The sequence below is a fragment of the Pyxicephalus adspersus genome, chromosome 3, assembly GCF_032062135.1.
Source record: "Pyxicephalus adspersus chromosome 3, UCB_Pads_2.0, whole genome shotgun sequence".
In the NCBI taxonomy this organism is placed as follows: Eukaryota; Metazoa; Chordata; class Amphibia; order Anura; family Pyxicephalidae; genus Pyxicephalus; species Pyxicephalus adspersus.
In genome coordinates, this window is record NC_092860.1 from 79,284,144 (window position 1) to 79,356,232 (window position 72,089).

The 72,089-nt window shown below is 38.0% G+C and overlaps 2 protein-coding genes across 4 annotated transcripts in view; one reads left to right on the top strand and one right to left on the bottom strand.

Moving 5' to 3' along the window:
• Positions 1–15,164: 15,164 nt before the first annotated feature.
• Positions 15,165–47,015, bottom strand: CNOT6L (CCR4-NOT transcription complex subunit 6 like). Of its 3 annotated transcripts, none has more exons than XM_072405380.1 (14): positions 46,685–47,015; positions 39,580–39,722; positions 35,928–36,036; positions 35,572–35,693; positions 32,491–32,677; positions 32,031–32,116; positions 30,510–30,599; positions 29,146–29,214; positions 28,455–28,612; positions 27,917–28,071; positions 27,063–27,211; positions 25,486–25,713; positions 24,611–24,813; positions 15,165–23,813 (listed from the first exon to the last, which is right to left on the bottom strand). In XM_072405380.1, the coding sequence occupies exons 3-14, from the start codon at positions 35,966–35,968 to the stop codon at positions 23,601–23,603; spliced, it is 1,701 nt and encodes a 566-aa protein (XP_072261481.1). In that variant the 5' UTR covers positions 35,969–36,036; positions 39,580–39,722; positions 46,685–47,015; the 3' UTR covers positions 15,165–23,600. The 3 variants fall into 3 exon arrangements, with proteins under 3 accessions (XP_072261481.1, XP_072261480.1, XP_072261483.1); XM_072405379.1 differs by lacking the exon at positions 46,685–47,015 and adding an exon at positions 46,528–46,673; XM_072405382.1 differs by lacking the exons at positions 35,928–36,036; positions 46,685–47,015 and adding an exon at positions 46,528–46,673.
• A 24,522-nt stretch (positions 47,016–71,537) lies between these two features.
• MRPL1 (mitochondrial ribosomal protein L1) overlaps positions 71,538–72,089 on the top strand; it is a 22,324-nt gene continuing 21,772 nt past the window's right edge. Inside the window, exon 1 of the mRNA XM_072405385.1 lies at positions 71,538–71,676. Within this exon, the coding sequence (XP_072261486.1) occupies positions 71,646–71,676 (31 nt within the window). The 5' untranslated portion in view covers positions 71,538–71,645. The remainder of the gene's footprint in view (positions 71,677–72,089) is intronic.

Consider the following 72,089-nt stretch of genomic DNA (forward strand, 5'->3'; position numbering starts at 1 on the left):
TGGATACGCACAACACAAATTGCAGGAGGCTTGGGCTCCGAGAACAGGCATATACAGGAGGGACTTTTCTGTCATTGAAAAAAGAAATATGGCGATTCACATATGCACAGTGAGATCAGGACTTTCTTTTTTTTTTTTTTTTTTTGACAAATACATCTGCATACGTCACGGATCTGCACAAGTAAAAATGTAATCTTTTTTTTTATTTTTACTTTAGGTCCACCTACATGAGAAAAGATCCCTGATTCTTATTAGGATCTTATGTTTGAGACCCTGTATCTGGCAACCTTTTATATTTAGGGGGTTGAAACTAGTTTTTTTATCAGTTCTCAGGGTTCCCTGTGTATCCCGAAAATTTGGGAGATATGAAGGTTTATACATTAGGTGTAATTACAGCAGAATGGACACAGACACAGCTCTCATGCTGCTGCTGGTGTACATGGGGTGGGATTATTTCACAGTGCAAGGTGGGCAGGGAGCAGCACAACTGATCTCCAAAGTTTATAGAACACACCCACTCTCAGGGAGCTCAGTCTGAAGCAAAATCCCATTAAAAAAGATAAGAGATACGGGCGCAGACAGAGCATACACGGCAGATTGTGATCAGCTTGTGGTATCCATTCCGAGGGTAGGATTATTCCTTAGAATACCTGTCTATCCTGCCCCCACCGATGACAGTGCACTATTGAGCCACCCATTTGCAAATGCTGGGCGGCTCAATGTTCTACAGCCAGCAGCACAAGGGAAGAGGGATCCCCATGCGTATTGCCCAAGGGGGGCAGCAGCTGGTCCTCAACGCCCCCTTAATATGTCTTGGACAATAAATGCCCACTTAGATTTCTGCAGCACCCACAGGTGGCGCAGTACTACCCTCGTTGGGAATCTATGGTCTAGTGCAAAAAAGCATGCATCCCATTACAATATGTACTAGAATAACTGGTTCAATGGAAACAGCAAAGAAAATAACACGGGCAGCCCCATCTATATATTCAATATAAATAAGATGCAGGAAAAAAAAGAAACCATCAATAAGATTGGGGAGAGGACAAAGAGAAGAAAAGTAATAAAAGGTACAAGGGAGTAAGGAAAGAGAAAAGAGGGGGAATGGTGTCTGCCAGGATAATGCTGCCAACGCAACATGTGACTTTTTGGGCCTGATTTATTAAAGCTCTCCAATGCTGGAGAGGGTACACTTTCATTAGTGAAGCTGAGTGATCAAGCAAACCTGGAATGGATTTCCAAAAAGTTAGTGGTTATTTTTTAGCAAATGTTTTCAATTCCGGAACAGATCCATTCCAGGTTTGCTGGATCATCTGGCTTCAATGATGAAAGTGTATCATCTACAGCATTTGAGAGCTTTAATAAATCAGGGCCATTGGATCAAAAATTGTAGGAATCCACAGGAATATTATCCAAATGTTCCATGCCTCCAAATTTGCTGAAAAGCGATTGTGAAACCAAGCCATCAACTGCTCTTTATGTGTTGTGTATGGGAAATTTTCTCCAGCCACTTTGATAATGTAGAGACCTCAATGATTTTCCAGTATTGGGGTATTAGCATTCTTACTGCTACTAGGAAAAAATCTAGTAACCCCTTCTGTGGCAGGGACATGGAACCCATGACAACCAGTGGTTTAAAACCAAGTTGTTCATACCCACTGGGTGCATAGCAATCACTGCTTTGCTCTCCGGATTGGCAAACTGCAGGTCACCATGTATGCTCATTTCGCACTTGAATTTGCAGTGAAGTTCTTCCTTAGGAGAAGGGAAAGCAACTGCATGCAATATGTCACATCCAGAAGCTGCGCTGCTTCCCCACCAAAATGCAAACACAACCACATACCACACGCTAGAGCATGGCTTGTAGACAGTATATTGATACAAGTACTGGCTTATAGCTAGTGGTTTCCAGTGGCTTGGCAAATGGTTGACTGGGCACAGTAGGAACCTGCCTTTGTGGTGTGACTATGCTTTCAAACCTGGATTTGGGGCTTTACGGAAAAGACTTTTTGTTTTTACTTTGGATTCTGATTTACAGATCAGGATTGGAGCTTGGAGCTGTCCTAGGAAGGTATTCATCACCCAGATAGCTGCCTGATCTGGAGAATGGAGTGGTGGTGAGTGCTTTGGGGGCTGCTTGGATGGGTGTTGTGTGTTAAACATTGCTGCCCTCAGCAAGCTAAAGGTTGTAATTCATTTCTGCTGTTTCCCTTAACATGCTGAAAGGGTTCAGTTAAAGCTCAAATCTGTACTTATCATTTAAAGGCACTGGCCAAGCAATAATCATCATAGGATGACAAGCTCGGTCTTATCTTTTATGATCATTTCCAGTGACAGATGAATGAACAAGTGCTGTACACACAGCTCCCATTCTGTTCTATGAAAAGGGACGACGAGCGAGCAGCACCCCACTGTGCTCTTCTCTATTGACATGTACAATGGTCTTTCCTGATCGTCTGTGTACATGTGAGCGCTGTATACCTCAAATTCTTACCCTGGACAAACACAATTTTTCACTTTGGGCGATGATTATCTGATGATGTTTTTTTATTATATCTTTCTTCCTCTTTTATTGTTATTCTAGAATAGTGGAGGGAGATTTTCTTTTTTTTTACTGGAAACATCAATAATAGCAGCTCTGTTCATACAGTCAAAAGGTAGTTGTGTTTTCTTGGCACAAATGAAGTGGTTTTTGTTCCCATTACTCAGTAGATTTTGCTTTTCTATCCTCCACTGTGTTTTGTAAAGTGCTTTTTGTACATTTGTCTGATGAAGTGTAGGATTTACTAGCTATAAATACATATATGTCCCACCAAGCAGGGTGCAAAATCATGGTTCTATACCAAACCAAAAAAAAAAGGTAAAAAGAAAAGGTTAAAATTTATGCTTACAATGCCAGCTGAGTAGATACTTACATTTTTACCACCAATATCAGATATATGTAGTGTTGTAATGTATGGCAAAATGCAATATACTATTTTGTGCAATGTGCTATAGTACCAACACACAAGTATACCACATCAACAGCCTCACACCACAATAAAGGCAATATATTGTAGTATACTGCAGGTTCATTGACATGCATCAGCCAATTCTGCATCCAAAAAACAAACTATAATGATAATGCACCATAGCGATCAGAAAGGTCTAAAGGGGCCTATGATTTATTCCCTTTTTTTCTTTAGGAAATGTGTCCAAGGAAAGAAATAAAGGCTTTCTGACCTCTCTAGCAGATATGGTTAGTATAGTTGCCATGCAGATTCAAAATATTTTTGATATGCATTCAGATAACAATTATTATTAATTTTTTTTAAAAAAATACGTCGATAGTTGATATAGCACATATAATTTAACTTTGTTGCCAAGGACTTTTCCATTCTGTAGACTCGATCTCATAAAAATCAATTGAAAATATCTGAAAACAGCATGCACAATTTGCTTGTTCTGCAATGTATTTATAAGTAACAAGCTAATCTGAACATCTGTAAGCACCTTTACCAAATCTGGGACCATGCTATAGGCATATAACATATAGTGTTAACAAATATTTCTACTAAGCAAAAAATGAGCTTTAAAACAAGCCCTCACTGATCTTTGTAGCTGCAGGTACAGTGGAGCAATTGATCTTCAAAATTCATAGAAGAATCCTCTGGGCAGCTTAGCTCATTATGTTCCCGCTTCCCTTGGCAGGCTTTCAGCCTAATTATCTCTAATGTAAACATTCATCGCCACTCCACCTGGCACGCTCCCAAATGTCCCAAATAAAATAGGTAGCTCCCAGGGGGGGAAACGCTTACAGGAGTGAAATACCCCACCCCCTTTTCATCCTCATCCCCAGATCCCATATCGTTACAAAAATAAAAATGTAGTCAGATATTGTTTATGTATGCAAAGTGAAAGAAGCATTTCTTTAAATATGGTTAACATGTTTTTTTATTAAAAAATGTACACATTGGTTCATGCAAAACATTATACTGTTGTTCTTTTTCCTTTTTCACTATATGATTGTAATATGTTTGTTTACAGTTCTGGTAATTTCTCTCTGCTACAAAAAATAAAGATTTTTTTATAAAGTCAAAATGCAGGTGGGAAAAAAGACTGCATGCACTACCTGCTTTTACCGTTAGGGATCAACTTCTCATCACTGACTGTGTCGGTGAATGTACCGTATTTTTCGGCGTATAAGACGCACTTTTTCTTCCCCAAAACTGGGGGAGAAAAGTGGGTGCGTCTTATACAGCGAACACAGTTTTAAAAATAATTAAAATTTCATACTCACCCGATACCGCGATGCTGCGTGCTTCTTCTCTTCTCTCCTCCTGGCTGCAGCGCGTGTCTTCTCCTCCTCCGAGCGAGGAGAAGCCGGCACACGTGCCCCCGCGATCCTCCTCCTCCGAGCGAGGAGAAGCCGGCACACGTGCCCCCGCGATCCTCCTCCTTCGAGCGAAGAGAAGCCGGCACACGTGCCCCCGCGATCCTCCCCCTCCGAGAAGCCGGCAAGCACTGCGCCCCCACGATCCTCCTCCTCCGAGAAGCCGGCAAGCACTGCGATCCCGGAAGCACGCTGATCCTACGCACAGTACGGTACCGGTAAGTGGCACAGGTAGATCAGAAGGGGATGAATTGGCACAGGGTGATCAGAAGGGGATGAATTGGCACAGAGTGATCAGAAGGGGAAAAATTGGCACAGGGTGATCAGAAGGGGATGAATTGGCACAGAGTGATCAGAAGGGGATAAATTGGCACAGAGTGATCAGAAGGGGATGAATTGACACAGAGTGATCAGAAGGGGAAAAATTGGAACAGGGTGATCAGAAGGGGATGAATTGGCACAGTGTGATCAGAAGGGGATGAACTGGCACAGAGTGATCAGAAGGAGATGAATTGTTAAATTTATACAGTTGATATAAAATATTTTACTACAGTATTTGGTTCAGAATCTTTTTTTTCTAGATTTTCCTCCTTTAAAATTGGGTGCGTCTTATATGCCGGAGCGTCTTATACGCCGAAAAATATGGTACTTCCTCGCCAGGTTAGTAAATAAACATATTCCAGGTAACATGAGCTATGGTCCTAAAAATACCTCAACCTATTTATATAGAGTCAATGGAAGAATGATATCCCTTGTTCCTAATTTTGCAGTGTATATTTCTCAGAAACATAATTTCCTCTGTCGTGATTTATGAGTGGTATTTCTAGAAATACCATTGTTCACTGATCTTAGACTTAGCACCACAGTGTCAGTAAAACTATCATCCTTCTATCCTTTGCATGGGTGTTCTTAAAGCCTGACTTTTTTCTCAATATGTTTAGTAGAGAAGAGTGCATATTCTTACTTTTTATATTACTGTTTGCCACTCCATTTTGAAAGATCACATCTCATTTTCTGTGCTTGTGGCAGGAGGACAAAAAGTGTGCAGAGAAGTTGTCTGGGATGGAAAGAGACACAGGGTGTTAATAAAAAAAAAACCTGACAAAGAATCCAATCCTTGCACATTGTACTAAAAAGGATTTAAATGTATAGATTAGCAGCTGGAACTAGTAAAGACATGGTGCCACATCCAATATCATCAAGAATACAAAACATACAAACTTTGTTATGGACTTTTAAGTCACCTTTCATCAATGGACCTTTAGAAACATATTGATAAAACCTTAAATTTAAATGTTAAAAAAAGACATACCAACATTATTAGGCATACATGGCATACATTACAGTCTTATATGTTTTTGAATGTGCTTCTAGTTTTTAACATTGAATTTTATGGTCACAACTATAAACGCTTTGCCAGTAAACATTGGAGGACAATTTGCATTTATCAGTCTAAGAGCTGAGCAGGGGTCACACTTCAATCTTTTAAAATAACATTGACACACAAGGTCAAGCTGACCCTTCTTTGGTTACTGCAGAACAAAAAAGTGAAGATATTGAAGTGGCCATCATAGTCTCCTGACCTCAAAATCTTTGAACTACTTCAGGGAGATCTCACAAATGCAAGTCATGCAAGACAATACAAGAATTTACAGGACCTATGGAGTATAAGCAGCTTTACCAGATGAGAAAATCAAGAGCCTTATCCACAACTATCACAAAATACTGCATGTCATTGTTAATGCTAAAGGGGGCAATTAATAGTATTACGAACTAAGGGTATGCAAAACATTTTCCTTATTGCTATGTTTTGTTTATTGGTTGTACAAGGGATTAAATTTTAGGATGTAAACCATTTTTTAAAGAAACACAACCGTATGATGCACACACACACACACACAGTGGTGTTTCACATTTCTGCTTTATCCAAGAAGAATTTTCTAGGTCATGACTGTATTATTGCAAAATTTAAAGTCATGATTCTCTCTGGCAGTATAAAGTAAATTTTTGTGCGTGCCATGAGTTATTTGAGCCTTTTTGATTAGCCTCTGATTATAACAAAAGATTCACTTTAAACCACAAATGGCCTGTTCAGACATACTGTGTCATTTATGGTCCAGTAAGGGGAAGAAGCACCAACAATATGCGTTTATGTGTATGCAAATTATGGGATTTCCTCATTACGTCACTTCCCAACGCCAAGTAAAAAGAAACAAAAGTTACACAGAAATCCAGAACTATCCTTGGAGACAAGATGAGAAGCATCTGCCTACTTCTGTGCGTCCTATTACTAATCCAAAGCACCTCCGTAACCTGGGGTAAGCCTGCAACCAACACAACTATTTATTTTTACTGTGATTATTTATGATTCGGAAAGTTGTAATGCCAACTATTTAAATTGGTAGTAAATACATTGTACAGATAGAAAAATGTATGTTAAAATGTCTTGGCTATAAGTAAATTCTAAGTATTAGTTTGGGTATCTCTCAGAAAAGACCACATTTAAGAGCAAACACTGTAAGATTTTTAGAAAGCCATCTCTCCAACATGAAATTAGACTTACATTTGTATTTTATGGGCTTCAGAAAGTCACATTATCTTTACTGAAGTACCGTACTTACAGATATTCTGATATAAAAATGTAAAAAATACCACTGACACCTGATGGTATGATTTTTTAGGAATGGCTGATGGCTGAAGACAAACATACCAAACCACTGAAAGCATGAAATAACTTCTAGTATTAATTCATTTTGCCATTGCAAAGTAACCAGTAGTGACAAATAAATGATATGTGCACATTTCATTTAAATTGCCAACATTTTGGTGAGCACTGTTCACCTCAGACTGTCCTCCTGCCTTCTCTGCCTCCCTCCCCACTGTTACACGAGCCTCCAGCTTTATCCGCCCGTTTACCAGGAACATAACTACTTCCCCGCTCTTATTGGATCAAATGGAGACCTAAGGGACCAATAGGAAAGTGTTCTGGAGTGAAGGACGCAAAGTTTCAGGTGTTGTCTGATGAAAAACATCCCCAGCATCCCTTTAGACATAGCAGCCAGCTGCTACTGCTAGTAAACAGCAGGTTGGGGTAAGGCAGGGCTCCGCAATCTACTTGCGTTGCCTTTGCAATCAACTGTTAGATCGCGATTGACGTGTTGGGCACCCCTGTTCTAGACATTCACATGTTAAAAAAAGTATTTACTGTACATGTCCAAGTCCTATTTCATAAATGACATATTCTTTTATAAGTTTTGTAAAAATCAATTGTCCTTATTCATGGGATATTATGTTTTAATAAAAAAATCTAAATATTATAAAAAAACACACACACACACAACTACATTAAAAATAAAACTAACAGTGTAGCACCATTTTGGTATATAATGCAAGGGATAATTTGGTGTTGAATTTATATGTATATCCAAAAAGTTTAGAACTAAGGCCAACTCTGTTAAGACATACAATATTATTATTATTATAAATATTATTATTATTTTGTATTGCTTAAAATTTTAGTGCATTTTAGTGCATAAAAGGGTAAAGGTCTTACAAGAAATCGAATCTGAAATTCACTGAAACCGTCCCTGGTAGAGAATCTTCCAAGTATGTGTGTTTCAATGGTAGCAATTGTTCATAACAAATTAAATATCAGTAAACTAGAATAGATGTCCCCTCAAATAAATTCAAACTTTTCAAGCTGGTAAATCAATTCAAATATCGCATAAACCAATTTCTGATATATAAATATTCCCACCGGGCAGTGTAGACCAGGGGTTCCCAACCCCCGGCTGTCTGACATCGGTGGTCTGCGGCTCTGGACGGTGCACCCCCCCAGAGCCACGGACCACATCTCCCGTGTGGATCGCAGGCTCAGGGGGGCGAGATGTGTCCCTGGACACAAGTCTGAGCCTGCGATGGGAGAGTGGGCAGGTTCTGGCATCATGACATCACTCTGAGGAAGATCCCGCATGCGCGGTCTGGAGTCTGTAGATTTAGTGGTATGTGAGCTTCAAAAGGTTGGGGACCACTGGTGTAGACTTTATAATACAAATCTAATAAAAGGAAGAAAAAAGTTCAAGCACATGCTGTTCTCCAATTCAAACACACTGTTTCTCCGATGCAATGATATTCAAGGAACAAATACCTTGCTCTATCTTCCAGTTCTGTTTGACAGAACCCAGAATCCCCTACTCTGCACCATAACAACTGCAACCTCTGACAACCATGCTCACCTCATGTTATCTAATCTCTTGCAAAGTCCTGTGTAAATAGTAATAAAATCCTCCAATTAGTCAGAAAAGGGGTAATTATAATGTACTTTATTTGAAGCAAGACAAACACAAAGCAAAAATGAACAGGAACACCTCAAACAACAATACTCACCAAGCCCTTCCCTACATGTTTCACTCAAGAAATAATTCTTTCTATATCCATATCAATTCTATTGCAGAAAATCTACTTTTAAATAGTTTTAAACCTATATACAATACATTACATTATTAGTTTGACACTGTACACTACATTATATAAACGGGTGGCTTTTTTTCTGGAGGGTACCCCTCCCCTAATGTCTTTACTGTGGCAACTGAAGAAGAAACCTGCAGCATCCTGGGATACTTGTGTCACATTTCTCAGGAGGCTGTGGGCGCCTCCTTTTGCAAATGGGGGGGCTTTCCTAAAATGTAAAATAAAAACAAAAGTGCTTGATCTCATGCATGCGCAGTGAGATTGGCAATTTTTTTTTGATTTTTACATTTTCAGGAAAACACATCACCCAACCTTATGCCTGAGCATTGGTGACTTTGGGTGATACGAGAAGAACCCAGAAAAAAGAAAAGGGAAGCCAAGCCAGCACAGGAGAAACTAGGTTTGTAGACAGATCCAGGGCTTGTCATTGGTAAACATACGTGAGTTTTTTTTTCATGACTTTATCAAGTTGAGTATAACTCAAAAATGTATTTTGCTTGAGATTGGATTTCTTATAGATAATCTGTGGATATACCTTTCCTTTATCCTAGGTATGCCCTGGGAAAGCAGTCAGAGTTTTGGAAGATGCATGTGTCTGAAAGTAACCAGAAAATTTATCAATCCTAAATTGTTTCAACATGTGAAAATTGTAGATGAGAGACATTATTGCCAAACAATGGAAATTATGTAGGTTTTACAAACTGCTTTTCATATTTGTCAAAAAAAATACTTTAATTTTATAAAGTACTTTCCAAGTACACGTTTATAGCTTCTTGTTTTAAGATTTGCCCAGTACACAAAATTTAGCAATTACTTAGCACTGTTGGTTTTGTGATTGCCGCTTTAGGTGAGAAAATGGGCTTGTTAGATGTAGATGTACTTGTCAAAAATGCCAGGGTAAAAACAAAATAGACAACAACAAAAAAATCCCCTGCCTAAAGTTCAAAGAGGGAAAGAAGACTTCAATACCATGTTGAGTCATAGTACAGAAGTACACAAGATAAAATCTCTTCCCTTGACAAGAGCCTGCATGTGCCTGAACAGCACAAGGGAGCATTTCTGGCGGACAGTTTGGTACACCTCCTACCTTGATTTTGTATTGGCCCACAATTGTGACAGACAGCTTCATGGGTCAATAAGAAGGTGCAGGAGGTGCACGCCAAAGAAGCAAATGTTTGGTCAAAATTTTTTCTAAATAATTTACTGGGTTTGAGGATTTTTGTATTGTACATAAAACATGTGAACACATTTGCAGATACCTCCAGCTATCTGCTGTGCATCACTATTGCCTTTCTAAAGTTTCTAAAAAAAAAAAAAAAAAAAAAAAAAAAAAAAGGGCTACCTGTATTTAGAAAGGTCATTGCCTTGTGATGTAATGTATTTTACACCACAGCTGATAGACCGTACAATAGTCACAAAAAGGGAATTTACATAATTAGGTTGAAGAAGACATAAGTTCATCAAGTTTCACCTCTAAGGAAATAAACATATCCCAGATAAAAACCTGTGAGTGATAGTTAATCCAGAGGAAGGCAAAAAACCCTATTTCAGTTTCCTTCAACAGAGGAAAAACAGAGAAAAAAATTCCTTCCTGATCCGGTGAGGCAATCAGATGTTCCTTGGATCAACAGTCCCTGTTGTCTTTACTTTAAAACTTTACCCAGTTCTGAAAAGCATGCAATAATCCATAGTACTTTCTAAATACTTCTGAGAGAGCCTATTCCACGTATCTTACTGGGAAGAATTCCTTCCTTATCTGGGGAATAAATTTCTTTTCCTCCAGACACAAATAGTGTGTCCTTTGTAATGATCTTAAAGTTAATAACTGAGAAGGAGGTTCTCTATATGGACCATTTATATACTGTATTTATACAGGGTGATCATATCCCTCTATACGTCTCTTTTGAACTGAGAATAGACTCAGTTCAGCTAATGTCTCCTCATAGCCAAGCTCCTCAATTCCTGTTGTTAGTATAGTTACCCTTCTCTGCACTCCCTTTAATTCCACAAAACTGGACTGCATATTTAAGATAAGGTCTGACCAATGCTTTTTACCGGGCAGGATTATGTCTCAGTCTTTGCAGTCTCTTTTACAAAATGGTAAGTTTTAATTCAACGATATCATTTATAAAGATATTAAACAGTAAAGGTCCCAACACTCCACCCAGGGTACACCACTAATAACATTAGATAATTCTGAGTATGAATCATTAATAAATACTCTCTGCATGCTATCTTTGAGCCAGTTCTCTTTTCATTTACATATAGAAGGGTACTGTATCAAATGCTTTTGCAAAGTCGGACAATATCATCTATATATACAATATCAACTGCTACTCCACTGTCAACCTGTTTACATACTTCCTCATAAAAAGAGAGTAAATTTGTTAGTCAGCATGGATTCAAGAAAGGCCAAAGTTGCCAATCACATATTACTTTCTAGCAAAAACTCCTATATGTAGTTCTTTATCTAACTCTCTAAAATCTTTCCAACTAAAGAAGTTAAACTTACCTTAGTTGGTAATGACTTTGCTTCCTTTTTAAAGATAGGTACCACATTGGCCTTATGCCAATCCTTTGGTAACATGCCAGTGTTTAAAGAGTCTCCTAAAATTAGAAACAATCTGTTAAAAAAAATGATCTCGGCTCTTTTAGGACACGTGGGTGTAATCCATCAGGTTCTGGTGCTTTATCAACCTTAATTTAAGCCAAAGGTTTCTCAATCATATCTTTTTTGAGCCTTTGTGGCTCGTTTAAGGCAGTGACATTGCTATTACCAATTTGGACTTGAGCTCTGCCATTTTCTTTTGTGCAATCAACATTTCATGTTAAAGTGAGTTTACTATCCAGTAATTCGCAAACAATGGGTGACTAATTATAAAAAAAGCAGCACTGTCTGCACATTCTCCTGGTTTTTAAACCTATTATTTCTCTATACCATTGTTTACAGCCAGGATTCCTCCAGAGGTTGCTAGGGTTCCTTGAGAAATGAGAAGTTTTTCAGGTCAGTTTACCTGACACCATTGATCTTTTTGGTAAAGTAACGGGTGACTTTCCTTCCATTGGCCAACAGTATAAGAATCATTCTTTCCCTTGGCCCCCACACTGTACTGTGAACTGCAGATGTACTATGTAAAGAAAGGGATTCCCTGCAAACTTGTTATTTCAAGGGATTCTCTAATATTAAAAAGGTCAAGAAACACTTTCTCTACACCAATACACAGAAGAAACTGTTGTATTTTTTTTTTTTTTTTTTTTTTAAATTAAGCGATACCTTGGAGAGGAAAAAAAAAAACTTCTGGGTGAATAAACGCCCCAGTGGTCCATCGTTCTTGCTGGTTCCTCCCACTGACTTGACATCACAGAAGACAGCATGAGCTAGTACGTTAATAGGTCAGAATTTTACTTGCAATCTGATAAAGTGCAGCAAAAATGGATTCTGCAGCCAAATCATAAAAGTTGTTTTTAGCAGGAATGGTAAAGAATGGCTTGGAATATATACTGCCATGAGTGTTGGTTTCTTTGTTGTCTTCAGCATATCTTTTCTCAGGAGCAAAGCAACAAGCATTTACAGACTTCAAAATTAGTTGTGACTTCATTTAAATCTTTACTAAAGTGATAGGGTTGCAAACAATCTTTACTATGTGCTTAAGGTTGTGAACAAATGTGTTGGTTCCCAAACAGAAAAAGTGCCTTATGTCCTAAATAAATGCAAATTGGCAACGTATGCCTTTGATATGTTATCACACATAGTAAAAGTATGAAGAGAAAGTTACTTGCAAATAAACACAGCCAGAAAGCTGCAAGGGTAAAGCAGTACATGCTACACACTTTACACGTGGTAAACCAGATTTTTTGCAACTGAGCAATAAGCAGTTTCTTACAATACCCAAACAATAAGCCGAGAGCAGACTACAGGTCTTGGACAATGACCACACACAGCAATATGTGATCTACACTTACCGTTTTAGTCAGGGAAGATGGTCAAAGACCTTTCGAACAGTCCCTTAAAACAGGGGTTAACATAGCATGCTTTATTGTAAGCATGGGCATACAAATGAGCTTTCTATAACTATGATCTCAATTGATGTAGAGCCCCAAGATCCCTTGGGATGCTGGATTTTAAAGTTCCAGAAAAAGGGCACATCCAGTGAAGACTAACTTCTGCCCATATTTCTGTAAAATACCCTTTTCTTAATATCAGTTTATGAGCAATCTTTAAAAAACAGGGAGCGTCTTGAGATTAATTTTAAGGAGATGTTAGCAGTCACAAATAATTCCACCAAAACTCTTGCATTTGGAGTGAGCAACCGGATCTGGGTTTTGATGAAAGATCACAAACAATTTAGTTAGTTGGTCTAACTGCTAGTTATAAGAAATATGACATTTCTGCAAATATGTTCCTTAAATGAAATGCATTTAATTCCAGGATCTTCCTAAAAGGAAACCAGATTGTTTGTGTAGACCCAAAAGCTACCTGGGTGCAAGTTTACATAATTAAAAGGTAAGTGTTTATAATTTGCATGGGTGAGAGAAGAGAGGGTTCCAAGGTCCAATAGTGCATAAGTAGAGGACAGTGTTGTAATAAAGGCAGCATTTTTTATATCATATAGTCACAATTATAATAGGGACTTAATAAAAATAACAGCCAGCCCTCTAAACAACAACATAGTGTCAAGCTGTGACTAAGCAAGTGAAATCACTGCAAATTGTTCTAGTTATACACAGGCAATTTCTTTCCCATGTCTTTGCCCTTTTTCTCATATTTTTATTTACAGCATGAGAACTGATGATTTTTTAAAAAGGAAAACTGTTGACTTAACCAAGTAAAATGACAGTAATTACTTTCAGTCATACATGGCAATTACCCTCTTCTATGCTGTGTAAGTTGACGGTTCTCAAATTGTGACTCACGTCATTACTCATCGTAAAGAAAGGGGGGAGGGGGGGGGGGAATACAGGAAAAAATTGCCAGTGAATGATTCGTGTGATTTCACTTGGTTAGCAGTGTGAGAAAACATTATTTTTAGTCATTCTTAGATCACATTGCCTTTTGTTGCAATTTTCCCCATTATTCTAGATTGTATCCAGTTATCCATTGTTATACTCGCTAGTGTATCCAATCATTTTTGTTTTATGTACAGTTAAGTAGTTTGATCATTTAGATTTACATTGTCCAATTTAAGGTCCTTCACCATTTGTTGTGCGAGTTTTGAATAACACCACTTGTTTGCAGTGGGATAAATGATATATATGCAATGGCCAGCAGTTTCTTAATGTAAAAATAGAATATTAAGTCTATAATCAGCTAAGTTTAAAAGATCCAATAAACTTTTTTTTTCTCTTCTAGAAATGGCAAAGCAAAATATTCAAGAAAAATATGACGCCTTCTAGCACATTTAGGTGGCTACAAATCCTGCCTGCTTGTCATGCCATTCTATAATATATGGATGATGAAATATTCAATTAATCAGATTTTTTTTTTTTTTTTTTACAATATAGGCAATTCCTTTAACTCTATACTCTCAATTTAAAGACAGCCAGGACTACTATACAGGTGGTCCTCAGGTTAAGGACATACAGACTCCTCCTAGATACGAACAGGGCTTGCTGTGTGCAGAACAGAGGCTTGGAGGAGGGAGGGGGGTTTGCATGACTTGCACAAGTCTTTTGCTAAACACAGCTTACGTTGTGCGTGATCTTAAGAGGGGGGAGCTCTTTCTGCAGCCTCTTGTAAGTTTTTTTTAATGACCCAGGCACACGCTGCAGAGGTTTTCTTTTTGCATATCAAAGCACAGCTTGCTCCACAAGTTAATGAATATCAAGGCTTTATAAAGTTTTTTTTTTTTGCTTTGTTTGTGATTAACTCAGTGGAGATTTTATACAGTAACTGATGCCATGCTGCCTAATAATTAAAATAATGTACCTGTTCCAACTTACATACAAATTCAACTTAGGAACAAACCTACAGTCCATATCTCGTATGTAATCCGGGGACTACCTGTATACCATATTTATCTTAATGAAGTGTCTTGTTTATATACTGCTGGTTAACAGCTTCCCATTAAGCACATCCATAAATATTTGGGACTTCTGGTTCATTGTAGGAGCCTATTAAAAAAAATGCAGACCTTGTCACATCCATGTACAGCACCTCAAAATGGTGCAAAAAACTAGAAACCACATTTTTTTTAATGCTCCAATTATGAAGATGTGATCAACCAAACATTGAAATACAATGGTTCAACAACTGTAAAACCTCAAAGAGATGACAGTTACCTACTTGAGAACACAAGCAAAAAAAATAAACAAACAAGAAATATGCAGTTGCAAAATGGCCTTTTATTGCCTACATAGATGGGGGTAAAAAAAGGTACACAAGGAAACAAGCAATTATTTAGCCCTATACATCATGTGTGAGCAGTACCCGAACTCCAAAATGGATAAAGTAATTTGTCACCAGAAATAGTAGTTTGAGGTTCTTCAGCACCTCTCTTCTCTTCAGCTGCCACAAGTCTAGAAAGCAGGACTAACAGTGCAACATTTAGGCTGGATTCTGTATTGTTCACATTTGTAATACTATGAAATTTCTAGAGCACACAGCGGATTTTATACATTACATATTGCCCAAAATACCTCAGCTGTGCGATCCAGACTCTGTTTTAAAACTGCAGTAAAATACAAAAATTTTTAAAATGGCTGGTGATAACTATTTTAATACAGATACATTCCTGAAAGTACTGTAACAAAAACCCACTGCTGTAAATCAGTTGAACGAAATATTTTGCATATTCAGATTGTGTAACAAAAATAAAAGCCAGACTTAGCAATATTTTTTCTGTTCCACCGACCTAAAACGTATCTGTACAGTTTTTAAAATGAGTGGTAAGCTCAGGCACGGTTTTGTTTAAACTCAGCTGTATGAAGCCTGCCATCAATGTACAACAGGAACATGCTTAAAGTAGGAGGTGAAATGAACATTATGTTCAAGAAGCACACCCTTAAAAAATAGATCAGTTATTGCACCAATGTCATGTCATCCACAATTTTGCAGGCATTAATCAACACAAAAATGAAACCTAGTGCAATGTTCATACATAAGGTTGAGAATACATTCCATTTTAAACCATGTTAAAATTGTGGATGTCAATCCCTTTACGTAGAAAATACAGTTTTTGGAAATGTTTTATCCAGCTTTACAAAACATGAATCTGGACTCACCCAAAGGTAAAAAAAAAATAAATCATATCAATTGACTGTACATAAAAGGTTATGGTGCAACTTGATTTTTAGATAAAAAAAAAATGGGGAGGGGTTACAAATTTCAGTGCAAACACATGATTTGGAGATCTTTTTTTTTTTTTTGAGAGACAAATGTTAAACCTATCACATGGTCCTGAGCTTAGCACTTCAAATATCACTGTTACATAAACAGTAAAATGCAGTTGCGGATGCAGGAATACACAAGCTACACAAAGTTGATGTGTCAAATAAGAGGGATCAAATGAAGAGCTAGATTGGCTAGACAGTCTGATAAATAAAATGCCTAAATCAAGTAACCAATGGACCCTAAAGATTATATACACCACACAAATGTTGTACAGAAGAAAAAGTAAATTGGCTTCTCTAAAAATTAATACATTTAGGGTCAATTTGAGATGGAGTAAACAGCAACAAGCTGTTCTGCTGGTATATAGTATAATGAATTACAACTACATTGGGTTTTGGAAAAATGACAACATATATAAGCAGATGTTTCAACTTTTTACAGTCCAGCTTCTCTAAATTCTAGATTATCATCTTGGGTTTTAGCCAGGTAAATAATCCAGAAGACACACATTTGGGATATGTATAATTAGCTGCCTATGCTAAAACATGACATCTATAGATTTTACCAGTATGTATGTAAACCTTGGTGAAAAACTTCATATATTTGTTCATTATTAAACTCTGTAGGAAAATATGAACCTTTGGTACACACCTGGCCCTAATATGCTAAATTGCAAAATATTCCAACATGACCACTTCTATAAAGTACAAAATATTTAATTGAACTCAACCTAAATGGAAGGCTGTCATAGCAAGGCTGTTTATTGGTGCAAGTTTAAATGTTGTAATATTTGTTGCTGCACATCAGAGTCCCTGAGGTAGAATACTGCTACAATTTGTGATTTGCCTGTAATGATAGCATATTTTCCTAAAATCAGACACTCTACGAAGCACAGCAAGAATCCCAATGACACCCTTGGCTGGAGACTTGTACCAGCAGTGGCAACCTATATTTCCTTGTAGTTTTCTTTAAAAGAAAAAAAAAAATTTGCCTACATATATAGAGCTTAGTAAAGTGAAACATTTTGCACTTTATGGAATGGTTTCTGTTGAAAATGACAAAACAAACCAAACAGAAGGCATCAACAATAGGTTTTAGATTACCTAAACTTTACAGGACAAAGGATGCTAAAATTGCACTGTAAATAAGGCTGTAAACACATTTTCGGGAACAAATTCATTGTTTCTTAAAATAATCAGATTCATTTGGTAATGTTTACATATTTAATGTTATGCTTTAATGAAAAACACAGAATTACCGGTGGCCAGTGGTAACAAAACATAGGTTTATTGCATTCTTAATCATAAACACACATTTTTGGGCATGATTTGATGGGTAGGAGTTTCAAACAGTAATGATATGTATGATGCAAAACTATTTGTCATCAAATTGAATACTACTGCTGTGTGCAAAAACCAGATTTTTGTGGCCATGTGATGCACAATTTGCTGTACAGAAATTCATATATCCTGTATTACAAAAGGGCAGAGTTCATGATTCTTTGATGGACTAAATTAGCAAAGCAAAGGGGAGTCAAAGATGACTAGCTGCTAAACAAAAGAGTCACATTCTAAAGCAAATGGCAATTATAGGTTAGAAAAGTAAGAAACGTTAAAAAGGAGATACCGAGTTAACGTATACCATGCCGTATAGATGTTTATAAGTCAGGGGAGACAAGTCCTATCTTAAGGATAGTCATGAGACATACTTTGTGGGGTTAAAAATGTATGAAAATGATTTCCAATGCACAGCTTCACTTGAAGCAAAACACCAATGAATGTTTGTTTCATTACAAATATCACTATGAAGGTTTTCTGTGACCTCGAACAAATAGAATCCACTACATCAATATGAAAGTGTAGTTTTAGAACAGTATTGTACAATGCCACTACATCCTACACATACAAGCACATGATTGGTGAAGGTTGAGCTGGCTCAAATGTTAAAACATGCCCCGCAAAAAGTTTTTTTTATTTTTTTTTTTTATTTCCACGGTTTTGTTTTTTATTGAAAAATATTTGAGCCTTAGGTGTAAAACAAAAATATATATTTATATATCACTCTCAGAGATGAAAGTATATCAAAAAGATGTGACCATGTTGTGCCAGTTCTGAGGATACTGTATAACAGAATCGACAATCTTTTCACCATGTTAATACACAGAAAATAGAAAATAGCCATCTCATACATTTTATTACATAAAATCACTTAAAAAACCATCACCCTGAAATAGGGCTAAGATTTTTATTTTTTTAATTGTATTTTTTTTTACTTTTACTTCTGCTTTCATAGGCAGTGCTGCTGGTTAAAAAAAAAAAAAATCATGACAACCAGATAATTGTGGGACAAAAATCTGGGTGAACATAGGATGCTATTCAAAACCAAATTCCAGTAATCATACAGGCCCTGAGGGAGCTGCAGGAAACCCAACACTTAAACTCTAGCTACAACTTTTCCAACCTGCCTACAGGCAACATATAGGGAGGCAGCTGTAACAATTTGGTAAAAGACTGGCTTCATTAGCCCATGAAGCTGAAACCTAATAAACAAGACAAAGCAAAAAAAAAAAAAAAAAAAATTCTACCAGCTGATAGTTATGTTATCAGGTAATACACACTTTTTTTATTTTAAATAGAACAGGAATTCCAATTGTGGCACAGACTGGATGAGAGGCCTTACCAAAAAAAAATTGAAGGAGGAATTGTCAAGCAATGTACATTATGAGATAACAGCCATTACTATGACATGGAACATGTTGCCATGGTATAGATGTAGACTAAAACTAATGTAGAGTATGTAAAATTTTAATGCTAAACTAAAAAATATAAAGAATTGTTTTATGCATCAAGGTGCCCATTCCAGCATTGGAGGTACATAGGGAGATTAACAGTAGTAAACTGCACAGACTAGTCATTTAGGCCAACAATGTGACACCCAAGGACACTTAATTCAGGGTAAAAAAAAAAAAAAAGTTATTGCAAAATCTGAGGCCAGTAATGAATACTTGGGGAAAAAATAACCTGTGTGTCAAGTGGTCAAAGTTATCCTTTCACACCTTCAAATATTTTAATTGGCATAGACATACCTAACATTATACTGTACTGTAATTGGAATTTGGGCTGCTGCCTATACCCTCTAAACAAAATTGGGGGTTCCCTTACAAATGGCAATGCTAAGACACAGAAAAGTGTCATTGTGTGAATTAGTGGCATGTCCCTGTGTGTGTATGTAAGAATAGTATTTTGAAAAACACAGATTGGTAAGGACTTTCTTTGCAACGAATGGACCAGGGAACCAGGTATTTAGAATTCTCATGTCAACAGGGTCAATTCTCTGAAAAATGACTTTTTTAATAAAATAATTGAGCTAAGTAGGCAGAGTAAGTCTTGGGCACTCCAACAGCAAGATCTCCATGCCCAAAGTCCAAACACTGTTCCTTTCAACCTAGCACTTTCGAGTGTTACCCATCAAACCCTCTCACGTTTTGAAAATAAATGAAAAATTAAAATGAATATACCCCCCTCCAAAATCATGGCTTTGGCAGGCATGCAGACCCAGGAAGTCAACCAGAGATCTCATCTGATGTCATGCTCTTTACCAAACACTTAATCAGTTTTGAGAGGACTGACCCTTTAATGGATATCTTAAAAAAAATATCCTGGAATAAAATGTGTTTAACCGTGTACATGTGCCACTGCAAAAGTTTTTCCTCCACAATCACTACTCAAAAAAACAGCCTAATATACTATCTGATGTTTCTGTTACAAGTATTTAAACATGATTTTGAAAAGGTAATTTATTTCTTTTAGGTAAATCAATTAAAAAAAATTTAATTTACAAATGTCTTTACAATCATTGGAACCAGACACCACTAGCCTGATACACAGGGCAGCTACTATGAGGGATCAAAAATATCAAAAGACAACCCACAATATAGGACATTCTGAATCTAAATCCAGTTTCTCCTAACAGGTCCTACCAAGTTTATTTTAGCAATAAAATACATTTTAAATATCCTTTAAGAACTTTTTAGGGACTGGATGGATTTGAAGGGAATTTAAAAGGGTGTGCAATAAAAATTACATTTGGCAAACAAAAGTATATAACTTTCAATTTTAGAGGGGTCTGCAAACTGTCGACCTCTGGTGAAGGGGTTAAATAAAAATCCAAATTTGTGTGACAAAGCAGCTTTGACTAATTAAAAATCACAGAACATCTTTATAAAATAGCTCAGAATATCTTTTATTACCTCTAAATTCATAAACTTTAAAATCATGACATAGAAAAAAAAAATAGATTGCCAATGTACAAAAAACTGATCATTTTTTCTTTGCTTGTCAATGTACCATTGCAATATTACTGGTAATGGGCAGAGCCTTCTATATACGCTGTGGTTCAAATTATAAAAACCACAGGTCACAATACGTCATGGTGGTATACAAGGATTTTTCAATCTAAGTAAATATAGTCCAAATCAGATTCCAAAATGGTGGTTTTTAGGTGTAATTTCATATTGACATAATTAACATTGGTGTTAAAAAAACAAAACAAAAAAACTGCTCAATATTACCCATTTAATTTACTAATGTGCATATAACAAATCTTAACATAGGCATGGGCTTTTAAGAAGGTTCCTCTTTTCTCCAGATGTGAATATTGATACTTCATGCCAGACCTCCAGATGTTCACAGATTTTTGTGCTACAATACACAATTTCTCCTCAAAAAACACAAAGGAGCAGACTACTAAGAGTGTAATCTTTTGTCCGGTAATTTGCTATATACACTTCAAATACAGTATTTACAGTACCTGAGAAATAGAAAATGCAGACAGTCTTAAGTTTTTTCCATACAACCTCCAAGATGGTACGGTGAGCCTTTAAGATTTTACTGCTAAGCATTCTGAGACATCACCCTTTGGAGACAAATGCTCATGGTGCTTCCTGAGTGCTATGAGTACACTGGGTATCCAAACACAAGGTCTAAGTGTATGACAGTTCTTCTGTTTGTGTTGCCCCAGAAGAACTAAACCAATTCTAGGAGGCGCTAACTTGATGCAATGGAACACAGACCAAGACACATCCCCAATGCACCTCTATACACTGGGCCACAGTCAAATAGAGCTGTGAAAACAAAATCAAAATGTTGATCGACTAGCTGCAAGTCAATGGTCACACACCTAAAATGCACTGAAGATGCCTGCAGCAGTTTTAAGTGTCAACAGTTTTAAACATATGAGCTGCTATCTCCACAATGAAGAGTTGCCTGTGACAAATGCTAAGGGGGATAGCTAAAGTGAGCAATCCTTTGAGAATAGTCTTTACTTTTTACTCAAGCACTTCAGTAAAAGGCCATGTCAAGTGGTTTTGGAGACAATGGATAAAAGCTGACAAAGTTTTCTGACAGGTTGACAACACTACAGGAAACAAAGGCACACATGACAAGCTATGACACAGTAAACCCACTTCCTGTAATACAGTGCACACAAATTAAAAAACAAGGTAACAGTGATTTGCATCAGTATCACACTGGAGTTTATACTGACTGTAGATCTGTTCCAACAAGCACATTGACTAAAATCACAAAACAGCCAATGCAAAGACTAGAAATTTCATGGGTGCACAAAAGGACGGCAGGCTCATCAACTACAGCTCCTGGTTGCTGGTCTACAGATGTATATTACATAACCCACAAAAGTTTGCTATCACATGCTAAAAGCAGGATTTTAAATAAAGTGGGGAAGCCATGTGCACAATTGAAAATATCTGCATTCACGGATCTGGAAAATTATTCACAGAGGCACTTTGGAGAGGTGGTTGTAAAGATGTGTCATTTGTATATAAAAAAAAAAAATTGTATAAGCTGCATGCAGGGTGGTCCACAAACAAGTAAAGGCTACTATTTGTGGCTGAACATGTGAATCTGGTGTGCACTCTTTTGGCAGAGCCAATATAATGGACCTTTTTATTAAAACATTCAGAAAAGCAGATGTCTTCTGGGAAGTGATCACGTTATGGTACACAGAGCAATAAAGTGCATTGAAAATTGATTAAAATCAGTTTTAAAAACATAGCAGCAAAAAGCAGGACAAACATTTGCAACTAGATGCCTTCCAACTAGTGCAATGCTATTTAAAGACAACTTGCAAGATTGTTTAACCCCTTCATGGCCAGGTGTCTATACATTTATGAAGACCTCACTCACTGTAAAATACAAAATTGTATATGGATTGCTGAAACTAAATAGGGAAGGAAGGATTTACACAAAGGTCTTTGTATAGTTTTGAATGTGCTAAGAGTCTTTACAATGGAAAACATTGTTGACCAGCCCATTTAAACAGAGGAACACCTCAACATATATGATGTAAACTACCAGTGCCTAGGTCTTAGGTGGGAGTAGTAAACATGGGAAATAAGATCTGTATATACAAGTGTGCCTGTATTACCCGTGTGTTGTATTGACTGTGCTCACCATTAAGTTTGGTAACTTGACAAATGTTAAAAATTTGGTGGTCTGACATTTAGCTACCTATACTGTCATACCAGCTGGCTCTGAAGAGAAGGCTAAAAGTTGTTCAAGCCAAACACTTACATGGAGGGGGGAAGAAAAAAAAAGTCTTGGCAAGGATTGTAGCTATAAGTGACATCTTTGGTTACAAGTCTATTAAGTCAAATACTCCTTTGGCCTAAATCCAAAGACCCCCCTCCCCCAAACAATGTTGCATTTAATGCATGTCCAATAAACAGGGATGCCTAGACTAACAGCAACTTTTCATTGGTGAAACAAGAAAAAAAAATGTTGCTGCATGGAAAAAACATTCTCTTTACAGCCAGCTGGTATCATGCACCACTTACAGGCACCTAACCACTATTTGCCCCTGATATAACAGACACAGAAGTGGAAAAGAGCCATATGTTATACAGTCAGATTGTGCTTGATTTGATCAAGGAAAGCCAATATAGCCTTTGTTTAACTGGGTGAACCATGTCAGTTTTTCACAGTCTGAACATAACCTACTTCTTAGGATACCAGTGGAAAAATTGAGTATGACTCCTTCTGCTAATTCCACAGAAAAAAAAAAAAATGGGAAATTGTAAAGGGAGTGAAACATGTCTTGTACCTAGCAGTTAAATTGATAACAGTATCTTGTACAAGACAAATAGGAACACAAATAGGGTTTGTAGAAAAAAAAAAAAATTAAGCTTTTTAAAAATTAACAAAATACACAGCTGGGAGGAGGACAGGTTCTGTACCAGCCCTAATGCCAAATACTGCCTCCCTGCAATAAAATGCAGAGCCACGGCTTTTGACAGGAGGGAAGGAGCCGTGAAAAAAAAAAAGCAGCTTAAGGTTGGCCATACTTCACTCCTACAGATTCTTTTACAGGTATACAGGTCCATGAGAACAAGTGCCCAGCTGTCAACCAGCACTACCTCCTGCTTGGCAAGTGTACCCCATTAATAAGAGGCAAAAGTGGAGGGTGGAGTTCCAGCTGCGTTAACAGTGAGAAGTGGTCAGAAGGAATATGGGGGTGAGGGCAGCCAGCGATGTTGTTCTCCATCATCCACTGAGGATCTAAAGGCCCCAGGACGCCAAGGACGTCCATGTGTGTCTTGGAATAGAAGATGTAGTCAATGACACCCTAAGATAAAAAAAGAAAACATAGCTCCAATTAGAATGTTTTAGCGTTAAGCTCTAGACAGACACGTGCATTTCAAGTCTAAACTAGGGGTCCTTTACAAAACCTTAAAATGCATAAAATGAACATGAACATAAAAATTCCCCACAAATATCTGCAGAAAAAAAAACCCCAAGTACCAATGTTAACAAATTCCTTTTGAAGGACTATCAATGTCACAACAATCTCCTATTTTTAACTCAAGCATACTTATAATATTTGGAAGAATATATGTTTATGCAGAGACAAGGTGACCTGTGGTATATGGTATGAGCATGTTGGCAGCACATTGTTAAAAGCATACTGCTTTAGTCAGGCTTTCTTCTTATAGTGCATCCTATAGCCAACTCCACCCCATCACCCACTTGATCTAAAGGAGAAAACAAGTCATCAGATTAAGTCATCCTGTATTTCTCCATGGTGAAGTTCTGATGCTCGATGCAATGCAGGTGCTTTGGGCAATATAGTCAGCACAGGGGCTCGGACTGGTCTATTGAAAAACAGCAAGCGCCAACTTCCTGTGTGTTTTGACCATTGCTCTCAATAGCAAGTAGTTACGTTTTCCAGTAATTTTTTATGGGATTACAATTTGGCCCTTACCAAAATTTGCTCTAAACCATATGCTTCCATACATATCACTTTAAAAACTCAAATATTACACTGGAGAGGGTTTATATTGACCACTGAATTACAAAAAAAACTAAACAAAAAAAACACACACACACGACTATTTTAATCTGATTATATCAATAACAACATACCTTAAAATCAAAGGTGTAATTGGTGTAAGGCATCAAGTTGTTTTCATAGGCGCTCCTCAGTTGGAAGCCATGTGTAATTCTTCCATCCGGGGTCCCATTCTTCCCATTGCAGCTGAAGTTGGAGAGACACTCATTGTATCGGAGCTCCTTAAAGTCCTTGTGATTGTCAGCTACCCCTCCATGTGTCAAATACTCGACCACGCCTAATCCGCAAAAAAACAAAAAAATTAAAAAAAAAATAGCGTTGGGAAGAGAAATTTCTCAAAACTAATTACATATTCTGCATTGTACAGATGTTAGTGGAAACATACAAACACTTTACACGCTATTCAAATTTTCCTGCTAGTATTATATATACAGATTTGTGAATTCACCCACAAGGGCCATCTAATTGCCAGAACGCAATCAGTGAGCAAGCTGGCTGCATTTTCTAAGATGATATCCATATAAGAATTTATTTTGAGAATGCACTATGCTAATTCTTGGGTCTGAGCCAACGCCAAATTTTGACTGAGAAAAGCATACAGATTGTAGCTTTAGTTTACCTGCTCTGCTACCACATGTTAATATCCTGTAATCTTTACATTAAGAACACAAACATACAATATAATCTTAAATATTCCCTGGTTGTTAATGCAAAACCTACAACTAAACTTTACCCTACAAGGCTATATCAAACACTATTTTTGTCCGCCCTTGTGTAAAAACGTATGTTTTCAGTTTTCTGAAAGAGAACATGAACTTCAAGTAGTTGTATAGCATTTGTAATTGACACAGATTATAGGAAGCATGTGTGTACACAGTAAGCTACCACAACATGATAAAAAATAGTGAAATCATCAAGACTGCTATATTCAAGTCATAATTCATTTTACCTGAATCTGGTAAGGAATTGAGATCAGCACACAGGACAAAGGGGACAGAGCTTGGATCAGGTTGAGGGCTGCCAGGTCTGCTTGCAGCCTTCTCTAAAATGCTTTTCAATTCAGAGACAAACATCATAGTCTGGATAAGCTTGACATCAGAGTACTCTGGGTCCCAATGCATGTGGGCATTTGCCACAATGAGTAGCTGTTTTTCTGCAGAATGATGGGGCTTCATGCCTTAGGATAAACACAGTATTGTCATTAGTAAGATATTAGTTTAAAACACATCTTTTTGTTTGTTAGGAAAATGTACATTTACGTGAACCCATCATTAAAATACAAAGTTAAAATAAAAAGTCACAAGATTCAACCTCATGGACATTTCTAATATGCGCCCTTGCTTTGGGTTATTGACCCCAAGACCTGAAGCCAGGAGGTCGGTATAAACTGCCAAATGACATTTTCAGAGCTTGATTAGCAATGGAAACTTCATTTCTTTCTTCTTTTCAGTAACTTACATTTTCAAGCAATACAAACAAAACAGATTGAAAAACTAAACACATTTTTTTTCCGTCATTTACCTAGATATATACATACATATACACAACAAACTTATTTGTGGATATTTATATTCTGGTGCTGGGTGGATGGAGCTTAAGGCAATGCTACATAGAAAACAAATTTCCATTTTCCCATCCTGTCCTTTGTCACCTCCAGATTTTGCAGTTGAAAATAGTTAGCTGTAAGGCCATGTCAGATTTAAGTTCTTGTTATGCCAAAGACCAGTACACTCATGCCATAAATCAACGTTCGGTCAGATGCAGAGCAAACATCATATCCAAAGTCAGCAGGGAACTAGCAGTCACAATAAGCATCCATAACTTCTAATGTCAGTCTCTTACACCCAACTCTCTGTCATGAATGTAAGGAATTGGAAGAGCCTTATAGTGGTAACCATCACATCACAATCTGATGTACAATCAACTTTTTAATTTAGTTGACCCAGTCAACTTGTCCAATAAATCAATTTGTATCCAATCAGGCACACCCTTGCTACACACATGAGTAAAACTAAAGATTGTATGCTAAGATTGTGGAGATCTTTAGGTTTTGAAAACAAAAGCATAAAGGAGCACTATAAGAAAGATTTAGGACATACAACAGTGATTATTGCCACCCATGCTTTTGCACTCCAACACTTGTTTCCACAGAAGTCATCATGAGATAGGAAATCCTCCAATGAAGCTGACAAATTTTTACTTTTTGCCCCACTTTGAGATTAAAGCTGAAGTTCAACTTTTTAACTATTACATAAAAATACCAAGCACAATAAAATAAGTCTCTACTACCCTCTTAGTTGTCACTTCAACAGATGTCCCACCATAGGTAGGATTTCGCTTCTGTCTGGGGATGAAAGTGAGAAAAATATAAAGTTTTGAGTTGACACCAGGTGACAATAGTCAGGATGGACAGACAGAGGATAAATCTCTCTTAGTGGACATACAGATCGAAACAAAAGCTGCAAGAGTTTCAAACCCTTCTACACTATCTGAAACATACAGGCATCTAATTGATATGACACTTACCACCAGGGAGATCTTTGTGAATCTCCAGCAACACAGAAACTCCAATGTTGTCCTTAGTCATGACTCTGTTTAGCATAGCTTCTGAGCCCTCGGAGTTAGCCATAGCTACCTGGTTGAATTCAACGGTGTGCTTTGCCACCAATGAAAATCTAGCAAAAAAAAAAAAAGGGGGGGGGGGGGGGGGGGGGGGGGGGGGGGATTTACACAATACTTGAGTATATAAATTACCATATGCTTGAAAAACACAATGTCACACAAAAATGCCTGTAGCTCAAAACTCACAGGCAGGTTAACTGAAGTCAGAATAACATTTTTAAAGACTTGACATGTCAGAGTTTGGTAAAAGCTCACAAGTGAACAAACTATAAATAGGACATCTAAGAAACAGCAAGTTGCATACACAAAGTATCTGTTCATAGAATTAACAAGTCATTTTTTTGTTGATCTTGCAAAATGATTAATTTTCCCACTTTCTATAAAAGAACAAGCTTTCCATCAGGAGTGCTAGTTATAGGATTTGAAAAAAAGGATAGCTGGTTTGATTCATGAAGGAAGAAAGACCTCCCTGCAGATACTTACACACCATTACCAAAGACCAATTTACAGCAAATAAACCGATAACCTAAAAAACTGATCATATAACACCATCTGCATTTTATTGAAAAGAAACAAACACAACAAGGCTGCATAGATGAAAAATAAACAGAACCTGTCCTCAGCTATTACCAACACATTACACTGTAAAAATACCCCACAGCTTAAACAGAATTTAACAAGGGCACAATCATTTTTAAGAAAGATGTAACATATAGATAGTAAACTTTAGCTTCTAATATTAATGTCAGCTTACTTACTTTTCTGTTCTAAAAAATATTGCACAGCCGTCCACGTGCTTTTTTTCTTGCTCAGACATTATTTTGGCACGTGACTTTGGAGAGAAGAAGCCATCATATCCACGTTCTTTTAATGCTGGCAGGAAAAGAGTGTAGTATTGCTCGGTTTCAACTTCCTATATACAAGAAAAGAGAATGCAAAATATTTAAAGACACAATCATCCCAACAAGCTGGCACCATTGACGTGATACAGACTAGCACCTAGATAACTAATGCAAGGCCAGGACAAGCAGCGTACCCAGCCTGATATTAGCCCATCTGTTCAAAGTGGACAATAAAACTTTACTTTTTTTTTTTGTTTCCTAGATCATCCAAGATGCACAATTTAGAAGTGAAATGAATCATCAGTTTATTGCTCTTAAATTACTGTAATCCGTAGGAGTATATCAGATTATTGAGCAGAAAAAACCCACATCTGCACCTTCTAAAAAGGTTTCCCTTTACTTCTCATGCTATGGGGGCAAAATAAAAAAAAGTTTTTACTTTTAATCCATTTACCTGAAGACTGATGATATCTGCATCACAGCTAACTATCTCTTCCATGATCCCTTTCTTCCGATACTCCCAATTTAATGCCCATGAAGGGCAGTAGCCATAGAGCTGTCGAGTAGCATATTTATCGCAAAGCACATTGTAGCACATTACTGTGAAGGTAACTGTAAAACAAAAATGAATATTACAACCATGGCTCTTACAAGCATTCACCAGTACAGTACAGCTTTCTTTTTTTTACAGACCATCTGGATTCTGAAACTTCAAATGGATTAATCACCAATAACACCCTATGTAAAAGTCAGCCCTGAAGCACGTGCCTTTATAAACAAAACAGCAAGGTGACAACACATTTTCAGGAATCAATAACGTAACAGAAAACCAAAACTATCATGTCAATGGTGTTTACAGATTGGGTAAAAAATTAGATGTACAATGCATAGTTCCACTGTACTTGTAAATAACGAGACAAGCATTGTGGACGTGGCTATAGCCAAACCTCCACCGCAAAAACAGTGGTCAAACAGACAGGCTGCAGCGTGAAGAAGCAGTGCATTTAGTGATTGGAGAAGAGGAGAATTTTAAATACACAGTCCTGAATGAAGCAAAGCTTAATAAACACTACTACTGTGTTTTATGAAATAAAGCAATAGTCCACTGCTTGATAAAAGAAGTACTGTAGATTTAGTCATTATACCTGAGGGGAGAATTTGGTCTCTTTCTTTTAAAGTAATCCACGGCCTCTGAGGAAGCTGTTCTGGATGAACTGCAAAATAAATAAATAAGTAAATAAAAAAGATACATTTTAAATGAAAAAGTCAACTCCCCATATAAAAGGTTTCAAATTTCAGTTGCAATATACATTTTGTGTAATTACATTTTTTACAGAAACAACCCTGAGTTGAAAACATGTTTACATATATAAAACGGCATCTAAAAGACAATCAGCAAGTATATTTTTGAGTGGTTGGCAAAATACTATACAAAGCTCTCAAAATAATCAAGAGTCATACTCTTATCAGATTTGCAAACCACCTCATTACCATTAGCACAACACCAGCTAGTATACTTATGAACAGTTGCTCTCACATCCTGCTCTAGAACAATCCGCACATTAAAGAAACGTCACATAACAAGGCAATATCAACCACCAGTAAGAGAGCCAATACAATATTCAGGTTACAGTTCAGATCAATAACTGTTTTCTGCCCACAGAAGTGCCGTGCTGCACAAAATTACAGCCATTACACTTCCTATAAAACATAGGACACTAGACAAGCAATGGGAACAGCAATTTATGGCTGATCCACTGGTTCTTGATGGACCAGTGTTTCAACATTTTACAGTGGGAGGCTATTTAAAGCAAAGGTAAACCCAAAACAATAAAATCACACTTACATTCAATCCCGCAGATCAGTTGATTCGTCGGGAGGTTTTTTCCATCGCGTCCCGCGTTGTCCTGTTAATCAGTCTTCAGCCCGGCGCAGACATCATCACTCTTCTTCTGCATTCTTCTTCCTATGTCACCCGTTCTCACACAGAGCAGGCGCAAGATCGGGTGACGTAGATTGGGGGAAAAAACTTACCGATCTCACTGCAGGTACATAAGATCAGCAATTTTTCCCCTAATGATGAAAGGGCTTGCGCAGAAGGAGCAGCCAAAAGCCTCCCGCGACACGTGACGTAGGTGTCCTGGGAGGCTCTGTTCTCCCATTTATTCGTGATCACCTAGGCAATAAAGAATTAAGAGGGCGGTGCTGCACAATTTTTTCACTTTAAATAAACGGGGTTGTCTACCCTTTTATGTAAAGTAAAAAACCTGAGTTCATGTCTGCTTTAACTGCTAGATAGGGCTCCATTCATTCCCTATTGAAGGCTTCAGGTGAAATATTACATGTCGCAATTCAAGCACTGATGCTGTTTATAGTTTGTGAAAATAACGGCAGATCAACCTTACTGCCTGTCTTAACTAGAGTGCAGTTTAGGTAGAAATACCTAGATCATTTTGATCATTAAACCTCTTTCTTCATATAGTTGTGCAATTAAAGGCTATCCAAATACCTGCTAGATTGTCAAGCATGAAGTTCAGTAGCTTTCGGATTCCATCTGGCTCCTGGTACAGACTGAGAATGTCCTGCGATAAAGGATTGCCTGCGGAAATTTTTTTAAAAAAAAAAAAGATGTATTAAATACTAATCAGTAAAAATTTGAGTTGCTCTTACAAATATTACATACATTTCATAATTATGTTAGAAAGGTGATTGGGTGACTAACACTGGCAGTATTGGATGCGTAATTAGGTTGTTTACAGAGTAGGGACTAAGTATTGGTGTACAAATACAAGGGGAATGTAGGTTAGACCAATTTCAGGGGAAGGCAATGTATGACTATGCAAAGTTATTCAATACCACATGTATCTTCTGTAGTTTATACTTGTGTACAGCAGTTGATTAAAAATAAGTTTTTGTGAATAATCTCTAGCAATTATATCAGCGTTGTTAAGTTGGCAACACACAGAAATCTGCCCATGCATTTCTAGCTTAAAGGTCTTAAAAAAAAATAAAAAAGTGGGTTGCAATATGTTATGTAAACATTCTAGGGACCAGATATCCAATGTCTTTATAAACATTTATTGCTGGTAAATACACATGTTCCCAAACCTTCCTTCTGAAATTTCACAGCATTCTATCCATTCAACACTTAACCCACCAATTACAAGATCTGTCCATTCTTGATAATGGCAAATGGTCTTCATTGTACATTTTATATTATTAATCTCCCTGACGGTAATACAGAGTGTGGCTTGGGCTCAATCCCCAGTACCAAAAGCCAGGGTGGAATTGCCAGGGAGTATAAAAAGCTTCCCTGGTCCCCATGGCATCCTTCTCTGGCAATGCCCGCCAGGCATCTGTGTAACCTGCGATGCTCAGCCGGCATCTGCTTCCCCAGCATGTAAACATGGGGGACAGAGGCCAGGGGAAGCCGATGCTGGACAGACATGTGCGTGCGTGCGAGCCAGTAGGGCCTAGCACAATTGTACAGAGTTCAGCTTTAAGCTTATAGTAAGTAGGTTTTGAGGGTTGACGGACTATTGGTAATGTTTGGGTTCCAGAAATGGACTCCACTTTAATATTATACAGTATTTATATAGCACTATCATATTAACCAGCGCTGTACAAAGTCCACAGTTAATGTCACTGGCTGTCCCACAAAGAAGCTCACAGTCCAATGTCCCTACCTCAAGTCAATTGTCTTTAATACAGTCTAAGGTTAATTTTTGGGGGAGAAGCCAATTATCCTATCTTTTTGAGATGTTGGAGGAAAAAAGTAACCGGAGAAGACCCACGCAGATACAGGGAGAACCTGCAAACTCCATGCAGATAGAGTGCTGGCTGAGATTCAAACCTGGGACCTAGCGCTGCAAAGGCCAAAGTGCTAACCCCACTAAACATATTTATAACTTACAGGCATGTTAGGACCATAGAAAATACTATATTCACTTTGTACAGGCTACATTTAACTTTATGGGTGGGATAGATGCATTGTTTTAGCTTTAAACTACCAGGCACCAAGTTAACTTACCTTTTAATCCCAGGGTCTGAAGCCTGAACAGTCGCCCCAGTTCATAAGGTAAAACCCGTAACAGATTGTTATTTAAAAGCAATTCCCTGCATTAAAAAAAAACACGTTTAGGTTAGCATCAAATGAAAAGTAGAAGAAATAAAGAGCATGCAAAGGTAAAAAGGTTATTCCTAAAGAACTGCAAAAAGTTAAATTTTGGGTTACTATCACAGAAGTATGTTAAACGGAAGAAAAGCAGCCCAAAACTATCTACATGGAGTATATCTAAATCAAAGTACAAAAATGTAATGGTATCGCAGATTTCTAGTCCTTGGATGTGGTGGTTGCATTTGTTTTCTGATCCATGTGCAAAACACACTTATCTTATGGTGCCTATCATACTGCACCTAAGTGTTTTAGGACTTGAACCCCCCCCCCCCCCCCCATTCATTATATACACCAGTCAGAATGCTTTACTCACCTGAGAGACACTACGTTCCCTAGCTCTGCTGGTAAACTTCTGAGCTTATTGGAAGAAAGGTCCAAATAAACCAGATTATTGAGCTTGGCAATATCAGGAGGAATACGGGAAAGGTTGTTATCACTGAGGTGCAGCACAGTCAAATGAGTCAATGACCAGAGAGATGTACTTAAGCTCCTCACCCGACCTAACAAAAAAGACAGAAATAGATGTTAACCTTGCAAGCACACCAATATTACAGGTACAGACATGGGGAAAAGCACACCCTCTATAATGTAAAGCTCTGCATGTAAAATAGGTTAATGGGGGAAAAAATACATTCAAATACATGCAATGCGCAGAGAAATTGAAAAATAAAAAAAAAAAAAAAAAAAAAAAAATAGGAGTTACAATTCAAACTAACATGTTATCATGCTGGGGCCTGTAAAGTTGGAGACAGTAGAATTAGAAAAAGAATGAACAAGTATGGCTAGTTAGAAAGGGTTGCCAGGAGAAATATTCTCTCTAAAACATGGCAGCACAGCTTAGGTGTGCAACAAACCACCTAACTTCTGGAATAAGTAAAGATGTATGACAATATATATGTCTGTATTAAAAAAAATACTAACACTTCAAGCATGGCAGTGAAGGGGTGAGGATTTAGGGTGGTTTTGCAGGCACAGGACCTGTGTACTATAAAGTTATTCAACCATGAACTTCTCTCTACCAAAAGAATAAAATGTAAAGGCAACAGCTAAAGAAGAAAAAGAAAAGAGCTAAACTCCACCACAATGTTGCGACTTCTAAAGCCATACAAGAAATATTTTGCTGCTAAGGGTGAACCTACAAGCTATTGAATTATGTGTACTTAGTTTTTTTTTTTTTTTTTCTGTACACTTGGCTTCAACATTTTGGCTTTATTTTTGTTAAATATGGTGTAATATGTGTATGTTTCGATAAGTTAATAATTAAACAATTTTAGAACTTCTATGTTTTTTTCCGGGACATAATAAAAAAAATCTAATTTAAGGATGGTGTTCTTTTTCTCTCATTGGTGTATGTTCTCAATGATAGCCACAGCAATCAGATTTAAATTCAAATAAGATTCCTAATTTCATGGTTTATTCTGGTACTTAATTTGTCTGAATGCAATTGAGTGTTACACTGGACAAACAGTATGTACTTGCAGCAAACGAAGCTCACTGCTCTAAAAAAAAAAAAAAAAAAAAAAAAAAAGAGGCTATCTACGTTTAGTACTTGTTGGTTCTATCTGTTTGCATAGAACAATAAATGTGCCATAAGTAGCTTCAGTCATCTCTAGCTAACTTTTAAGGTTCTTTAAAAGTTAAGTAACATAGCCAAAGTACAGATTCATTTCATTTTTAAGAAGTATAAGTGTAATTCATTAGGAAAAGAGCACCACCTTGTGGAAAGATTCAGAACAATCCATTTATCTGTACTATTGTCTATGTTTAAATGTCTGTCTTAAGAGCCATTTAAAAAAAAATAAATAAAAAAATAATGAGGGGAAATGCAGTTGAAAATGACTAAGGCTGCATACGCATACATACAATTTTCATTGCTTAAGCAATCTTTAATTTTAGTTTCCAGCAACAATAAGAGTGACAGGTGAATGCCGTTTTCTTCTACGGAAAGGACGAATCTATTAACAAATTTGGACAACCACTGTACACATCAGATTCTCGCCCGAGATGACCCCAACTGTTCATATGGGGTGATAAATATTTTGTGTGTAGTCTGTCAGTGGTTTATAAATATATTTCTAAGTAATTGTAACTAGTGGAAGGATTTCATTAAAAGAGGAGAACAAAAAGGAAGCTATAAAGGTTTTTAGTATTAATTGTAACAACTGTAATTCCCTTTGTATTATAGCTTATGTTTACAAAATGTACTCAAAGTAATGGAATGCAAATACCAAAGGGATCACAAATGAATATGCTGGATGATTTTTTTTTTATTAAAGAGTATCCTAAAAGACTAGAGAAATTACAGATACAGACAGTGACACAGGAGGAAGAGAGGATCCTGCCCCCGAAGAGTTTACAATCTAGGAGTAAAGTTTTTTCCTCATCTCCTATAGTGAATTGAGGCAGAGGGAATTCCTGGTATTCTGATAGCACCATAAAAATTGCAAAGAAACTGGTAATCCATCCTGCAGCTGCTTCTAATGCCGCATACACACGTGCAATATTAGTCATTGGAAAAGATCTTTCATGATCCTTTGATCCAAATTGCCACGATTTTACATAATCGTTTATAAATTTTACTTTTAACCCTTTCAGGGATTGAGTACAGGGGTACACAAAACCCCTTACTCATTTTCTGAAAGGGTTAAAAACGTGTAAAAAATTGGATGAGGCTATAATGTTAATTTTATTAAATTTGTGTTTGTGTAACTAAACTTTTTTTTGTTACAGGTTATCCCAATGACAGGATAATTCCCTTGGCTGCAATCATGACATGAGCACAGCCATGGGACTCCTCCTGACAGTGACGGATCCCTGGGCACTAGGGGTTAAATGAGGACAAGCCTCTCCATTCAAGTCTAGTGCTGAATGAAATGAGAAACGGAAAACCTCAGCCAATCACTGGAGGTGAATGGGGAGCCTTGTCCTTAAAGCCTCATCCTATTTTTTTTTTTTTTTTTTTACACACATATTTTAACCCTTTCAGGGAATGAGTAAGAGTTTTATGTACCCCTGTACTCATTACCCAAGGTGGCGTAGCGGAGATCTGGGAGTCTCGTTAATAAAGGGGGCTTCCAGATTACAAAAGCCTGCTAAACGCACCTATAAAAGCCCCATTGTTTTCAATGGAAGCTTTCATAAAAAGCTTAAAAAAAATGCTTGTAAAAGCCTCCATTAAGTTAAATGGGAGCGTTTTCAAGCGGTTTCCCACGTTTACCCCGAGTTTTCATTTTTTAAACTTTGAAAGCAACGTTTAGGATAACGCTCATAAACGTGCCTGAAAGAAACGTCCTGGTGTAGATTAACCCATTGGAATGGATGGGGATTTCAAACATGGGCTTTAAAAGTCTCAGGTTTAACGCTGGGGAAACAGTCCGTGTAGACTAAGCCTTACCGGAGATCTCCAATTCGTCCCAGTGAGACTTTTTTCCGTTGGCCGCCTCTTCTGCTGACATGATGGTATATATTCTACGAGGATCAGGCGGATCATATTTTTCTTTTGGCATCCCTGTTGGTCTAGAAAAAAGGAGACAAGATTTTAGTAAAAATTCTCATCCATGCCAAAAACACCAGTAAATGGCTGAATTATACTATACCCCAATAAGGGTCATTGGAACATGAAAATTATGAAAGGCTAAACAAGGTAAATACAAGTACACACATACTTCTATATATGTGAAAATATCACTTTAAGCAGGAACCAACCTCCCGTGTACCACCTAAAATTTTTTAAGATGCCAAGAAACTTACATTCCTGGCCTATAAAAATTTCCATTATATGTCCTCCTCATAGGGGCACTCAAACAGTGGTAACGTGTGGGAGTAAAGACAGTCAAGACCTTCGCAACAAGAATAAAATCTGCTTAAAACAAAGGCACATAAAGATTAAAAGTCTAAAAATGTATTTACATGAATTTTAATGTAGTGATTGCATTTGAAAGGTCTGAGAAAATTGTCCTTTTATTACAGACCCACTGTCTGCCTGTGAATAAAAGATAAAATAACTTGATATTAGGACAAAGGCAATCACTATATTTATGAACAAAACAATAAGATGCAGCTGTAGCAAATAACTTTTCCAATATGTTCAAGACATTTTAGGGAAAAAAAGGCAGAGTAAAATTTTTTGCAGGGTCAAAATGCATTATTGGGTGTATTTGATGCATTTTGTTTGCCCGTTTCCTAGAGGAAATAATTGTTTGTTCTAGTTTCTTTACACACCAAAAAGGACATGCTTCACATAGGTCTACATAACCTACTTAATAAGCACAGAGTGACATGCATGTTATTTTTCATGGTGTGTAAACTGGATAAACAGCTCCATTTGCCAGTAATGGTAAACAGAAGGAGATCCAAGATCTAAGAAAAATAAAGCATAAACCAGTATCTGTGACAGATGACCAAAACAAGAACAAATGAAAGGACTGCAAGTATATTTCAAGTTACTTGTATTCCGTTTTAGACTGAGTACAATGAGAGATAATATAGCTAGTCAACAACATTTATTATCTTAAAAAATAAAATCTATAGCAAGTACAGAAAAAAAAAAAAAAAAAATCCAAAAAACACCATAGCTTGACACTTGAGGGTACTGTACAGAACAAGGCTGTGCAGATAGAGATTAGAGAAAAGCGTCAAGCCCCATAGAGTCATCAGTTGATTAATTATCTTTGTGACCGTTTACAGCGACAGCTGAACAAATGAGCACTGTACACAGCACCATTCTATTCAATAGAAAAGAAAGGAGCAGCAAGCGGCACCCAGCGGTGCTCTCTTCCATAGCAGTGTACAAGTGTTGTTTATCAACTTGCCAGGATGAGCTAGAAAACAACATGGGGAAGCTGTTGTACACAAGTCAGATTTTTGCTCAAGACAGGATTTGAGCGTTGACTTTTGGAAGCGATAGCATACAAAAGTAAATACAATCTTAAACAACAACCTTTTCTTATTTACTCCTTTTGATTTGCCAGCTACAGTGCTGAAAGTGTTTTGATATACCTGGGAAGTGACGGGAGGACAGTGCTCGTAATAAACTATTAGGCAGAACTGATGTGCTTAGAATTTCACATCTCCAAAGATACTGGGCCTGGTTTCACAAGAGTCTCCAAGACAGGAGAACCACAGTGATCCAGCACAGTGCACTGGATTTCTAACAGTTGTTCATTAGTTAGCAAATATCTGTAAACCTAGACCAGGACAGGGAAACTCATTAGAACTATTAGAGATTTAGCGCAATAGGAGTGTGAATGTAGACACGGAACAAACCATCATTTATTACAGAAAATTAAGCCAAGAGCACACAGTCATTATCGTACATCTGCCATTTCAGTGACCTTTAAACAACCCTTTGTCTGTATAACACGAGCAAGGATTGCAATCCTTTGCCCCTATACCTGAACTAGTAACTCTTACTTAATCTCATCTCTGCCATTTGCTGGTAGTTAAAGCCAGGTAAAGTTTATTTTTAGTCACCTGTATATTTTTTCATAATTTATGTGACTTACCAGTAGAACATGTTTGCTCATTTATTTTTGGCAGACAAACGTGTATTCATAAAGTGACAGATGCAGTTTCCTGATATATAAGTGCCTAGAGCCATATAGCTGTATATTTTAGTATCGTAGACTGGGCAATGTCACTAAATAGTGTCTTGCTGCCTCCACACAAAACATGAAAATTGTCATCCGCCAGGGGAGACCATAGACAATGGTGACTACTTCCCTGCGCTCCATCTACCATTTATTGGAAATCACATTCAGGTTAGTATCAACTGGTGCACCTCCTGAAGAACCAAGTTTAGATAAAACTAATTACACACACCAGTCATATTACACTATAAGACAAAGACAACCAAATGACATAACTTCTGCAGTATTTACACTTGCAAAGGTACAGTGAAAACACAATAGTAAGTAAACCGCTCAACAGTAAGATAAGGAGTAAGCGGGAGTTTACTATTTAGGCAGAGATCAGAGTGCATAATCAGATTGCTAACAGATTATTTATAGCAAAACAGAAAAAAAACAGGCTTAGGCTTGTGCGGACTATGCCACATTAGAATGGAAGGAAAAGAAACAGAAAACAATCAGGACAAGTACAGCAAAGATGCTAGGTAAATCCAATGTTCACCCAATTTTAATGAGTTGGCTACAGCTGCTAAAGAAAAGCTGTAAAATAGCTAGGAAATAATCTCAAATTGTTTCCATTAAATATTTCATAGCTTGCTACACATAGAGACCACATAGAGCCTAGTAAATAGTTTTCTGCTGCACAGTTGTTGTAAAGCTAATAACTGCATCATATACATATTTTGCCTGCAATCATTTCAACTTAGAGTAAAAAAAAAAGCTGCCCATCACAGTATTGATGCAGATACATAAATCAAATTCACTTCTAACGCAACATTATTTCACATATAATCTAAATGCATAACCATGGTAAGGAAAGGTGGCAATTTTAGAGAGCCTTTGATATCTGTTTGATATGCTTCTGAAACCAGAGGAAACCCATGAAATGTGGTAGGAGAGGGGAGGGGACAGAAGGGGGTGGGGGGTAGGAGCGGGAGGGGGGAGGGTGGGAGAGCACAGAGGACAGCGGGGGGGGGGGGGAGAAAGAGCACAGAGGACAGACTCTTGCAGTGAGGTTTAAAATGCTCTGCAATGTTCATCAATAAGCACTGTACACAAATTAAGGCTAACAACTAGCTTTGAGTTATACGGTGTGCGGTCAGATCCATCTTTTCCAAACTGCATTTCGAGTTCTGGATGCAATGTGACAAAAATTTAGTTTTTGCATGAGGATAATACTAGCATGCATCCTCAGAGATGAGAAAATACAATCCATTTAAAAAAAAAAAAAACTGTACCAGTTGAATTTAAAAACTCTCCATCTTAAATTTTTTTATTTTTGAGGAAATTGTTTTTTGTAAACAGATTTAGTTAAACAGGCAGAATGTCCAGTCTTAGTATTTGATGGTCTGGAAGGGCTTTTCAACAAATTATCCACTGTGCCAAAGCCATCATCTTCACATAGTAAGACTAGATACTCAAAAAAAAAAAAAAAAAAAATGAAATGAGCAATAGGCAGGCTGAGAGGGAAATGGTGATATGGGATAAAATACACGAGTCTGGCTTAGTCTCTGACACTAACCAGGCCGTGTCTAGCAGTCTAGATAGACTGACAGTCTATTCTAAATCAAGTGCAGTTTTCTTGCAATATGTTTTTATGCATAAGCCGTTACAAACATGTACAAGGTATACTATGAGAAGGCTCACACACTAATAATAAAAAAACACTCAACACAGTAAGAAAGCATATTGGTGTGCACATTGACTCTATTATGGTGCGCGATCACCCATCCCATGTGCCCACCCTGTGCCACAGACAAGAACGAATCTGTTACCTGTTAAATCAGCATGAAGTGGGTTGATTACTGCTCTGTCTGCAGGTCAGTAGTTTCTACAAGAATGAGCACCAGAAAGGCGAATCTGAGCAATGTATCTCAAGCAGCGTTGTAGACGCAGTGAACCAAGGGCTAAAAGTAACCTGAAAGAATATTAAAAACAGGTTTTTATATCATCGCTAACAATTTAAACATAAAATAATTAAAAGAACAATCGGATTACTTTTCCTTGCTGGTATTTCTTGTTCAGCAGGAGATAACATGGTAAGTGTAATATCTGAACACACTGTTTAGCCTACTACTTGGAGAAAAAAAACAAACAATACTGCAATCTTTAATTTTTTTTTTTTAAAGAGGTACAAGTATTTTGAAGACAATACCAAACTAGGGTTCATAAATCTTTCCTTCCATGGGCCAATAGGAGTGAAAATTGAAAGTGACCCTGTCGCTATATTAACACTGCAACCGAAAATACACTTACCTGTCCTGGTGCCTGTGACCCCCTTTGACTCTGCCTGTGTGAGCTTAGTGTTGAGGAATGCAGGCAGCAAGATTTTAATGCTGATCCCTGAGCAAACGTTAACTCCACCACTTTTTACTTATTACTGGTAATTAATTGCTTGCTTAAAGCAAGGGTTGATTGAAATTTCAGCGCCAAGCCATCGACCCTTCTGTTTACAGAAAGAGAGGTCCTTCAGGTGTCTATCAGTGACTATGTGATGTGGACACTATTAGCTGTGCATTTACAGAGCTTCTCAGGATCCGGAAAATGAGTCTGCAGTGACATCTGTGATAGTGGACTCTTAGGTAGGGGACCCATGTGGCCCTGTATTAGTTGTCCTCTGCCAAACCATCGTGCCAAGAGACGAGGATGGCATGGTTAGGCAAGTACTTTCCTCTTCAGTAGGACAGGTGAGTGAGTTATCAGAGCAGCAGGGTCAATTTAATCAATTTCTTGACATAAATTACCATGTAGGATGTCTTATGTAGTATTATACAGACTGTTTTGCATTTACCCCCCCCCCCCCCACATTGCATATTTTCAAACACTATGCTTTACTAAATGAATGTAGACATCAGGCCAAAAATCATGGCTACTGCACGCAATTAAAAAAACCTTGACAGAATGAACACTTTTCTTTTATACATTTCAATCACTTCATCCACCATCCACTCTCTTTGAAAATGTACTTCTGCGTCTACAGCCCAAAAAAAACTTTAACTTCAAGAATATCCAAAGTGTTGCAGCCTACGGCAAAAATACCAGAATCTTTCAGCCACCAAAACACTGAAAATTAAATTACCAATCTATCCTCCTGTTAGAAAGAAATAAAATACAAGTCTACACAACAATTCTTTTGGGTTGAGGTATGTGTGAATTTCAAGTCAGCCATTTCAAAAATAGCCTAGTACAATGGTTATTAGCACAGCCGTCATCTTCACAGAAACTTCTCAAATTATGAATGACTAGTTTATGATCTGGTTCGTTATATGTAGAATGTCAGTAGAAATTTGCCACTTTCATATAGCATGTAGCCCTCCAAAGTGGAGAAAAATGGGAAAAAGCAACCAGCAAAGAATGTGTGTGAAATAAGGCATACAAAATTATTACACAAAAAAAACTTCAGCAACAAACATCTAATAAATGTGACCAGACCACAGAAGATTCTGTTGTATAGATTCCAGGAGGGATCTCAGGTCTGATGCATGCACACAGCTATCAGGTTGAGAGGAGTAATAAGCTTATTTAGGACATTTGAAAAATGTTTTATTTTTAGTTTTGACAGATTTTATATATTCTAGTTTGATACATTTCTATTTTAATATCAACTCAATAAGTCACTAGTCCTCATCAAACCACAGTAGCTTAACTTAGCCACTACAATGCTTCCCATTCATTGAAGTTTACACACAAAAAGTAAAATATACATACATGGGACTTAAAGCCTACCTAAACTCAGAAGAATTTTAACTTTTTTAATAAAAAAAAAAAAAAAAAAAAGTACAGCACTGCCCCCTAATTCTCAATCGCCTAGGCGATTGAGAATGAATGGGGTGTTCCTTCTGCAGAAGGAGCCCTTTCGTCAATAGGGGAAAAAATTGTACATCTCACACATGCGCAGTGAGATCGGCAAGTTCCCCCCCCCCCCATCTACGTTAACAGATCTCACGTGTGTGTCAGGTTATGTAGGAAGAAGAGGAGAAGATGTTGGCGCCCGGCACACTGCCCTGAAGGTGGATACTAGGACAACGCAGGACCCGATGAAAGAAACCTCCGGACTGATCAACTGCTCTGTAGGATTGAAGGTAAGTAATTTTTTGTTTTGGGCGTGGTTTGAGTTCACTTCTACTTCCTCTTTAAATGAAACATTCTCCCTTGTTCAAACACCTCAGAGAAGAAAACATTTATTAAGCCAGCTGACAAGGGGGTGCAGTGGTTTTGTGGACTCGAAGGACAATAGGAATAGTGAGTTAAACCTACTGGCTGGTGAGACTAGTTAAGAGAAAGAATGATCAGGTTAAGGTCATTCAAGGCAAAAAGGACATCTCATTTTATTAAGAACACAATCTTTAAAATAACAGCAAGTCAAACTCTTTTTCTGGGGCATCATGGCAGCTCTGTTATGTTGTGTAGGGGTTATACACCCCCCCCCCCCAAAAAAAAAATCATTTAGCCCCTTGCCATGTACATTGATCATCTATTACAACTTCGTTTTATGTTCTGCTCCACCTCACATGAGAAACTGGATAAGCTGGCAAGGAATTATGGCTTTGATCTAAAGTGAACATTTTCTTACTATACACCTCAATCTTCACTGGTTTAGGCTACGTAAGATTAACTTACTGAAACCAGCCAAGATGCGACTCCTGGTTGCTATGGGTAATTGTTTTCTGCATGTTATTGATCTGTTTAACTGCATAAGCCTTTGGTAGTTCTTATGTTGAGGGGGGAAGTGAAACCAAGTTTTTCAAGTACAAAAGTTTAGCTTAGATTAACAACATAATATTGGAACTTTGTTGCCAAGCTAGAGAGGAAAGGATGTGATGTTTACAGCGTCTCATGATGGGAAAGTAGAATACTCTAAGGTCACACCAGAGTCCAGGATTTCCAGATTTTGGACAGGGAGGAAGACAATAAGACAAATCCAATGAGACAGGGCAAACAGGGTATGGAAAACCATGAGATGTAAAGCACATTGCAGCATGTTTTGCCTGTAGAAACCTGTAAAGAGTCAGGGATAGAAAAGGGAGTCATTTCCAGAGAAAATGTGGCGATAGACTAAAGATGGGTGACCGTATTATCCACGATGGGACATGTCCATTTACAAGGTACAGAGCGCTACTGCAACAGGAACATAAAAAGTTTTCCAGGAATACCTCCGGCTACACAAGAAAACGCTGAAGGAGAGTCTGGGACACAAAGACAATTTTTGTTTATCATGCAGATATATCTGCCATTATTAGTAGATTTCGTTCCAGACAATACATTTTCAGCGCAAATCATATTGCATATTAAAATATCTTTATCTCTATCAACAACTTTTGTTTTTCTATTCCGCAAGCCAGTAAAGCGCCAAAGCTTAAAACGACTACTAATCGGACAAAATAAAAAGGCACATATCAAACTCAAAATGCGTTATGCTCCCTCTATTGAACTAGTTTTAGTAGGAATTCCAAGAGCTGCGTGGAAACATTAAAATCTACCTGCACACAAAATGTTAAAGCAATATTGTGCAACTGTATTTTGGATGAACATTATGTTTGTACGTTTCCACAACTGCTTTGCTTTTTTTCAAGACAGGATTTTTCCCGATTGCTTTGGCTCCTATTACTAACCATAGCAACAGTTTTATCCATCCCTGTAGGCACATAGTAAGGAAGTAGAAAATGTACAGAAAACATATTTTATTTATATTTTAAGCAAAACCCACATTTCATAGAGTGTGCCAGGAAAGGAATACTGTTTATATGAAAAGCATAGGCTACTGCTTAAAACAAAAAAATTCTTTCAGAGGATAAAAATTTAGAAAACTCATTAAAAAAAAAAATAAATAAAAAAAAAAATCAATAGGATGAGAGCCTCACAGCATTCATACAAGACGTGCTGCCCGAGTGATCCAATAGATATTCACAAACAACTCCAAAATAGATATTTTTCAAGGGGAAGTAGGAAATAAGCTACATAAAACCAAGCAGTAACCTGGCATGACAAAAGAAATCCTCGAGTGGAGAATTATGTGAAAGCTAATATTAGAAAAATAAAAACAGCACACTGCTGACTATAATCTCCACAGCTGCCTTTGTTTTTTTTTTTTTTGCCTTGGTAGGCTGAGGCTATGCGAATGTGAAAGCCACCTCCTCTTCCTTCCTACAGATCCCACATACACATAACGTGATACATACATATATATATATAGGCATCACACACACGTTACGCAACCATTGTGCAAGAAATGTTTTGTTTTGCAGTCTGAGACGTACACGCTTGTCGAGGCCTCAGTCCGCTCTACGTTGGTTTTACAAGATATAATCAAGTTAGGAAGAAGACCACACTACAAACCCAGAACTTGGGGGGTCCGTTTATAAAGCAGTGAATTGGACATTTACCAAACACTCTCTGGTGGTGAATATACCAAGTGCATGTATTACCAATGGCAGCAATTGATCCTCTTTTAGAGAATGTTGGGTGAACCTCAGATTCATGGATTTATTAACAGATTCCTAATGTTCAAAAATAGTCCAATTATATCAAATGGAACACTGCACCAGGAGTTCTTACTACAAACACAAAACCTTAAACTTTGTATTTGATTAACCAAATTGTAGTCCCTAGAGTGATTGTTTTTAGGGTGTAACAATTTGTTACCTTGTTTATATATTTTAAATTATCAGATTTCATGAGAAACATCTAAATGTTACAATATCTCAAACCCATTATTTACAATATTAGAACAAACAAACAACGCAACATTGTAACAGATATAAACTCATGAAAGCTATAGAAATAGTATTTCTCAAGCTGAACAACTATTTAGTTTTGGATTCAAATCTAGATTTGTCCCAAACTGCTCTACCATGATAACAGCATGCACAGATCACTTAAAAGCCGGCGAGAACCAAAATAGCTAATACAATGCTTAATCAATGTCCTAATGGCATCTAGCTCTAAATAAAAGAGCAAATCCTTTAAGTGATGTTATCAATGTAATCCAAAGCCCGTGTCCAGGCTGCACGTCTCACCACAATGTCACTTTATTTTCCTCATGGCCAAGAATGAGAAGGGGGAAACAAAGAACACACTAGAGGGAAGTGCACAGTTCTAGCAGAAAGTAATGGAAAGCAGGAGGAATGAACTAGAAAGAAGTGAAGCGCACAAAGACAACAGGGGGACAGAATATAAAAATCATCCAGGCCTTTTGTTCCAAAACGAAAGCCAATGATGTCCAGATTCGTGGGATTGAACACTGATTGCTATGGAAATACCTGCTCATTGGTTAAGTCCTGGGGGTGTTGGAAAAACAAAAAGGCAAATATGTTTTTAGAAGGCATTTGTAAATCTTTCAGACGGCCAGGGTAACAATTTTTTTTTTATTGAAAGCAAACACTTTCAGTTGCCAATGACTGGCAAGATAAGAAAAATCTATGTGAACGAAGACTACACAACATGAAGCCACATTGTAAAGCTGCAATAGCCATAGAACAAGCTTTACACTTGTGTGGACAAGACCCCATGGACTAGGGCACCAGGGTGGCATCGCAATGATAGATTCCTCGTCACACAGCCGCTGGGTACACATACAGCAACGCCTCACCTGCAGTTCCTAAAATGAATAGTGAAAACCATCAAAACCACTTGAATGCTCATTAGCAAGGTGGCCAGGGAACTGCAAAAAACCATTCGTGTGAACTTCAATCAAGGTTATTGGGGTTCCCAATCGCAAGGTTTTAAATTGCAGTAAAAAGTTAACTATTCTTATATTTAAAAAAAAAAAAATGTCAAACCCAATCCCTAAAAGTGTTAGCATTTTATTATTAAATCTGAAGCTTTCATACAACTTGTGATCATAGATTGTAAGCTCGTCGGGGCAAGGAGTCACTCCTGTGTCACTGTGTCTGTTATTTGCAACCCCTATTTAATGTACAGCGCTGCGTAATATGTTGGCGCTATATAAACCCTGGTAATTAATAATAATAATCCTGTGGCGATTGCCATCCACTAACATGAAGAGTTCGGATGAAGTCTGTCCCTCGTCTCCTCACCCAGTCACATGGGCTTCCAGCAAGGGACACATTTACTAAAGGAGTGGATAAACCTCACACACAATCATATTGGGTGAATATTTACATTAATCTTATGCGCATGACAAAAAAGGAACCAAGAAATAGTTTTTTACCTGACTGAAAAATTGGAAGTAATCATTCACTCTGTGTGAATTATTTTTTAAGGGAGCCGGTATAGCTCACATAGATTCACATACATAGAACAGGTACGGTTCATTGTTTTGGCCATCTGGAAGCCAGCCTAAGAAATAGCATGCAGCTAGTGAAGGACAATAATATATAGGCAAGGATGCAGGGTTCAGAAACACTGAAATGTAACAAAAGGTCCAACACAAGTCATCTGCTCATTATATTTGTTACACATGGACTACTATGGAGTGATCGCCCTTCTGATTGGAGGACAACATGGCATGTAACTAACTTGGGCACAGAAGAGACCAGGGATACCCCGGTTAGAAAACACAGCTAATAATAGCAAACAAGGCCGTGTAAACAACAAGAAATAAATCATTATAGGGGAATAAAAGGAAGAGGACCAAGTGAAGTCGGGGGGCCACACGGGAAGTAAAGCGTGGCAAGGCCTCACCCGGGGGAGGGGGTCATTAGGGGAATATATACAATCATGTGGCGGCACGCCGAGACAAAGGCCCCCCTCCCCCTCCTCACCTGCATGCAGCGCCTGTTCGGTGTCCGGGGCGAGTCCTCGGTGCAGGCCGGGCTCTGACTGCCTATAGTCGGGGGTTGAGCGGGAGCCGCTAAACAGTAAATACATGCAGGCAGCCGGAGAGGGGGGGGGGGGGGGGGATGGCCGAGCTCAAATCACCTCAGGCGATGCGCTGTGTCCCCAGTCGCCTCGCTTTCTCTCTCGGGTCTCCGGGCTGTTTATACGAGCTGCCCGCTGAGTGAAGGGAGACGAATGTTGAGATGAATAATCAGGGTGAGAAGGATGTGTGTGTACACTGAGGGGGCATAAAAGGGGCGTTCACAGGCCGAGGCGGGCCTTCCTGATGAGAACAGAGGAAGAGGAGGGGACATGGCCGGGCCGCTTCGCACTCACCTCCGACTATTTTTAGCCTGTGTTAGGGGGAGTCATGAGCTCCGACCTATACACGAGCCATGGCTCTGGGGGGGCAGATAATTTGGGGATATTGGTGGGGGGCAATTAGAAGTGGACGAGCTTACGTCACCTGTCAGGATGGGACAGAGAGCCCAAAATGGCAGCAAGCCGGAAATGAGATTGTGTTGTGATGTCAACACTTGTAAGAATGAAGGAGATTGGCATGGATTCTTCATTACAATGATCACATGCTATCTAGGGATTCCAACTAGTCATTTCTTTCTATTATTTCATCTTTTCTAGAACAAATAATAAAGAAAGTTCTTGAGGTGTATAATGCCAACCTAATATATTGGCATGTGCCACCTCCCATCACCCTCATACCATATCACCCTCATACCATACACTTCTATTGCATTGTACCTGGGTATTCTCTAGACGTGGCACGGTGTAGGATACACCCATCTGTCCCAGCATTTAGGATTCACAACACTTTTTATTCTCCCCCTGAAACACTTTTCACTGCATTTAGTTTGAAATGTGCAGTTTTCCCTCACGCAGGGGACTGTTTGTAAAGTAGTGAATCTGCCATCCACTGAAACATTGTTTCTGGAGAATCAATTACTGCCATTGAAACATATGGAAGATTCACCCACTAGGCAATTATTCTGTGAATGTCAGAATTACTGATTTATAAACAAACCAGTGGTCTACAGAAAAAATGTGCATATTAATTGCATTTTTATGTTTTATTAGTAAAATAAATAATATTCTAATAAATTCCTAATGACAATTTGTGCCTTTATATTGCACGGAATTCACAACTGTACTAAAGACAAAAAAACACATCGCAGCATGACGTCAGTGCAGTCTTAAGTTGTATGAGGCAACCATTGCTGAGCCATATGCTTCAAGAGGAACCAAACTTAAAAAAGTCCCCCAAAACAAAAAAAGTTACATCTACCTTCAATCCTGCAGGGCGGTCGATCGGTCCGGAGGTCTCTTCCATGGGGTCCGGCATTGTCCCAGCATCCTTCTGGCCGGCGCTCCGGGTGCCATTATCTTCTCCTCTTCTTCCGGGTTCTTGTTCCTACATCACCCGACACACGCGCAAGATCAGGTGACATAGATGGGAAAAAAAACTTGCCGATCTCACTGGACAACGTCTGCGCATGCCTGAAATGCTCAGGCATTTGCAGAAGGGGCACCCAAGAGCGTCTCGGGATGCGTGACGTAGGTATCCCGGGAGGCTTTGCGCTCCCATTCGTTCTCGATCACCTAATTAGGGGGCGGTGCTGCACCCTTTTTTTTAACCCCCTGAGCGTTAATCCCGAGTGTGGCTCGGGGTAAAAATGCCATGCTGAAAGCGGTAACCCTAAGCCACACTCGGGGTAGCTAAAAACATAAAAAAAAAAACACAGATCCCATCCTCGGGCCACATCCTCTTCGTCCAATCTTCCCCCCGTGAGTGCACTGCAAGAAATTGCGGCGGGAAATTTAAATTATTTTGTATTGAATTCAATACAAAATAACTATTGAATACAATACAAAGAAATCATTATATTATATATATATTATGCTACTGTACGGTTTTATTACAGGTTTCAGATTTTTTATTTAAAGTTTATTACTAAATTTAATAAATATTAGACATATTTCGGTTATGCCTAAGAATTATAGGCCTACACTGTAAAATAAATTTGCATGCAAATCAATGTACCGCTTTTGGCATAAAAATACTAACATAATTAGACCGCCAGGGAGGTTAAAAAAAAGTGTGTTGCACTTAAAATAAAAACCAAACAAACAGAATTTTTACTTAACATAAAAGGGTTGTCTACCCTTTTATGTAAAGTGAAACTTCTGAGTTTAGGTACGCTTTCAGTATTGTTTCCACCAATACAACAGTCACCCTGCTCCACAAATACTGATTCTCATCCAAATGTTTTATTTATTTCTCAGATGCTCTTTTACGTAAGTATTACCTTACCTGTGTATTTTCTTTAACTCTTATATTTAATGGTATCAAATAGTTTGACTTTGATAACTATCATTTCTTGTTTGGTCTTAGATTCAAATTAAATAAACCCATAATGAGTGATAAAAAGCAAACAAATATTTTGCATTTCTTTAGTAAAACCAAAGATAATGCAGCTAATGATAATAGTAACAATAGTAAGACTTCACTTAACTGTGAGCTGATCAATAAATCAGAGCCTCCAAAGTCCATGTCAGGCACCATTAGGAAGATCATTATTTTACGAATGTATTTATCTTTTTAAATTCATATTAATAGTCTGCAGGATTTAAAATTATGAAACTAGTGGTTCATGAGGTCCAAAAGGTTACCTGATGCTGCTATAGTATATTAAATACATAGGATTTTGGCTCATCATTGTGTTGGGCCTGTGTAGAGAAATTCTGTTCTGTTATTTCAGGGGCAAATAGGCAAAATATTGCTAAAAAAGGCATGGGAAGTTGGCATAACCATAAGAAAAAACCTATCAACACCAAGTAAATTGGAAAAAAATACCTAGCAGAGGGTCTTTTTCATTTATCTTAAAATGAATGTGCACGCATGCGCAGTGAGATAGGTAGTTTTTTTCCCAATCTACATCACCCAATCTTGCGCCTGCGCAGATGGCGCCCTGCGATCCCTTTGCGCCAAAGGACAAATACTGGTATGACGTGGGATCCGATGGAAGAAACCTTCCGACAGATTGACTGATCTGCGGGATTAAAGATAAGTGTGATTTTTTAATTTTTTTTGTTTTGGGTTTACTTCGGCTTTAAAAGGACATGCTTAATCCTTAATATGGTGATAGAATGCACAGACAGCCTCAATGTCAGCATACTCTGCAAGCATATATTTAACTGTGGAATTGATTTTTTTTATTATTTTATATTTAGCTTGGCTTACATAGAGCAGTAACATCCCAATCTGATTTATTTTAGTTGTTTTTTTTTTCTGTTCCCATAGGGATTTAGCAGTAAAATTTGCTTTTTCATCTATAAGTATATGATCCTTTAACAGGGAGATAGAAGTTGTCCAATGGTTGTCTCAGGCCACCCCTGTTTTTGCTAAAGATGTCTGACCTGACTATGACACTAGATACTTTTGATCAAAGTAAAGATATCCTGTTATCACAGCTTACTTTTACAATGTAGGTCCCCCGTAAAAAGAAATATAATAATAAGTAAAAATGTATATATACTCCTCTGGCAACCTGTATAATAAAAGTCCCAATCCCAGTTTATTTGTTCCCCAACCACTGATGAGTGGCAAGGCAAGAAAACAAAATGTTTTGTAATCATCAAAGACCACAACACAACTTTTCTAAATCAGTTTTTCACACTGATTTTAAATCTGCTTTCAGTTTTTCCTAGTCACATCAAACTTTTTGAATTATGAGTAATGTTAGTTTACAGTGTGCTTACACAAATTTTAAATTAATGCACCATTGGAGTAAATTTTTCAATATTTTCAGTGCAAAGTCAAAAAAGGCACAAAGTGGCATACCTATATGGAAAGAGTTAACTACCATTGTTTCTTCAAAAATGCTTAATGTATAATTTTCTTGTGTGCTTTGTGCCTGGATTGTAGCAGTACAGCATCCAGCAGTAGTCGGCCATCTAAGTTCCATTGACTGAATGGTGAAAACGTTCTCCTTGCCTGTCATCCATCATGCTGAGATTTTCTAGAGAGAGTGCTAGATGAGAGCATAAAAAGTGTAGTTTCGAATGACATGCAACAGCCCAGTTTTTTTATATAAATCAGATTCTGAATTCCTTCCACAGGGCACAAAGTTTTCTCAGAGCCACTTGAATCTCCCCTACACTTATAGCTTAACTGCTGAGAGGGATTGTTTAAAATCTTCATCATGCAAAACAGATTTATCTGTGGACCTATGTATAAATTTCTCAACAAGGTACTAAAACGACATGTTGTTGCTTTACCCATGGCCTTTAAAAGGTTTCTTCATCAGCCCTAGGTGGCAGAAATATTTTATGTGGATTAGCCAGAGGCAGAAATTTGACACTGTTTCGTCCTGGCGCATAGGTATCTCAGCCAGACATGCTTGACATAATGTTCTACAATAGCTTAACTATTCAAGAAGCACGGGAAGCATCAGTATTGGTGAATCCATCAACAGCATCACCATCAACATGCCAATGATCTTTATATCACCACAGGTGCTCCACTGATGTGTTTTATACTGGATTGCGTCAAGCAATATTTTCATGTTGTTGTAGGACTTCTTTAGATGAACAGAATGGACAACTGGTAAACATGGTTTGGCATTACCATTGTGCAGAGGGACTGCCTTCAAGCTTCTTTGCAAGAAATCTATAAAGAGACACCATTTAGAAGGAACATGCTTGTATAAAAACCTGTTGTAGAGTCCCATGATTTAATGGCAATAGCAATGAACTGCCATCAGCGAAGACGTTGTCAAGTTATAATTTCATGTCCTGCTTGATTTTTGGATAGTTTTAGATAACGAACAAGATCATTCAGCTCTGCCGTTCTGAATCTTCATTAGCCACATGATCAGGATAGGATGATCTTTAATTGTAACCAGTTGCACCTTCACAGTATTCCTCATTACTTTCTATTGAAGCCCATCATGTGGTAGTACAGGAATAGATAATGAATCATTTTAAGAAACAGGCCTAAATGTAGAATTCAGGCTGGATAAACAATTTTGTGCTTAGTTTTAGGTGAGAATCCCAAAGCTGCCTTTAGAACTTTCTGCCCCCACTTGCCATGTCTGAAAGTTTAGGCTAATGATGATTGTATGGTTCCTACTGGAGTTGATTTGAGTTTAGAGGTCCTTGGACCATGACAACAAAGAGCTTGGGCAAACCAGCAAAGGCGTCAGGTGCAATTTTGGGGTTTAGGATAGGAAGCAAGATACAAGTGTAGGTTCTGGGTTAGCTAGAAAGGGAGACTGGTGCTAGTGGAGGATAAGGCTTTACTTGCACCTAGCTCCCTTGCTGGGTAACCAGACCCTCCACTAGCACCTGGCCATCTTTATGGATAGACCCTTCACGCTCTTGCTGGCTAGCCCAGAATCAGCACTTGTATCTGGTAACCTTGCTTGCGGATAAGGTGCAAATGGGGGGGAAAAAAAGACAGATGCTGGTAGTGTTTGGACTAAACAAAAAAAAAATACCAGGTGCAAAAACAGGTCAGGCTAATAGGTCCTATAGGTGCACCTATTGCAAACGGTCAGCCACCTTTACCTCTTCCCACCTAACTGACCTCCTCCAGGTGCATGCAATCAGTTCTTTCCAACTTTACAAGTCTCCCCAGAATTTTTTTCAGCTGGATGAGAAAAAGTTGCAGTTGGGTGGTCAAAAAATATACAGGGAAACACACAACAAACCTGGTGCTCTCAATTCTTTGTGTCATAGGTGTCCAGTAAACCCTATAATTGTGTCAGTTTTTTACTGCCCCCCTGTATTTTGTTTCAACTTTGTAATGCCTTCTCCCTTAGTACATCCAATTTTTCCATTGTCTTTGTATTATGCTCCAAATGTCTAGTGCCCCTGTATTGTGACCCTGATTCCTAGTGTCCCATATTTTGTAAAGAGTACAATTACTTCTAGAGCTGTAATGGTGTCATTGATGTATTATAATAACAATTTAATAGTTTAAGCTTAGTTCACATTAGTGGTAAAACTGCTAAAACCTAATTGAAAAACCTCTAAATTAAACTGAACCTCAGACTATGTTTAGACGAGGGGTAAGGTTGCTGCGCAGGTACCGTTTTCCCACACTAGTGAGCTGCTGCCTTGCAAGAGATGCTACATGTAGCATATCCCTGCAGCAGCCCAATACAGATGGGGTTGACAGTGAGTGGCCACTTGTTGTCAAACCTGCAAACACTGGTTCTTTTAAAACTGGAGCAGCAGTGCAAAGGCTGAGGGGCTGGCAACGTGCCAGCCGCTAAGTAATGCACAGGATTGCTTGCTCCAGCCACAGGTCTGAGGATACAAATGTATCAAATCTCAGTGCTGAGCATAGCTGGCAAACTGCCAAGATTCACTGACATCTATCTGTAGGAATCCTGGGTTGAGTTGCTTTTTAAGGGCAGCTAACAAAGCAGAAAGGGAGATTGATCAACAGACTTTGTGGGATAGCTCCTGGGCTCCTGTTTGGACAGGGCCCGGTACAGCCGTTCCCCCTGATGGCGGCCCTGGAGAATCCACTTTTATTTGTGAATCAAAAGTTGCAATCATTTACATGGCCTTGCAGTTGCCCGTACATCATTGGGATTGCAAATGGCATTGCTGCCTTTCCCTTATTTAGCCAGTCACACAGTCCATTGGAAAAACTAGTACAGATGAACCAAGATTTATTCTGGTGACAAATAGACAACTGAAGTACAATTCGTATAAAATTTTAGTATCTGCATTAATTGGATGATGTTGTGCATTTGTTGTGAAGAAACAACATACGCAACAAAAACTGGATCATAAATACAATTTCTAGACATGATACCAACTTGCTGGTTAAAAATGCCTGTAACATAAAAATACAGATAATTGCCATTAGATCTTGTATTATATTTAGGATACTTACCAAATATTGAAATATATAATTGCCTTCATCACACAAACTAGATGTGCTATAGAAAACTAAACACAGATGTGAAAAACAAAACCCACATAAAAATTATAAAAATGGCTTGTTGACTTGTATAATTGCTCTCCTCTGCCAGCTCGATCACCCTGTAGTGACGATGGCCAGAAAGGAAGCATTTATCCTACACATCCAGACGCAAAAAAGTAAATATAATCATGAGAAGTACTCTCTTTTCAATTACAAGGTTTTATTTATCAGAACATAATAGAAAAAACACCTGGTCCTAAACATATTTAAATCTAACCTCAGATGTAAAACAACACACTATCCTCCTTTCAGCTAAACTATAACTGTCCCACAGATGGCCTCACATTGGACTTTAGAGTATTTTGGTATACACGGGAGTGCCCTGGTCCTGTGACTGCAAAACAAGATCACCACACCCCCACCACTATGCTTGACAATTGATATAAAGGATTTAAGCTGATATGATTTGTGTTTGTTTCTCACCAAATGTGGCACGGTGCATTAAGGCCAAACACCCCTACTTTGGTCTGTCCAAAGAAGTCTTGTGGTTTGTTCAGATACGACTTAGCAAACCTAGGCTGAGCTCCCATGTTTTGTTTAGAGAGAAGAGGATTTTTTTATTATGTCCTCACATTAACAATGTACATTTTTTCTCCTGACTGTAAATGAACACTTTTTTTAAAGATTACATAGTTTGCAAAAATGACCATGTGACAAAGGAAAATTGCAGGTGATACAGCCGTGTAAAATCAGACAGCAGCAGGTCAGTAATATTTAGCAAGACCAAGCTGAAATATACTAAAGGAATGTGGCACAGGCAGGCATTTTACTACAAGAATTAGGAAACTGCAGATGACACAGAAGCATACAATCTTTAGCAAACAGTTTTAAAAATCAAGGCTAGGCAAAAGTGTACTTGAGACACAGGGCACAAGCAGATGCTTTATTACAAGAATAAAAAAAGTAATTGAATCCAGCTTAAACTGTGGTTTGCATCATGTGGTCCCATCCTGAGACATGTTTAAGGGGGAGACATATCATTTTTTGCCATAGTGTGCAGGGCTCACTGCTATGGGAAGTAGGTCTTCATAGAAACGCTTTTAAAACAGTGGTTTATTAGGTATTTATGAATGTTAAGATGCTTTATTGCAAGTACATCCCAAAGAATGAATTTCCCCTAATGGTGTACTATAGGGAGTAAGTACACCCCTGGCTTAGAAGCTGGCATTACCCCTTTTATGTGAATTACGTTGTATAACTGTCTACCAGTCTCTTACATCAATTTATTGAAAAGTTTGACCAATCCCCCTGATGTTTGTGGCTTTTCTTGCAAGAACTGCCCATTTACAATCCCCCACAACATTTTAATTTAAATTAGATTTAAATTAGGGTTTCGTCTATGCTAATCCACAAACCTTATTTCTTTAAAAGCAATTCACTGGAGGATTTGTTTGTATGTTTTTGGTGATTGTTGTGTTGAAAAAACATTTCTGCTTCACTTTCTTCCATACAAGTGTGTCCTTTTTCATCACTATAAGATACTGGATGTGTCCTCTGCTGCTGCCAGATGACCTCACATTCTCATCAAGCCCAGTTTGATAAAAATTCATAGGTGATCTGGTGACTGCAAGCTGCCAGGAACATAAAGAAGCAAAACATTTACACCATCATATTTTACAGATGGTATTACATTTATAAATATACTATATATGGTTTTCACCAAAAATGTCTACTATTACTGAGGCCAGATATCTCTTTTGATTCCTTAGTCCACAGCACATGAAAGTCTGGCCTTTTACTATATGTTTAATGGCAAACTTTAGACTTTCTCATGTTCTTGTTGGATAGCAAAAACCTCCTGTCACATTATAAAAAAGTTATCTTACAAGAGTGTGCTTCTTTAGCACTATAAGATACAGGATGTGTCCTCCGCTGCTGCTTTTACCACTTCCATTACTTTTGGGTTCACAGGCATCTTCTTGATTAAGAGGTGGCCACTGATAACACACACCCATACACAAAATCGTACACCATCCTCAACACCCAGCCAATACCTGGCATTTTAAAGGTGCCTTGAATGTTTAGGAAGCGTAGGGTACGTGAAGTGTACACATAAAATGCTACAAGAAAAAAAGAGAAGCTTTTGGGCAGTGATTTGAAAGTGACATGCATGATTGATTTTTCTGCCAAACTTCCCCATCTTGTAGCAATTTTCATTTTTTTATTTAATTTCTGCTTTATGCTTGAGATGAAGCAATATACACCAGAAGGTACCTGGTAAGCTTCTCCACCTAAAAAAGACTTAATAAAGTTATAAGGTTGATAAATACTGCTGTAATAATCATAATTGTCCATGTATTTTCTTCCCAGCTTTGGGGGCCTATCTGCTCCTGGCTATGATAGCAGTTCTTAATCTCACTCACAATAACAGATTTGATATGTATGTGCTGACATAAATTCATATACATGTGCTTTGTGCTTATGCCTTGTGGCATATTTTGCTTTTGCTGCAGGATTGTAACAAAGCCAATAATGCTTACTGTTTTTATGGAATCCTACTGGGATTACAATATGTTAGTATGTGCAGCCAAGCAGTGGACAGAACCAATTAGATATAAAGTAAGCCTTTGCTTTCACCCTTTGCAGCTGAATAATTGCGAAAAAAGGTAAATATAAACATTTGTGGAGGTCTGCATTAAAGCATATCACATATTTACTGTAAAGGAAAGCCAGGTTGGAATCCACAATTACAGACAGACCACGTAGCTAAAGCCAAATTCATAATAAAGACAATGATCATCAACCCCCAACTCTGACCTTATATCACCTGATAAAATGTTTGGTGAATTATATGTCCATGAAGCTATGTTACTCAAGGCAGTGTTTTTATATTACCAGGGTTAGTAAATCTTTGTTACCGCTAGAGTGTATTTACCTTACCAGTGTCAACAAAACCATATTGGCATGGCTATCGTATATTTGTGGGGGAGGACATGAAGTACCGTAACTAATAAAGGTCCTGTTTTATTATGTTTATTGTTGTTTACAAGTAAAGAAATGTGATCATAGCAGACCAGTGCAAAAAAAGAAACAAAACTCCCAGTGTTACAGTATGGCATACAATGAATTGAAGTTGAACAGGAGATGAAAAGAAACAGAGAGAGGACAGAAAGCATCCATTTTGGAACAGATCAATGAGAGAAAACAAAAGTCTATCTTCTCCAAAGCTATTGCATAGTCCTCCAAATATCTTTGGGTACCCATGGGAATATACAGGTACTGACATAGATCTGAGCACAAGGAGGGTGAAAGATGCAAAACAGTACCTATAGGATAAGTGTAGTTAGGGCGGGTAGGGAATGGAAAGACTGGAGCATGTCTGACCCAGGAGATCCTAAACCATAACCATAACCATAGTAAGTAGTAGGTAATGAGTACAAAAGGTAGTGGGTAATCTATGGTAAACTTATTTACATAAATGATCTTATTTTGAAGAATAAACACTAATTTCTCATTATTAAAATACCAAGTGACCTTGCCTCTTCATATCCCCCCAACGGGACTACAGGCATTGCGGGACTCTTTTTCCTTTATTTGGCAAGAGCGCTCCCTCCGCTACCTGGGAACACAAATCACCTCCTCATACTCCCAACTGTATTCCCACAATTTCCCCCTCTTATTCCGGGAAGTGAGCAATTTTTTATGTAAATGGTGGAATCATCCGCTATCGCTGCTAGGGAGGATAGCCTCGGTTAAGATGATGCTCCTCCCTAAACTGCTATATCTATTTGAAACACTACCTGTAAGAGTACCACCCCGAGTATTGAAAAGGGTCCAAACCGACTTTATGCGTTTTATCTGGGCTTACAAAAGGCATAGAGTGACTAAATATATTGTCTGTACACCCAGGGAGGGTGGAGGTCTGGGTGCCCCTGATATTCACAAGTATTATCTGGCGGCCCATTTGCAGCACCTACTGTTGTGGACCTCCCCGTGTCCTCCTAGTGTTTGTGTTGAACTGGAGGAGGCATGGCTGGCCCCCATACATCCCAATGTTATGTTGTGGAGTTCTTCCTTATTATTGATGGACTCGGATTTAACGGCACCTATGGCATTCACGAGAAACATGTGGAGGCTTGTAAAACTAAATTTAGCCTGACATCCTCATCATCGAGATTTACCTCCATAATTCTCAACCCACAAATACCAGATAGCCTATCGGATTCAATGTCTGGCCCTTGGAAGGACAAGGGCCTTTATCAAATCCGGCACGTCCTGCACCCAACGGAGAAGAGGCTGCTTTCTTTTGCTGATTTAGGTGAAAGAGGAGACCTGCCTCGCACCTCTTTCTATGCCTACCTACAGATACGGCATTATATTTTGGCCATACAACCCACGGACACCTTCTAGGCCCCCAATGCATTTGAGAGGCTATGCATGGAAGGTCCCCACACCAAGGGAACAGTCTCCTCTATATACCGCCTCCTACATGCTTCAACACAAGGAAACTCTCATAAATTTAACTATATGCTCAAATGGGAGGAAGTTCTGGGTCGGTCTTTATCCCCTGAAGAATGGCTTGATATCTGGGAGGCAGCACACAGAAGTTCTATTTGTACATTAATTAAAGAAAATCTGTATAAAATTGTGCTCAGATGGTATCACACACCGGTGGTTCTTCATCGTCTTTTTCCTAATGTAGATCCCATGTGTTGGAGGTGTGGAACTCACCGAGGTACCATAGAACACATATTTTGGTTCTGTCCCCTTATTCAACCATATTGGTCACGAGTTAATGATTTAATATCAGCGGTGATCCAACAGCCTATGACGCTAGACCTCCTCACCCATCTCCTAGGTCAACCATCCTTAACTCTGCCGAGGGTATCTCGTAAACTGGTTTCTCACATACTAGTAGCAGCACGCACACTGATTCCCTCCAGATGGAAAGCAGTGTCACCTCCCTCCTTGGAAAATTTATATGCGCGGATCCAAGAGATCCGCCTTATGGAGTATCTTACGGTACTCCTTAGGGACACGATGGTCAAATTTGAGATGGTTTGGGAGGCTTGGGACCACTATTATGCTGGCCTGCCCGTTTGACCTTCCCTACACTTAGCTTTCTTCATACTGTAAAGTGTTATATAGCACAAATTTTATCAGTCCCACCCTGTACCCTAAAGCTGCGTACACACGGCAAATTTTTCTCGCCCGATAATCGGTATCGGCCAATTATCGGGCGAAAATCTGCTGTGTGTACAGTCGGTCGTCGTCCATCGTCCGACGACCGTCCTGGCGGATCCATGGACGATGGACGACGACCGATCGTAATGAAAGGGAAGGGGAGAGCGCGCAGCAGGGTGCCGCTTTTCGCCCCCCCCCTCCCCTCTCCATAGAGCATGAACGGTGCTGTATGTACAGCACCGTTCATGCATCGTGCAGTCTTTTCTCGTTGGAAAGGCCCGTGAAAGATCCTTTCCAACGAGAAAAATTGCAGGTGTGTACGCAGCTTAAGAAGCTTCAAGATTATGCTTTGTTCAAGAATTTGCAGATGTTATCTTTGAAACTGAATTCTGTTCTGTTGCATTCCTATGGTGTTACCTTCCCTTGTGTTATTCCCTTTTTTCCTTTCTCTACCCTGTTGAAAATTCCTCAATAAAAATACAATTAAAAAAAAAAAAAAATACCAAATGACCTTTCGTTTACCTTGTGTAACAGTAGGGAAGCAAGATAACCAGGCTATTACAAAAGTTTGCTTTGCAGCTGTGAATATGAAGGTCAGGTTTCACCTGATGTTTAGCACACCCATGCAGCTTAAAGAGCAATTAGCTTCAAAAGGGTCCTAATTATCATGCATTGCCGTAAAAAAAAATATAGGAATATCATTGCAAAAGAACCTTATAATTGGCTTCATTGATGGAACCATGAACAGAAGTCTCTCAGATTTGGTATATCTGTGTCTTGTCCAACAAGTCTCTTAAAAAGGTGAAAAAAAATGACAAGATACTTAATAAAACATACTTACCTGCTTGTTCCCTTTTTGTTTTAAAAATGCTGACCCCCTGGGGTTGTCAGGACTGACTGAACTCCTGAGCATGCATCACTCTGGCATGTCCTATCAAGATGACTGAAGATTGGGAACCTGGAAGAACACCGGGTGAAGATGGTGGCATCCTTGACGATAGAGGGACGGGGGAGTGTATTTAAATCAAATGCAATCATACAGGTAAGGTATTTTATTACCAAAGAGACATTGCCTGTCCCTTCTGCAATTAATTGATGGGGTTAGGCAGTTGCTAGATGTTGGTCAGTGGGGGTTATGTTATAGCTGGTAAGAGAGATGTGGCAGTGGGACGATGGGGATGATAGGCAGGGGTGTGTGTGAAAGAAAGGGGTGAAGCTGCTAGGGGGCATGGCTGTTAGGTTGGGGTAAAGTAGAGATGTCTGTCAGTAGGAAGGGGAAGCAGCTAGTAAGGAATGCCTGTCAAAAGGGGTGCGTAATTTAAGCGTTAAGATGTAGGTGGTGGTGTGATGAGCTGTTAGATGTAATGTTTGTTGTAGAAGGTGGGTTTAAGTGGGCAAGGAGTGATGGGATGCACTGTGAGTATAAGGTGTGTGTGGGGAGGGGCGTACAATTTTTTTTCTGAACCTTTGTACTGTAAAGAGAAATCTATTTTCCCTTTAATGATACACAGATAATGCTCTGCTGAAAGAAGTATTGTGTTCTTTAAATCTGCAGATGGTGCTGTTTTATAGAATTGTTTTTTTTGTCTGTAAGCATTTGTTTATTTCATGTTGCTATTTCTTCCCTTTTTTTCTGCCATTTTTTAGATAAAAACCCAAACATAAACAGACACACACACTCCTAGAGTAAATCAGCATTCAAAGTCATATATGGGCTGAAGTTTACATTTGCCATAGCAATGTTTCATAGAGAAAATATCTAATGTTCAATAACATTGTCAGCAGTTACACACATACATTTAGATGGAAAAAAGCACTGGTAAAAAAATGCATTTTTATTATTATTTTATTTTTTTATTATACATTATTATTTTTCTAAAATGACCTTCAATTTACAACAGAAAAAAATGAAACAGTTTTACTCATGTGTATCCATGGCTACATTTTAGAATCATAATGTGCTCTTTTTATACTGATTCCTTTTATATTACCACCCACGCTTACCACCAGCCAGGTAAATACTCTGCAGAAAAGTGTGTTACTGTGCTGGTTTATCAGTATATGTTAACTATGTAAATTTTGACCTATGATATAAGCAAGGGTGCAAGAACAGACCCAACTCTCTATTAATGGTCAACATGTACTATAAATGGCAGATCATACAGCATATTTATCCTGCAAACATATATGATGGCACATATAAAAATATATTTCTATACTGTTTGCATACTCTGGTCATTGTTTAGAACATATGACTGATCACAAAAAAATAATCTTTAATTTGGGGAGTGTGCTCACTTATCACATTGTGTATGCTGTTTTTTTTAATCATAATGATAACTGAAATCACTTAAATAGGCCTGTTCTTCCAATAATGGGTAAAAGAATGGAAAATGTCCAGATCTATAACGTATTTGATTGTAATCAATGTTTGTGTATAAAGAGTTAATTTAAATTAATTTAGAGCTGCCAATCCCAGAGTTTTGAAAATGCCTGCCAATATTGTTTAAAACCTGATGAAAAAGTGGAACGTTTGGGGTTCAATTGTTACCAATAATGGTCAGGTAGACCATCCAAAATTTTATCCAAATTTTCCAGAAATTTTACAAGAAAAGCAATATAATTGTCAATGCACCTGCAAGAAAAAAAAATGGTAAATTGCACAAACCAGTTAAAGAACCCAGAGTTTTAAAAATGCCTGCCAATAGTGTTTAACCCCTGATGAAAAAGTGGAAAGTTTGGGGTTCAATTGTTACCAATCATGGTCAGGTAGACCATTCAAGATTTTATCCAAATCTGCCAGAAAATTTGCTGATATGCAAAGAAACACCCAAAAGCCAGCGGAAATATATATTTCTCTGCAAACAAGTTGCTGTTTCAGAATTTCTTTGAAGTTAGGAAATCAAAAACTATAAACTCTTTGTTATGAGTAGAGCAATAAGGCCCATGATGAAACATACACTATTCCTACTGTAAAGCATGGGGTTGGATTTTTGATATTTTGGGGAGGTGTAAGCTTCAGCGGAACAGGGAAGTTGATGAAAATGTGAGAATAATTGTACAAATACTGCAGAACAACTAAATTCATTAGTCCAGAAGCTGCATATGGTACACATTTTAATCTTCCAACATCACAATGATTCAAAACACTAGGCCAAGATGACACTTTAGAGCAGTGTTTCTTAAAAATGGTTCAACCAGAGGTTGTTAGGGAGTACTTCAAGCAATTAATAATTTGTATCTCTTAGGTCAGTTTAAAAAATACCAACAATCTTTTTGGCTATCTTAACAGTGAAAGCCTTCCCACTGGTCAGCAATGTATGAGGCATTCTTCCTACTGACCACCACACTAATGTACTGAGTATTGTGGATCTAGTACTTTAAGCAGGGGTTCCCCGAAGACCTGAACGTTATATCAAGGGGTTTCCCCATGTTAAAAAGGTCAAGAAACACCGCTTTAGTGGCTACAGCAGTAAAATGGTCAAGTGATGGAGTGACCTCAATATCATTAAACTACTTTGTAGAGATCTCAAATGTGGAGTTAATGTGAGACAATCCAAGAATCAAGGAACTCATCCACAATCAAAAAAGACTGCGTGCCATCATTGATACTCAAGGGAGTAATACACAATATTGAGAACTAAAGGTATGCAAATGTATGAATAGGGCACATCTCATTAGTTTCCTTATTGGTATGTTTTGTTTAATGACTGTTATTCTGTGGTGTCTTATAATTAAATTTGGACTTGTAAAAGTAAATGAAAAGTGTTTTGCCTGATGACGCATATATTTTCTTAATAAAGAATGGTACACATCTTACAGATTCTGCCAGGGTATGTAAACATATGAGCTCAAAATGTGTGTGTGTATGTGTGTGTGTGTGTGTATATCATAAAAGCTTTATGTTCCACTCCTTCATGCAACAACAGTAGATACCAATGAAAAAAAAAACAAAATAAAAGTAAACATAAAGGTATACTTAGGGAATCCAACATTCCCTCAAACATTCTGGGATGGGAATCAATTACAGCCATTGAAACATATGGACCTAGAAGATGCTCATGAGGGAAAGTTTAAGCGATTCTTTGTTTCTCTCTTTCTTTTTCTGTAGTATTAGTTTTTACTATGTTTTACTTTTCTAATCTCTGTATGATCGCTTTTAAAGGTACAGTTTTCCTACAAAACATTTTTGCCTAGCAAATTATTGGAGAGTATAAAGGCAGGTTCCAAAAAAGCTAAAATATTATGTTTCCATACCACACCACCTAAACTAAAAAAACATAATGAGATCCCATCTACCCACTCTAATTAAGTCTATGGGGCTTCACTGTGCAGGCACTACTGAATGTAAGTTAAAGTGTTGAGTCACAACTGCTGATAAACACCAGAATCTCAGTAAGTATTCTGTGAAGGAAGAAGGTGGGTTACTTTAGGTCAGGGGAGGAGGGAAACAGGGTAATTGTGTTTTGTTCGAAACTACAGTTATCCTATATTGTACACAAAATTATAGACAAACTCACCAAAGTCAAAAGCAAAACAAAAGAGTTTTACTCCAAGCTGAGATCTGAAAGCAAAATGAAATAACACTCTATAGTCTTAAGCTACGTACACACTTCCAATTATTATCGTCGGAAAACGAACGACGAACGTTCCTGCACGATATATATGAACGATCGTATAGCACCGATCCTGCACATAGAGGTAACGACACGATCGTTCGTAGATATTGTACACACAATAGATACGATCGTTTAAGAGATAGAGGAACTATGTGCACGACAGGAAAGTGAACGGACGTTCGTTCATCACGCATGCTCAGACCATGGACGATCAACGAACGACCGTACACACGAACGATGTTCAACGATCGTCGTCCAATCCGATCTGCCGGTCCGGTCGTTCGTTTCCAACAACTTTCCTCGTTCGTCGGCGTCGTTGGTTACTTTTTTACGAACGATTTTTTGCCCAATCGATCGTTCGTCGTTCGATTGGAGCGATAAAAATTGGAAGTGTGTACGCACCTTTACAAGCAAATTCCTGGAAATCATTTAAATAATCAAACATTACATCATCTAGTGTTAATAATCAATATTTTTTGTTCTGTGATGTCCCAAAATGCTTATATTTTAGAATGTTTTCATCTGCACCCTCCCCTAAACTTTCAGTCTGTAAACAATAGTAAATGAACCAACCTCCTTGGAATGACATGTCATATAATTTCAAGGTGTTGCAATGGCCCATTCAAAGTCCAGACCTCAATCTGTTTGAAATGCTGTGATGGGAGTTTAATAAGTGTGGGCCAAAATTGCTCCACAAAAAATAAGACTAACTGATAAAGTCATATAGACAATGAATACTTTAAGGTCCCTATGTGGAGAATAAACTTCATTTTCTACAGATGCAAAGAGTGCCCCCTCTATCTTTTTATATGGACCATTTATATAGGGTGATCATATCCTCCCTTTAATGCCTCTTCTCAAAGGAGAGTAGAGTCAGGTCAGCTAATCTCTCCTCCTAGCGGAGCTCCTCCATTCCTTTTATTAGTTTAGTTGTCCTTCTCTGCACTCTCTCAAGTTCCACAATATTCTTTTTGTGAACTGATCCCCAAAACTGGACTGCATTTTCCACATGAGGTTAACACTAATGTTTTTTACAGGGGCAGGATTATGTCCTCATTTTTGTAGTCTATTCCTCATTTAATACAAGAAACTATTGTGCTAGCTGTTATCATGGCAATGCATACTAATATTAAGTCTATGATCTACCAGAACCCCCAGATCCTTTTCCATTTTTGACTCCCTCAAATGTATTCCCCCTAGACAGTATGAAGCATGCATGTTGTTAGCCCCCAGGTGCATAACTTTACATTTTTCAATATCAAATGTAATTTGCCACTTGGCTGCTCAATCAAACACAGAAATGGTACTTTCAATCCCAAACTTTATATCATTAATAAAGATGTTAAACAGTAAAAGTCCCAACACTGAACCCTGGAGTAAACCACTAATAACCTTAGACCATTCAGAGTATGAATCAATATTCACCACTCTCTGGATGCAGTACGCTGGCGTACTCCGGTGTGCTGTCATTGGATTCCGACCTCCGGCAGAGTTCTCCAGCATGGATGTCCGTCTCCAGCGTCAGATGCCCGTCTTCTGGGTTGGATCCCCGTCTTCTCCTTCCCTCGACAAAATAGTTGTATAAGTTCAATACAAAGAAATCTTCATATTTTATATATATAATTATATTATATATATATATATATATCTTATACAAGCTACTGTACAGTTATATTACGTTTCCCTATTTCTTTATTTTTTTTGTGTTTTTTTTAAAGTTTATTATTAAATGTATTAATTTTATTAAATATTGGACATATTTCGGTGAGTTGTGCCTAAGAATAATAGGCCTACAATGTAAAAATTTAGTACTATACAGTACACAGAATTATTGCATTTTCAGTATTTTTTTAACAGATTTTTGTGTTTATTTTTATGTTTAATATTAAATTTATTAATTTTATTAAATATTGGATATATATCTATATATCAGTGAGTTATGCCTAAGAATTATAGGCCTACAATGTAAAAATATAGAATAATCCGGAATTCATGCGTTTTCAGTATTTTCAGTTGTTTTTATTTATTTATGCACCCCTGTTTAACCACCTGGGCGTTACACTGAGGTCTAGATTTCTGTTCCAAAAACGTTACAGGTTTTCATGAATTTTTTTTTTTGTAGACCTTTAACTTAATATGTCCGAACAGGGTTCTAGTAGATATCATGAATATAAAAAATGTTTGAAACACACAATCATGTAAAAAAAAATACTTTTATTAAAATTAAAATACACAAAAATCAGCTTAAACAAGAATACATAAATAAATGAAAAATACTGAAAATGCGATAATTCGGTATACTGTATAATAATATATTTTTCTAAAACACCTCCCTAGTGTCCAACCGTCCAACGTCACATACATAGACAAAACCACATAAATATATTTTGTATTATTTTGTATTAGACTGGATACAGAACTTTGTATTGAATCCAATACAAAATATTTGAATTTCCCGCTACGACCCCCATCGACGGGCGCATGCACGGACATCATCAGGAATCGTCGAGGGACGCGTATGCGAACGCCTGGTATTCTAATTCTTTCCAAACTTCCATGCAAAAATTGTTACATTTTTTGCATGGAAATTTATTTTAGATTGTAGGCTATAATTCACCGAATTACTCAATAATTATTTATAATTCACCGAATTACCGCATAACTCACCGAAATATGTCCAAAATTTTATATATTTCATATTAAATTTTTTTTTATAAAACATAAAAAAAAACCTTTAAAAAAAAAAATCTTTAAAAAAAAACTAAAAAAAAGTTTAAAAAAAAATAGTGTACAATGTAATGTACAGTAGCTTATATAATATATATATAATACAATTATATATATATTATATAAGGATTTCTTTGTATTGGACTCAATACAGCTTTTTTGTATTGAGTTCAATGCAAAGGAACTCAATACAAAATTTTGAATTTCCCGCCCCGCCCGCCTCCCTCCCGCGCCGACGCATGCATCGACGTCACCGGGAAACCCCGATGATCGTCACTGCACTCGCCAGCTGAAGATCGAAGAGGACGGACGTGTCCGGAGGAGCGGAGGGAGAAGGTGAGTATTTTTTTTTTTTTTTTCGATCACGCTGGACAGAACGGAGGGAGAAGAAGCCGGCTTTTTCTTCTAAACCGGCCGGCTTCTTCTTTCCGGAGAGGACACCCGACGCTGGAACACGACGGATGGACGATCACAGCGGGATCAGGTAAGTGATCGATAAACCCGATGTTTACATACAGTGAGAAAAGTTCGGGGTTATCGAAAATAGTAACTTTTTTTACCCCGTACCAAGGTCGGGGTTATCGGTTAGGTGGTTAAGCTGATTTTTGTGTTATTTGTTTTATTATTAAATTAATTTTTTTCTTACATGATTGTGTGTTTCAAACTTTATTATATTCAGGATATCTACTAGACCCTTGTTTGGACATGTTTCGGTAAGTTACAGGTCTAAAATATAAAAAAAAAAAAAAAAATCAATGAAAAACTGTGTACCACTTTTGGTACAGAAATCCAGACATCCGTGAAATGCCCAGGAGGTTAGGCCAGTTCTCTATCCATTTACAGACTGAATTTTCTAAACCTATAGACACTAACTTGCATATTACCTGTCTGTTCATTAAAAAAAGTGTGCAGCACCACCCCTTAAAGTTTTGATCGCTGCAGTGATCAAGACTTAAAGGGAGTGCAGAGTCTCCCGGGATACCTACATCATGCATCCCAGTAGGCTCTGGCTGCTCCTTCTGCACAGAAGGGGCATTTTTTCCAAGGGGAAAGATATGCCGATCTCACGCATGCGCAGTAAGATCGGCTTTCTATTTCTTCCCCTTCACAGTGGCTTTGTCACCCAATCTTGCTCCTCTGCACTGGAACGAAAAGGAATTCCAGCACAACGTGGGACTGGATTGTGGGAAGGACCAGCGGGATCGTGGGATTAAAGATAAGTGCAATTATTTTATTTTTAGTTTAGTTTTAAACTTACTGGTCTGTAGTTACTTGGTAATGACCTTTCCCCTTTTTAAAGATAAGAACCACATTGGCCTTATGCCAATCCCTTAGTACCATGCCAGTGATTAAGGAGTCTCTATAAATTAGAAACAATGGCTTTGAAATAATAGAGCTCAGGTCTTTTTAGGACTTGTGAGTGTAATCCATCAGGTCCTGGTGCCTTATTAACCTTATTTTTATTGAACAGTTGTTGGATCATATCACTTTTAGGCCATTTTGGTATTTTGAAATCTTCATATCTCCATGTCAAATTGTCCATCACAAAAAAGGTAATTTTAGTAAAACTCAGTAAGCATGCATTGTAGAATGGTTTGTTTGTCATGATGTGTTACAATGCTTGTGCACAAGAGCTGTGTTGACTTAGTATACTGGAATGTCATTTAAAATTGATCAAAATGCAGTAAATAGCAATAATGGTCTTCAGTCCCTAGGGTTAGGATCAGTCAGATGCTAAAATGAAGTACAGTGCTCCCCAACCACTATGGCCTCACAAGTATTTTTTTTTACACAGTCCCTCATTTGTCTGAAATTTGACTGCATAGTATTGCATCATGCTGTCAACAAAACCAATTACCAAAAAGGAGATATTATTGTGAACTGGACAGACACTGAAAAACATTTTTCTGCATCTACCTGCTATGTAAACGTACCCTAAAATTTCACATACACCACAGTACAAAGCATGCAGGATACCTCCACTGAGAACACATCTATCACAGTATATTTCATAAATGCTACTTGTGTTGCATCAATCAGATACAATTCTGCACTGGATAATTGCATTTGGAAATTGACATTTTTATCTGATTAATGGCTATAGGGCAAGCAATTCTTATAATAGGCACTTTAATAAATGAGGATGCTTCTGAAAAGCTAAGCATCTGCTCCTCCATTGGCATCCTTTACTGCCATAACATAAAAGGAAATGTATAGACTTTTTTATGTTGTTTTTACATAAACATTTAGGGGTATGTAGACAGACATTTATGTAAAATGCAGTTTTTTTTCTATTTGAAAGCAGTGCTGCTCAAACACATGCACTCCATTGCTCTGGAGTGGACCCTGTTCAACATCTGTGATGGATTATGTTAAAGTTTACATACTACATACTAAGTGTTTGGGCCTGGTGACTGCCCACTGGATTCCAGTACATAATTATTGTTAATTGTTAATTAACTGTATTTATTTATGTATTTTTTGACATAAGTAATATATTTTAATGAATTTAAAAGTCAAAAACAAAGCAGAGGAATCACACAAAGTAACAAGAAATATAAAGAATATAAATAAAAGTAAATCATTGATATACATCACCAATATAAAAACCACAAAATATCATATAAGCAAAAGACAGAAGGTGATTAAATGAAGGCAGGAAAAGAAAGACAAGGGAAAAGGGCAAGGAAATAGAAGGAGAATGGAAAACAGAGCTATTACTTGAGATGAAAGACAAACATTGAAAATCAGTTAAAGACAAATTAGAGAGCGATTGAATAAGGAGGGTAAGATTTTCACAATCTATGGAAGTCAGATATCTTCAAACGTTTTCATAGTATCTAATAGCAAAGCTGTGCATTTTTCATGGGTCCTCGTCTCTTAACCTTAATATAGGTTACACGGGGAGAAAGTCAGGCACCAGCAATACTTTGTTTAGCAGCTGTTAGGATGTTGCATGAGACTAAATTGGGCTGTGGATAAAGAGGTAGGTCTGCAGTGAAGCAAAGCTGTCAGGGGATCTCATGGGGGTCTTGGACCATACCGATGGGAAATAATTGTATTATAAAGCACCAACATATTAGGTGTTGCAGTTAGAATGATGCACTGTACAAAAAATGGGGGTTGCAAATGACAGACAGATGCACGGGAGGAGGCAAGGATCCTGCTCAGAAGAGTCTACAATCTATTGCATCGTCGTAGGAGATTTATAGGCTTTCCCATACCTGGAAGCATTGTGTTTTTTTGCAGAAATAGATGAATAAGGTTAAGGAAGTATATATGGTTTGGAATAGGACTGTTCATATCTCACTGCAAGTCACAGTGTATATTGTGTTGTGGCACAATTAACTTTGCATTGCAATGCACGCCTTCTGTGTGTTTGAGTAATATGCATTACAACATGGTTCTTTTTACCATGTGGGAACCCTTAAAATAACTTCCAGGTCACAGGGAATCCCTGCCAATATTTATAATACACCAATCTAATGGTACATAAGCTACCCTAATTAATTCCAAAAGTTACTTGAAGGGGACTATTTATAAAGCAGTTAATCTGACATTCACTAAAACATTTCAAGAATTTTCCATCTTCATGTGTTTCAATGGCAGTAACTGATTCTCCAACAGAGAATATTTCAGTGAATGTCAAATTCACTGCTTTATTCTCTTTTTCTTTTCATCCAAAGAAAAAACGTTTCTAAGAGGTGAATACACCTCATGTGGAAAGATATACTCAGTCACTGGAACAGGAAGAATAGCAAAATTACCAAATTACCACAGGCAACAAGGAAAATAAACTGGCAGTAGCTTTTAACCCTTCCCTGTCTTATCCAAAAAAAACTATAGGCTATAGATACTTTAATGTGGAACTAAATGTAAAAACCTTGATCGCAGGTTCTTTATTACAGGAACAGATGATACATTCATATTCATTTTGCGCTAAAATAAACATAACTGCCGATTGCTATTTTTTTTTTCATACAACTGCATGGGTGCAGCTAACTTTCTTTTCCAGGTGTCGGATCTTTAGTTTTCTTGATAGGCCAGGCAAGGCTAATGTAACTCTTGTGCATAGGAGTTCATATCTGGCATCCTGCATTGAGCTGCACGGCTCAGTGTATTTAAAAAAGAAGATTGCAAACATGTTTTATTGTATGAGTAGTCCCTGGGTTAAGGACATCCGACATACGGATGCCTCCTAGATACCAAAGGCTTCCCTGCAGGACAGAGGCTTGGAGGGGGCATTTTGCATGATTTGCAGAAGAAATGTTTTGCTAAACACAGCTGATGTTGTTGGGGGTGATCTTATGGACTAAGCTCTTTCTGCAGCCTTTTGTAACTCTTTAATGACCAAGACAAACTCTGCAGTTGTTTCTTTTTGCATAACAAAGCACAGCTTGCCCCAGAAGAATGTCTAGGCGCCATAAAGTTTTTTTTTTCTTGCTTTGTTTGTACTTAAAAAGGAACTAAACTAAATATGTCAAAAAAAAAAAAAAGAACTTACCTTCAACCCCGCAGGGCAGTCTGATCCATCCGGAGGTCCCGCGTCGTCCAAGAGCCAACATCTTCTGGTCTTCTTCCTGGTTCTTCATCCTACGTCACCAGACCCAGGCGCAAGATCGGATAACGTAGGGTGAAAAAATTTTTTTGTTTGCACGAAAAGGCTCCTTCTGCACGCCTGAGATATTCAGGCATGCGCAAAAGGCACACCTAAGAGCCTCACAGGATGCTTGACGTTGGTACCCTGGGAGGCTTTGCGCTCCTGTTCATCCTCCATCACCTAGGGGGTTGAGAATTAGGGAGAGGTGTTGCACATTTTTTTTTTTTTTTTTTAAAAAAGGGTGTTCCATTAAAAAAAAAACAACAGAATTTTTACTTTACATAAAAGGGTTGTCTACCTTTTTATGTACACTGAAATTTCTGAGTTTAGGTACGCTTTAACTCACAGTGAGGACTTTATACGGTAACCGACACCATGCTGCCTTATATGTTGAGGTAAACATCTGTCCTAAATACAAATTCAACTTAAGAACAAACCTACAGTCCCTATCTTGTATGTAACCCGGGGATATGTTTTATAGTACAATAAACATAGTCTGTCCCTTCTGCAATAAAAGCCCTGCCTTAAACTTTCCATTGCAAAACCTTATTCCTGCTAAAGCCCAAACATCAGATTCATACCAACATGAAATATGTAGATTTTTCTGTACAGAGGACCAGTTCTAAAGCCTGACACCCTGAGACAAATATTTGAAAGCTTTAATGTCTCTTCCATATATGACACAGTAGGGGTCTCTCGGTGATAATTTGCACTGCAGATAATACAATAAAGGTCACACTATTATTACTGTGCCCACACTGTAGCCCCCGGGCTCTGCCAGTCTCGGATACACCAGCCGCTCTCTATGATACCTTCCTGCACATACGCTACACAGTGACGTAACTTCCGCTGTGTTTCCGCACGGCGGCTTGTACAGCGTCACCCCCGAGTGTTTGTGTTCTTGGTCCGGGTTCAGCCTCTTCCTGTCATGATTCTGTCACTCCTCTTCCTCTGTCAGACCCTCTCCTCCTCTAGGTCATGGCTGCCTCCATGTACTGCTTGCGTACAGGTCAGTGAGCATCTCTGGAGCGACATGTTACCCCTTGGCGGCATTACAATGACCTCCCAGCTGCAGCACATACATGTAACATACACCTCCACCATGCTACCCCTATATTATCTTGTTAAGGGATAATCCCTTATTATAATAAGGGAGAGACATGGGGGCTGACATGCAGGACTCTGCTTGTAGTCCCATGGGTCAATGACTTAATTCCCATGGGCCAATGACTGGATTCTTATCATATTAGCTACATGTCTTTTATATATTGTATGATGTGCATTTTATGCATTGCATTCAAATGTGGGTTTTTGTGTGTGTGTATATATATATATATATATATATATATATATAATCTCAGGGGATCACATTTCCTTTCTTTTTCTTTTCCTCCCTGTTGTATCGGTTTACTTTTTTCTCTG

What these genes read in the sequence shown, in the direction of transcription:
- CNOT6L (XM_072405380.1), bottom strand. Translation starts at nt 35,968, where the DNA reads ATGAGGAGGACATATAATGGAAATTTTTATAGGCCAGGAAT. An exon ending in GGACGAATTGGAGATCTCCG is followed by an intron (nt 32,678 to 35,571) that starts GTAAGGCTTAGT and finishes CTTTTTTGTTAG; the next exon opens with GTCGGGTGAGGAGCTTAAGT. An exon ending in TCACAAAGATCTCCCTGGTG is followed by an intron (nt 25,714 to 27,062) that starts GTAAGTGTCATA and finishes GTTTATCCTAAG; the next exon opens with GCATGAAGCCCCATCATTCT.